The 72089-nt window shown below is 43.8% G+C and overlaps 3 long non-coding RNA genes across 10 annotated transcripts in view; 1 reads left to right on the top strand and 2 right to left on the bottom strand.

Moving 5' to 3' along the window:
- Positions 1–7721: 7721 nt before the first annotated feature.
- LOC112974176 lies at positions 7722–53423 on the bottom strand. 7 transcript variants are annotated; one of them, XR_003256185.1, is made up of 10 exons: positions 53340–53423; positions 52278–52387; positions 42469–42727; positions 36551–36713; positions 33189–33240; positions 30038–30140; positions 20164–20241; positions 17239–17273; positions 9721–9874; positions 7722–8338 (listed from the first exon to the last, which is right to left on the bottom strand). It is a non-coding gene; the product is annotated as an uncharacterized LOC112974176 (long non-coding RNA). The 7 variants fall into 7 exon arrangements; XR_003256184.1 differs by lacking the exon at positions 17239–17273; XR_003256186.1 differs by lacking the exons at positions 7722–8338; positions 9721–9874 and adding an exon at positions 15074–16299.
- Positions 46124–58265, top strand: LOC112974177. Of its 2 annotated transcripts, XR_003256188.1 has the most exons (4): positions 46124–50448; positions 53234–53478; positions 53816–53940; positions 57846–58265. It is a non-coding gene; the product is annotated as an uncharacterized LOC112974177 (long non-coding RNA). The 2 variants fall into 2 exon arrangements; XR_003256187.1 differs by lacking the exon at positions 57846–58265 and having other exon boundaries at positions 53816–55148.
- A 12082-nt stretch (positions 58266–70347) lies between these two features.
- The window catches only part of LOC112974179, a 17190-nt gene continuing 15448 nt past the window's right edge, over positions 70348–72089 (bottom strand). The window contains exon 5 of the long non-coding RNA XR_003256190.1: positions 70348–70404. This is a non-coding gene — a long non-coding RNA (uncharacterized LOC112974179). The remainder of the gene's footprint in view (positions 70405–72089) is intronic.

Below are 72089 nucleotides of genomic sequence, written 5' to 3' on the forward strand. Positions count from 1 at the left end.
ACTTTTAAGGAAACTGATTGGCCACAGCACCTTCTCAGCCCCAGCAGCCATTCTCTACTCTCTCTTTTAACTTTGAACTGATCTTGCATTCATCTATACCAGCCTTGTAAATCCAGTCCCTGCAGTACTTTGTTCCTAATCCTACTTACTCTACATCTTTTCCTCTGAAGAGTTACTTACGGGCAAGAAAAGTTGTTCAAAAAAGAAATATATATATACACATATATATAATCTACATCTATCTGTTGCCATGGTAGTAGTATGGGTTACAACCAACAATTTTAGTCGCACTGAGTTTAAAATTGTAACCAAGCTAACAACTCTTTTGTTTCCTCACGGGAAATAAAGAACTGATGCAGTCAGCTAACTTATGAGTGCTGGAATATTTTTGCTCTTACAGCTTTACAGATGGCAACCAAACAACTGTGGCTTGTCCCCTCCATGTGGTATATGGGCTGCAGGACTGACCCAGTTTCTCCTCGGAGGTGTCATGGCAACCTGCATAGACGCATTTCCACTTTGTGTGGTGAAGTCTTTGATTTCTTGCTACATCAAAGTAAGAACTAAGGAGGTTGGAACGGGAGGGAGGTTCAGTCTTTAGCTCCATTTTCTCTTGCTGCTCCTCCTCCTCTAGCAAGCAGCTTCCCTGCTTCTAAACAAAACTTGGATCAATGCAGTAGTAAAGAAGTTAGAAGAAAAAGAAAGCTATCACTTACTCTTTTCATTCCAGTTYTGCTTTATTCCTCAGAAGGATCCTTGCTTAGCCTGGCTTTCTAAACAAATGAGCTATATGCAGTCATCCCATGTGTATGCCACCTGAGAAAGGGTCTGTCTCTCTTTCCACCTAGTCTCCAATAAATTTGAAGCCATTGCCCAATCAGACCAAAATCAGCAGAGAGCTAGCAGCCTTGGGTCTGTGAAGTTCCATGAAAAGGAGCACAGGTAGAGGAGAGAGATCATTTCTGTGCAAAGGGGAAGGCTACAGTGGCAGCTCAACCCTTATCTGACATCAGAGAAACTACAAGACAGTGTGCCGCTAGGACTGCCGTAACCAGCAGAAATGTTTCCAACTGGAGTTTGCACTGCCATGAGAGCTGCCCCTTTCTCAGTTCAGCTGCTCCCAGAACCTCTGGTTTGAAGATTGATGCATATTTAACCATCCCCAGCCATTAATACCCAGAGCACCGCACAGGCAATACTCAGCTGTGGGGAGCTGACTGCCAGCAAAGACAAAAAAACTCAGACCTCTACAGTAAAATCTTGTCAACCTGAACAGGAAAGAAAAATGTTCTGCATCTTGGGGCAAACACCCAAAGATCACTCTTTTGTGATAGAGAGGAGTGAAAAGGAAGAAAAAACTGGCTGGGAGGTTTGATTTATAAAGGGAAATGAACTGTAAGGTAATGTGCCCGGACTAGCTAAGAAAAGGCAAGAGCGAGAAAAGAGGGTGACAGCCAGCAAGTACCGGAAGGGCTCCAACAGCAAGGAGAGAAAGGAATGAGTGTATTCGGAAGGAGCAAGAAATGTAGAAAGCACATTCAAAGTAGGAGTGTTGGGATGACATTTGAAAAGGGAAAATTTAGGCAGACCAGTAGGAAAAGCTTCCTGACAGTGAGATATATGCATTGGAATCRTCCCTCAGGAGAAGTCCTGGAAGCCTCATCACTTGGCATGCAAAAACTGAGCTGGAGGAAAATTGCAAGTCCTGGAAAGGCCTTATCCAAAGCTCACTGAAGTCAACAGAGAAGCTTGCATTAATTACAGGAGGTTTGGCTCAGGGACTAACTCCACAGCCAGGAATAAGTCTGCAGTGAAGAGAGGAGCTCTCAATAGGTGACTTGGTTGTGCCGGGACAAATGGCACCCTCCCAACATGAACTGGGAAACAAATGGGTTAATGCAAAGGGAAATAAGTATCCGACTCCTTTAAGGCAACGTATCTGTCTGTGAGGAGCTGCTCTGCTCCAGCCAACGCACAGGCAGAGTCAGGGCTCAGGCTTCTGTTAGCCTGGGCCCCAGGGAAGGCCAGCTGCCAAAAACAGGGCAATTCTGCTTGAGTCAGGGGGTAGGGCATGGGTGGGTGGGAAAGAAAATGAGCGAGCGAGCGCACACAAGAGCGCGAGGGAGAGAACATATGCACCATATCTCTGGATGTGCAGCAAGGAGCCAGGCAGGAAAGAGCATGGTTTCGGGGGGGAGGAGGCGATGGCTGCAGGCAGGACCCAAGGCAGAGGCAGAGCCGCTCCAGAGACAATGCTGTTTCCCTTGCATCAAGAAAAAGCCTCATTTGAAGAAATCTATGTTAAAAATGGCCAGGGTGCTGATTCCTTCTCCAGAGGCTCTCAGATCCACCAGCCTTCCCCACCCCCAGAGGCAGGAGGCGATTTTACCTCCAGGGGATGCAATTCCCTTGCAGGAATTAATACCTCCCTTGGAAGGGGGAATTTCCCTCGCAGGAAACTACTCCCCTGCCCCTAGGCAGGCAGGTTGGCCCTGCGGGGCCCACCTGGGTGATGCACACCCTCCCCATCAAAGCACACGGAGAGCCGCATGCTGTCCCCAGAGCAAAGCTCTCAGGTACTCCCACACAAACGGAGTGTCCTCCCACTGCTTCCAGCAGTGTCGCTCAGGGTGGATGCCAGGACACCTCCTCCATGGTGCAAAACTGAATTTCAGCCTCTGATCCTATCCGGGTTTCTTTCCCCTCCCTGACTAAAGCTTCTGTGCATGAAGGTTTTCCACACATCTATGGAGGAGATAAGCAGACACGGACAATAAAAGAAACAGCCGAGCTGGGCACACATCAGTCCTGAAAGTGCTCGTTGCATCTGCTATCCATCCCCCATCACTGCTTTTACTGCTGTATTCCCTTATCCCAACATGCTGCCTTGTCCATTTAAACAGCAAACGCCACGGGACAGGAAATAACAGCCTATGCTACTGCCAAGCCAACATAAATGGAGCTAAAGTGGAAAGCCTAATTTAAAAGTAAAGTACATTATAGAGAAGTTGCACTTACTTCCAGATCAGGCATTACAAACCCAGGGAATTCAGAGTTAAAGTTATGCTTGAAATAAATTCAAACTTGTTGAAGTGTGGCAATGCACAACCAAGGCATACAAACAGCCTTAATTCTGCCCTGCAGTGACACATAACCATATGACTGTGATTAAATGTTTTAGTATTTGTGGTCCTAGACTAGATTACACTGATAAATATGATATTTTTTCATGTTCCCTTGCTTTGCCCCTCCCCCAGCAACCCTGTGCCCCAGATATTGACACTAGCACAGACTTCACTGCCTACCAGGAAAAAAAAGATACATATCACAGGTCCTTCACATCTGTAATGAGAGCCCCAGGCTAAGTGTTGTCTTGGAAATACCCTGCCTCATAACATCAACTCCACAGTCCCCAGCTCCTAAGGCTCTGGAGAGTGCAACTGAGCTTTGCATCAAGTGAGCATTTACCTTTGTGGAGGAGTTGGGAAGGGTTTTCCTCACACATTTTATGCCACTATAATCTACGCTCATGTATTTATTTTACAAGCCTATTAAAACCTGGGTTTTAAAGTGCAGAGAAAATAAAAGAGAGACAAAGAAAAATCATCTGGATAAACAATTATGTCTTTTTGTCAAGGACTCAGGAGCTAATCAAGTCCAGATCTGTTCCACATCCACATTTACATGCACTTACTAAGCTAGAAAAAGTCAGATTAACATCAAGAGTCAGTTCTGCCCTCAGCTACATACATACAAACTCTGTAGAGTAAATGGGGGCTTTCAGGGTGTAAGAGTGTGCAAAGTTTGGCTCCAAATATTCAAACTGGCTGCTTAATGTCCGATTTTGTACAACCCTGTTTGACCTAGACACATGTTAAAGTGACTTGTCTGCACTTCAGTCCAGTCTGAAATGACTCTACAGAAGTTGTATTTACAGAAGAGTGTGGGTGGCCTGAATTGTCATGATGTTTTTTAAATATTTGGCACTAAATCATAGCTGTCCACTTATTTGCACTTTTGCTGCTGGGTAGCAGGAACACCCCTGGCATTAGTCAGAATCTGATGTATTAATGAGCTAACAGATATTTTATAGTTTACAGTTTATAGATCTTTTGTTCACACAAATGCACACACACACACCCCACCTCCACTTCTTCCCCAGAACAGCATATCTTTTAAAGGGTGTTGACTTTCTAAGCTTTATTTTATTTGGCCTTTATTGATCAGTTGACAAAGTTTTCTATTACATGGAAAAGCACCTTGCCATTAGCAGGCTTTTTGTACATTATACAGAATTCTGAAGAGACTCATTGTGCAAGAGAAACTCGTCCAACCTAAGAGAAGCTGTCCTTCACAAGCCAAAAAAACATTTTCTGCATATGCAGATCCCAAAAAAATATGGAACTAATAACAACTGTGAGCAACGATCTTTGCATAAGGGAAATACTTACAAAGTCCCTTTTACAAATCACATCTAATGGAGGAAAATGCTATCACCTTTGCTTTACAGAAAGAAGCAATTCTGAAGCCCATGATCAAAAAGGAAATCTGTAGCACAAAAGGAAACAAAATCCTGTTCTCTGGGGCTAACACTCCCACTTCTCATTCATCCCACTTGTCCACCACCAGTAGCTTTTTATAAATCATAGGCACAGAGTAGGTCATGATTTAATAACTCCCAGACAAACCATACCCAGTACAGGAGGACCACAATGTCAATATTAATGCTTTGCAACTTGTATGCCTAATGAATGTTAGTTGCAAATCATAATTATTTTTTATGAAACAGAATACTGCAATTTTTACCAGGATGATACTTTAGAGTGGATTAAATGGGAGCTAATCTGGATATCTTTTTTTTCTCTTTGAATAAAATAGTTTTTCATCAAAAAAATGCTTATTTGCTGACACTAAAGTTTCTTGTGGGAATACATCACTTTTTTTAATTAAATTTTCATCTGGAAGATTTTTCAGGTCAAAAATGGAATTTCTGGTCAAAAACATAGAGGGAAAGAACACACAGGAAGCCAGGACCTGAATCAAGTAGAACAGAGTCTTTCATATCCCAAGCACTTGACTTAATTATGGAACTAACAGCTAGCCTGGCATACGGACACTTCTTGCCTGGTCTTGCTCATTTTTGGCCACACTTTTTCAGAGTTGTTTCCCAACCAGCCCTTCATCCATTCCAAGGGGAAAAAGATGCAAAGTCTCACTCCAGCCCCCAAATCCCATTCAGCTTTGAAGAGGCTCAAACCAGGTCTTGCCTCCCTATGACAATTGTATCGCTTTAACCATACGGACATTGCTGACAGCAGTGCAAGTCCCTGGTAGTATGGTTACCTGCCCTGTCCCTTTGCTGGAAAAGCATCTTCTGGCACAAGAGTGGGCAGAGCACTGGGGCAATAAGGCTTAAATCCCCTTGCTGGCATTTGTCCATCCGTAGGCACTGCCTCAGGGCTTTAGGAGAGTCATTAACACCCAAACCCAAGCATCTGCCCCACCATCCTGCAAACCCTGGCTCAAGGGAAACCTGAACCAGTCCCCAAGTCCTGTCCACACATCATGTGAGGGACACCCAGCCAGGCTGAAACAGAAAATGTTTGCCCGTTCTGCCCAGCCTGACAGACATGGGCCACGCAGGCTCCCTGTGATGCTGGCAAGCCAGGCCCAGAGTGTGCTGGCCTACAGTGGAGGAGTTGGGGCCCACCGTAAGCCACCTCCTTCTCCCTCACAACAGGATCTGGAAGAGGATGTCTGCTGATATCTCTCTTCCCCTCCATGTGCAGGAGTACATCATATCAGCAGAAAGCACCTTGGGTGATGGCATAAATGTGCCCCCAGCAGGTGGCTGCAGGACTTTATCAGCACAATGAAAGGTTGAGTGCTGAGCTGCAGACAAACCCTCATATCCACAGAACCTGATTCACCAGCATATCCCAGCTGCTTTAACTGCTGTAATGATACACCCGAGCTGTAAACCTGGTTTAACTGGCCAGTTAAAARGGGTTTATGACACTTTTGTGTCAACACAGTGGCACGAAGTAGCTGAAACAGGCTGAGGAGCCCATCCATTAGCTCGTCTGCATTGCAAAGTTTGGCCAAGCTGCCAGAGTAGAGGTGGAAACATGATCTGTCACAAGCAAGTCGCAAGCAACGTTACACAGCCTGATCCTGGATTCACCTTAAAGAGGGTAAGTCAGAAGTGTTCCAGCCAAGTCACCATAGACTAATGAGTACCAAACATTGTCAGAAGGGATCAAAATGAGGCCTCTGTGTGTGCATGTGYGGTTTCACAACACCTCCCTCTCCCCCTTGCCACACCAGTTTCCTCAAAGAAAAGCAGAACAGTAGAGCACAGACCCAAAGTTACAGTGTGATGTACTAAAGCCTTGTTTTTCCCACTGCTTAAAGAACTAACCCAGCCCCCTCAAATGTTCCCAGCATATTTGAATTGTGAGTCAGAGACCACAATGGAGATACTTGCCTAGCTTGACAAAGTTTAAGTATCTCCTGCCAAATAGTAATCACTGTGATTTTTGCTCTGTCACTCATAAGTCCTGTTTCCGCCTCCCTACCCATGAACAACATACTGCCTCATCAAGAAAGCACCGGTTACTTCTTGGATGCTTACCTGTAGCATCTCCAACTTTTCATGGTCCTTTTGTGCAGAGCACTGCTAGCAAACAACATGGAAACTCACAGGTACTGAAAGATCAGGTGTCTGTATCCACAGAAGAAGCAATGAAGATAGAGGACAGAAAGAATAAGAGCAATACTGAAAAGCAAGGCCAGAAAAAACTTCATCTTTGAGGGTAGGGCCTAACATTCAAAGAAATCAGGACAGAGATTTCCACTGACTGGAGTAGCACCCCACTTAGCAAAACATCCTAAAGCTTAAGAGTTAATTTGTGATGGCTCAGGCACCATCCCACCCTTCATTTGGCCATCACTACTACCACAGTAAACTTTGGCAAAAAGACCGAGCCAGGAGGAGGAAGCATTAACTGTGTCATTCACCATAACTAAATCCACCTGCTATCATGAGTTAACATCCAAAGTGGCAAAATGTGTTTTCACTGCTCTTCATTCCTGCAGGGGCAACATGGCTGCAGCAGTGAGTGGGGCTGTTTTGCTTGCTTGTCATCAAAACAGTTTGCTGTGTCCCACTATGGGCAAAAAGGTAGAAATGACCCTCACAGTGCTGAAACTATGAGTAAGCCTTCCCTTTCAAAGTATGCTGGGCTGTGGTGTTGCCAGTCATTAAATAGGAATGTAATATTGCTCTGTTTTCCAACAAGTTAACCCGACACTACCCAAAAGCCTCATCTACCCCTACATCTTTCCCTTAGCAATTCCTGTTGCTGCACCAGTGGAAATGCTGCCATCCAGGGGCATAGCTGAGAGTAAATTCAGGCAAAGAGAGCCCATCCACTACTGATGTAGGCAATATAGAGGTGAAACACATGTCTCCATCCAGCCTCAAATGCCAAATGGGGGACTTAAATGCTACTGCTGCTGTTTCAGCTGCTGCATCAGGCTGATCTAGAGCAGTTTAATCAATACACAAGTTAGCCTTATCCAAGACTGCCAACATTAAGCAATTTTTTAAGAAGTTCCACAATTATTTATTATTTATCTTTCAATTTAAAGATCAAGGCATCATTTTTAATAAATTTTGAAATATTATTTGACTACAGATCACACACTTATTTCCCATTTTTAAAATTTCCTATACAATCATGAGTGCTAGAAACTTTTTTTTTTATTGGCTTTTTTTCTCTTTTTCTTACATCGAAAGCCAAAATTCTTAGGCGAGCTCAGCATTCTGGCAGAGAGGCACAAGGGCTTCAAGGAAATCCCCAAGTATCACAGTACAAGACTTGATCTGTAATGAGGCGAGCTGGCAATGCCGTGCTCCACCTCAGCACTCCAGCTGCTGCTCTGCCGGTGGAGCCGTACCAGCAGGAATACAAGGACCAGAGGCTGAGAATAAAATCAGGCAGAACCAAACCCTCCAGCGTTTCACAAGTCTGAGGTCTTGTGTGTGTGTATGTGCGTGCTGCTTTAGTTTTCTTTTCTTCTCATTGCAACTAGACTTAATATTTCTTCAGAGGATTCATGCTTATACTTGTATGAAGAAATCCTTTCCATTATCTTCTCCATCGCCCAGGCTACAGCGCTGAGCAGCCTGCTGCTATCCATCCCTGCTGTCTGTGGTTTTAGACATCTGGCGAGATGCGGGAGTTTCTGGGTTCTGAGGTGCACAAGGAAAGAGATCATTTGGTGCGCTTCAAATCTTGCTCTGCAGGAGTGCTCACTTTCACCTGTTTAACACCTGCCATTGGGAGTTTGGGGGTGGGACATGGGGGCAGCAAGAAACAGAAACTTTGAGCGAGATTTATTCACTTCTGCATTATGTTTGCAAAAAATTTTTTTTAAAAGGTAGGGGGTGAGTAAGTCTGAGAGGACTTCCCATAATAAATGCAAACATTACATTTCTACATCTCTCTGCTTTCAGGACAGCAGAGTGTTTGACTGAAGCTGTGGCTAAAGCCCTAAACAGAGAGCTAGGAGCTCTAGGATTTCCTTCCTGGCTTTGCTTTAGGCATGAAATTTCAGTCCTAGGACTGTGGTGTATTGCCGACAAATCTGAGTCACACTAAAATGAAGGTAAAATACTAATGATCTTTTTTAACTCCCCATCCCCCCATCTCCCATCTCATTCCTGGAGACACTATGAGACAGGGCCCAGACCTGCACTCCCTGAACACCCCACGGGCTTTTGCATAACACAGAGTCAGAGGCTGGAGGTGCATAAGGGAGAAAACAAGAAAGAAAAAGAAGCTGAATTCTGCAACGTGCAACAAATACAGGCTGGATCCTAAGCCCATTCAAATCAATAAGCGGGTTTCCAATGCCTTTACTAGGCTTTGGCTAAAAAGAGTATTAAATATCATGACAGCAGAAATAGATTTTACAGTTCCAGCTGATGGACCAAAAGCTAAGCTGAATTCATCCACAAAGGTGATTTCTCCAGGACAGCCACACTGGAAAAGCAATGCAGGGGAGTCTGTTCTCCCACTTGCTGCCAGTTGGTAGATGACCAGATTACTTCATATTTCCAAGCCTGTCAATCTGACATCATCCATGAGCAATGCAATATACTCATTAAAACAGTTTACATCAGATAGAATTATTGATCAGAGACAGAGCAAAACAGCAGGCAAATAGGGGTACCATGGCACCAAGATAACTAGACTTGGAAGGGGAACTGCCCTTCCAAAGAGGTCTTCCACACAGGCCCACTCTGCAACCATCTGCATAAGACCACTGTCATTTGAGCTGAAAGAAAACCCTGTTGCATAGCCGCAGTAGAAGGCTGGACCAACTAGGACAGGGGGATGCAATGCATTTTTAGAGCACGCTATTCTGGGCAACATGTTTTGGATCAGGGTTTCTGGAGGCTGAGCCTATGTCACAGCGCTGGCGCTGAGAATATTTAACGTGGGCCCATCTTGAAAAAGTCATTTTAAAGAAAACTGGATTGCAGTCTGAACGCAAACAGCTTCCTTCTGTTCTGCATCCTCAGAGGCAATGCAAGCAGACCAAGCAATTCAAGGGGCATAGACAGGCCCTGGAAGAGCCTCAATCTAACATTTGGGCTTCCTCCTTAAGCCAAAAAGAAAGAAGGCAGCAGCAAAAACATTTCATATTCACCTGGAAAGTTTCTAATGCTGTTTGCAGGAGCAGTGGCTGCAGGCAGGAAAACACCACCGTCCTCTCACTGGTAGCATGCCTCCACTGTGCCATCGGCTGGGCTGTGAGATTGTCAGCTGTTATTTAGCAGTCCAGACTACTCAAATTACAAAATCTGGAAGAGAGATGGAAGCTGAAACCAGAGAAGCTGCAAACAAGGGCTAGCAGCCTCCCACAGCAGAGCAGGAAAGGAAGCCCACCAAAAGAAGACAGATTTTCAGTGTCACGCACCCAGAAAACATACGTGAGCAAATGCATTCACGTGATGTACAACGAACCACTGGCTTTGGACACATGTGCTGGCCCAGTGACTTCAGAGGCCTGAAACAGGAGATGTCCCCCTCTCCTGCCCCTGCTAACTCACTGCAGTTACAAGGGGGACAACAGCAAATGCCCCCTTCCAAACCACTGCTAGCACATCCATCCCTCAGCAATCTGCAACAGCGATACACCCTTACGAACAGGTTTGGCAGAGCAGCCTCCCCAACCAAAGTAAGTTCTGTATTGGGGTTAAAGATCAAACCGTATCTATCTCTGAACACACCTTTGTTAGTTTTGGCTGTGCCCTTTCAGGTATCACCTGCCTCCCCAGGCAAACACGTTCCTATCTCTAACTCCTGGTGCAAGCCTGCTGCACTCTCCTGAGGACTGACTTTGCCTGGTAGGTATCTATGCACCTTCCGCATCCGTGCTCCTCTGTCAGAAACTGTGCAGAGCAGCTGATGAGAGAGGGAGAGCTCTCAGACTAACGTGACTACAGTGGGCATGTTACAGGAAGCAGAAGAAGAAGCTGGAAGCAAATTCATGGTCAGGCTGCTGCCTGGCTGTGCTGGAATACTGAAAGAATGGAAAACTGGCACTGATATCCTGCCACCCCAACAAACAATGCATTCATATGTAGAGCTACAGAGCAAATGATATGTCAGTTGTTCATCTGGAGAACAGGTTTCACCAGCCTGGATTAAATGATTACATTGCTGCAGCATGTGCTTCTTGCTGCTTTGAGAGATAAAGGAAGTAAAGTGAAAGCACTTACAAAGAGAGGCCTGACCCTGAAACCCCGTTTCAAATGCTCCAAGAAAGCCCAGACCAATCCTGCGCACAGTGGACTTTGCAAGAGTGCATTTACAAGGAAGCATTTCAGTGCCAATGTGCTGAAATTGTGAATGCAAGAAAACACCTCATTCAATTACAGGAGGTATATACTTTGACTCAAATTACTGCGTCCAGATGTGCAACAGACCGAATATATTTCTGCACCTTCTGCTCCTCATTCCCACAAGCACACACAAAGCTGAATGCAGGCTAAGTGCACTTGGAGGTCTTAAAGTACMTGTGCAGCAGTGACAGACTCCACCAAACGTTGTGTCCTGCATTCACAAACCCCCATTGAGTGACTCCCTTAGTATGTAATTGCACTCAACTTCATTCCAGGCCATGAGCATATGTCTGGTTATGGACTGATAGCACACGAGGAAAGAAAGACACATAAAGGAGAAAGTGCAAAAAAACCACTCTTGTAATCCAAACACATTTAGGATAAAGGGTATTTGCCTCCACAGTAAAAGGTTACTTTGTTATCTTTGACAGTCTGGCCAGCTTCCTTGCATCAGTCTTTTGCAAGGCAGAAAGGATAGGCTCACATCTGCTGAACAGCCTTCAAAACACTGCACTGCACTGAACCCACGGTCCTCGGCACCATCTTCCCAAAGTCTTGCCAAATCCACATGGGCAACAAGCAGGTGCCCAACAAGCCGACACAGCCCCTTTGGGAACCCTCTCGGCTGGCTGGGGACCAAACCCCCAAGGAGAGAGTGCTGCGGAGCCCACGGTGTGCTTGCCCATGCTGCACTCCCCAGGCACGTGGCTCTTGGTGGTGCACTGGCCCAGGCGACGTGCCCTCCCCCCCTTTCAGGGGACCATGCAGTGAACAGCGCAGGGGTGCAGCCATTGYGCAACGTGGGCCAGCGGTAGCAGGAGCCACCGTCCTCCCCTGCCTGTATTTCACAGGGTGAATGGTGTTACACAGAGAATGGTAGCAACACTGTTGTTTTTGTATTGGCATTTTTATTTTTCTGGATGAACAAATCCACATGTTGCTCCAGAACTCTTATTTAGGAATGACACAAAACACTTCTTTGGGAAAAGGTTTCTAGAAATAGCCTGCAGCAAGCACGCAGCATGGAAACTTTCAGCTCCAGCAGTTACAGGCTGGCGAATTTCTAGGCCATTGTAAGTGAGGTCTTATCAATGGGAAGTGTCAGGCAGTCTTAAGCAACAGAGAGCTGCCTTCCCCACATAAAGTGGCTGTGAAAACATGTATGATTTGTCCAGTTGGGGTGGCTCCCATTCAGCCATGCAAGTTTGTGACTCATGGAAGATTCTTTAAAAATATATCTGAATGCACATACAGATATATTCCAAGATACACTTATATCCACAAGCACATGACCTAAGAGGTGGGTTCAAGCTAAAGTGACTCAGCCTCCCAGTTACCAGAACAAAATTAGCAACCACTCAAAAACGTCTTATGTCTTAGATGGGGCTAGATGGCACTGTAAGTTAGTTAATGTACAAGCCCTTCACCTCAGAAGATTTCACTTTGGCATTATGATCAGTGGAAAATCAAGAAAGCTGGTGCTCCCTAGGATATATTTTCTAGAGCTGGGCTACTAATTCACCCTGACAGACCGATTCAACACCTTTCCTAGGTACCAAGTTAGAAACTGTGTCCAGTACTTTAGTCATTCTCTGTATTTTTTTTTCTCAGCAAATAATTCTTGGCTTGCAAGCATTTTAACATGTAATATTTATCATAAAACATATGTTTTTTTCCCAATACTTAGCCTACAGTTCCCCTGTTTTAATTTATCCCATTTCTCCTAATTAACCCCTGCCCCCCACCCCGTTGTTCTCATGCTAAATTCCTCTACCTCTCCCCAGAGAACAATGATGAAACGACATTCGCTTTACAGATCTCCTAGCACATCACCCCTTCTCTTCAGGATTGGTTCTGCAAGGCAGTGAGCCCTCTGGCCCCAAGCCACTGAATCACTTAAGGATGCACAGCTGAAACAGAGCTAGACAAAGTCAAAGAAGCTACAGACAGGCTTGAAGTACAGCACACACTTGTGCGCTTTGCTGTATCCAGGTCACAGCATTCAGGTCCTCACAGTCTGAAGCCTCTACGTGAGTTGATTAGGAGATGAATGAGTAAGGATCTGCCGTAATCTCAACCCCAAAACTTCCAAGATCCTAATCGGATGTGCAGAGCCTTTACACTCCTGCAGCAGGCGAGTGCACCACAGCTCCTGGCACCATGCCATCACAAGGGAAAGGCTTCCACATGTTTGGGGTAGAAAGGGGGATGTGCTGTCTTGCTGCAGCGCATCTGCCTCCAGGGATGGAAAGAAGATGGCCACCTCTTTAATGGAGACCATATCAGTAGCATCTAATACTCAGATAAGTATCTCTCTGCCATCATTTAACAAAGAGACCAGCCCTCTGAAAAAACTTTTCCCAGCAGTGAATCCCATCAGCTTCCTGACAGTCTGGGTCATTCGTGTCTGTGAATCTGTCTTCCCAGTTCCTCAAGTAACAGATTAGTCACATACATTAGCAATGGCAGCAATTCTGCCAAATAGCTGAGGAGCTGGGTAGGAGGAGAAGAGCAGCATGAAATGAACAGGCAGAGGAGGGGAGAGAAGTGCAATTTTTCTTCCTCTTCCCCAGTGCCCCTTCAGTTTTAAACAGTGCTCACATGTACAAGCTGCAAAACCTCTGGATCGCATGGTGGAGGTGAAATCCAGGCTATACCTAGCTGAAATACTTGGGCATACCTCCCTTTCCCCTTTTGCCTCCAGACTGGGAGGAGCAGCAAGAATGCCAACAACTTTTCTGAATCTTCTTTGGGACCAAAAGCCTCCCTAAATAAGGACGACATTTGGCAGCTGGGAAAACCTCTCACTTGAGTTCCCATCTTCCAAGGGACTGACAAATGCCAGACCTCCAGCATGGCTGACAGAGGTGCAGAGCTGCAAAGCATTTCATTTAGAAGAGAGTCRCTCAGAGAGGAAAGCAAACACGCAAAAGGCCCCCCCAAAAAAACTCCTAATTAATACATGGCTTTCTGGAAATGGTTCCTTCCTTCTTCCAATAACTTAGATGAAAAATCACTGCTGTTGTTAGAGCAGCAGTGCATAGAGTCTGTAACCAGGTCAGATTGCTCCTCCGTGCCGAGCGCTGTACATACTTATGTCACACTGTCCCCGTCCCAGCATGCTTACCAGCTAAAAATGCCCCAGTACGTAACAAAGGGGAGATTCAAAGCAAGAGCACCTGAGTGATCCAGTAACAGAAATAACAGGATGTTTCAGGTAATGTGAGGTGCACACGCATTCCCAGACGCTCAGTCTGTACCCTGCAGCTCAGGGAAATGCTTAATGGGCAGCACGGCCTGGAGAAATTGTAAAGAGGGGGAAAGCAGACAAGTGCCCATGGGGAAAGCAGGTGAGGGAGTTTTCAAGACAGGTGTTGCGACTGGAATAACAGGGAAACATCTAGGCAGTCCTTGTTCTGGTAATAAATAACAGCTACAAAATTCTTATTAACCTGTGAAGAACGTGTAGGTCCTGCCAGTATGTCTGTCCATCATATACCTATCTGCCACATGTCCACACAGTATTCACTTCAGCTGTCCCAGAACAAGGCAGAAAATGTTGCAGGTCACTCACAGTATCCAATATGCCAGCAGAGGGGGGCCACAACCTTACAGGATTTATCTCTGTTATCATAAAAATGATGGATCCTCCACCTCAAGGGGCAGTGCAGAAAAAGGAATAAAATACAAAGCATCACTACTGAGAGATGAACCTCACCATAATATGAAATACCAAAGAAAACCTCAGAAATGTGCTAACTTTCCTTCTTAAGAACAAGTGAGCATGTGATCATGCATGAGAACTGAGGCCATGCACAGCTGGGTTGATGGATTCGGCCAGAGTCAAATACAAGTCTGGTCCCATTCACTGGAGGAGATGGGAAGCGCTAGGCCCTGACTCAGCTTTTAAACATGCATAGCTGACGTCACCCTGTCCTCTTTTCACCATCCTACTTTATAGAGGGGAATTCACAGCACAAGTGGCCCAATACTGGAGAGGGAAGTCCCGGTGCTACGTGCTGCCAGGCTTTCCTATTACCAGATCCAAACACTTTGCTATTTCAGAAATAGCAAGGAAGTGTGGGGAGGAGGAGGGGGAGCACAGAAGTCAAATAAACCAATGTTCTTATATCTGGAATTATACCAGCACATAGATTAAACTAGTCAATCATTTTAATCACTATCTAACAGTAATAGCCCACATACACAATTTACATTAAAAAGCATATAGCACTGTGATAGAATAGTCTGTTTTTAATGCTAATTTGGGCAGTTCTGACCCAAACAACTGCCTTCTGTGGTGGAGCTGTGTATTTTGGAGGATTTTTTTGGCTGGTTGTTTCCAGGAGAACTGCACTAGAATACTGTTTTGCTTAGGTTTTTGCTTCAACATATATATTTGGTCTGTTTACTTTTCAATCTCATGTATTTGGCAGACAGAAAAAATGCAGAGCAGTAACCAACACTGAATGCATTTACCATGCAACATCTGTTTATTCTTCCAGCTCACCCATGTCTTGTTCCTCCTCTGGATATTTATTTTTGTGCTCTCGCAAGGACTTGGATGTTGGGGGAATGTTCCATTTTTAGAATTACTGGACCTAAGAAACTGGAGGTCCATAAATGAGTGGCATGCTGAGACAGTGGGGGGAAGCCAACAGCCTTAGGAGGCCCTTGGCTAACCCACACACTCAGGAGCGCAACAAGTGAGATAAGACGGCTCCAGGCTCCCTGCTTGCCTCTGCAGGAGTGAAGGGGAATGTGCTCTGCAGAAGCTCCTTCTTCACCCATAAGAAGATGCAGCTCTGGAGAGAATTCCTCGCACTGGTGCCTCCACTGTTGCATGCACTGTGAAGGATACGTTGTATGTGCAGAAACTATTATCCCACTAAATATTGAACAAAACCAGGGGAAAAAGATGGTGCAGTCTCTGATCTGACTGCATCACGTGTCAAATGAGCAATGAAAACAAAGCACTGAAAAATAAAATATCCTGCTTCAGAAAAGACTTAGGAGAGTATCTTCAATAGTATCTTTTTTTTCTGCTTTTTTCTAATCCTTTTTTACTGTTGAAGTTGACATCTTTTCCGCTTGCTGAACCAGCATTTCCTGACAGCCAACCATTGTCAGAAATTTTCCGTCCAGCTCTAGAATGGATTTCAACACTCAGAGCGTTGTGCGTAGGTATGAAAAGAGGTTTAATGTCAATCCCAAAAAATCATCTACAGGATGTGCAAAAGGGTACCACTGATTAGGAGCAGTATGTTCATTTGGAGAAGCTCAGACACTGGCAAGTTTGCCTTGAAACTGCAGTCACTTCTTCTCTGCTCGGTTACAGCTGTAATAGTGAGCCTCTTCCCTGTGTTTACCCTCCAACTGACCTGTCATTTGGAAAAAAATTCTTCCATGGGGAACACTGCCTTTCGTGACACAGCAAATCCCTTCTAAAAGCCATGGGACATTTTGATGGTTTTAAAACAAAATACTTTGGAGGAGATCATTGTTGTCCCAATAAACAGCAGTATAGACAGTCCTCAGAAGCTAAACAAGCAAGGCAGGAGTTTGCAGGAGGAAACAGCAATAAATACATCGGCAAGCTTCTTAATCACAAGCTTAAAAAATGCCTATGATGCCTTATATTGATTAGCTCGTCATGGCTGTTCAGTGCTCTATGGTAACAGAGTAGTAGTGACAGGCCAGGTCTTGATGTTTGGAGAACTTCAGCTAGCAAAATCTCTCCAAGGATGAAAATGCAGTGGAGGTTTAAGCACATCCAGGCAACTGTTTTAGAAACTTTTTTAAAAAATCCCATGGATCATCACAGAGTCTGACAGGCGTGATGCTGCCCAGGAATGGCAGTCCCTTCTCTGCAGCAGCTGCACTCCAAGGAAGGGGGGACCCAACCCCCAAACCTGAGGGGTTTTGGTACTGGGAAGGGAAGCAGTGCAAATCAGGCTGTTCCCATTTAGAAATTCTGCCTGAAGGGCACTCAGGCTGAAACTCCCTTAATATGCTTTTAAAGGCAGGCAAATGAAAAGCAAGGCATTTTTCCCTTTAAAATCCAGTATTCCTCCTGCACTGAGACATCTATAACTGCTATTGTTAGCTTAAGGGGCAATAATTTCATCAGCAGGTGAAGCTGGTTTGGGGAGGAGGGGGAAATTAACCCAAATTTAAACACTTTCATCAATCAGCAACTGTGAGCACACTCACACAACCTCCCAGGAGCAAGCCCAAGAAACGGTGCCTTTTCTAAAGGACACAACTGATTCATTGCCCTGCTTAAGTATCACAAGCAATTTCAGCTGCRGAGGCCTGACCTGTTTGGCAGCAGTCAGCCAGCATCAGCTGCCTCCTGGAAAAAAAAATAAGGAAAGAAAAAGAATAAGAGCTTTGAAATGACAGAGTGAGCAGAGGAACGGGGAAATAAATGGGGGGGGGATCAGTAATGAAGGGGTGGAAGAGGTGGGCCTGGAAACCTTTGGCTCAGGCACAGGCTAATTCTCTCCTGCTCTCTGCTCGYGACTCCATCTAATTACCCTGTTTCCTCTGAGCTGATTGGAAAGTGGCCTTGTGTCTGGAAAAGGCTGTAAGCATCTTACATACATCTGTTCCACCTAATCCCTAATAACTAGTGCCTGTGTGTTTGGGGGAGAGGAGGTGGGGGAGGAAAAGCGGTGAAGGGTTTCCCATGTGTGCTGCCATGTGGTAGCAGGCAGAGCTGGGCTGCCATGGATGTTGTGCRCGTACTTTCTGTACTTGGGGGCTTTCAGGGAACTAAAGTTGTTCTTCTTCTGCCCATTTCACAATCCAGAGGCCCTCTATCCTCCTTCCCCTTGCAAGAAAGCAAATGAAAAAAAAAAGAGAGAGAGAGGGAGAAGGCAGGGGGTGGGAAGAATGACATATTTTGCTGAGCCTTCTTGCAGTTCAGATCTGTTTAAGCCACTCATTTTCCCCTTGCCCTAATCCTGCATTATCCTTTAGGAATGACGTTCAATTCCTGAAGGAAAAAAAAAACGTTCTCTCAAGGGTCCTGCATGGTTTGCCCAAGAATCTGGAATGCACTTTTTATGTGCAGCTCTGGGAAGAGGCACAGGGACAATTATGCAGCCATTTAGAAGCACACAGGCAAATTTTCAGCAAGCTCTTAGTAGCAGGAGCTAATTCAATGTGAGGATAGAGTAGRGATAAACAGCTCCGTTTGCCAGTAAAAGGATTGTCACATCTGGAATTTACACAAGTTACTAGGAGCCAGGAGCCACTATTTTGTTTCACTCACACTGCACCATAAAACATGTTAGCACTTTAAAAGTGCTGTAATGCAGACACATCTGGGGAGACTCGCGTAGCCCTGCTGCTCTCGCTTCCACAGGCACACGTGCACGTGCAAAACRATGGCTCTTGTGACCCAGCCATTCCCAAACCCGCCTCAATTTTTGGGTGGGAGGAAGACAGGAGTTATCAAAGGGGAACTCGGGGCCCGGCATTGCTCAACGCTCTCAACTTTGCTCCAGCCCCCAAGACCGGAAGGCGTTCGGCCTCCGGCGCGACCGGGCCACAGCACATCGCCTTCCCGTGTGAGTGGGGATGGGGGCACCCCGAGGCCGTGCGCGAGGACAGGGCCCCTTTGTGCCCAGCTCTGCACACGCAAGGGAGGGCCACCTCCGCTTGGTCCCCAGCGAGGGCCGCAGCAGCTCCCCCAAATTGCAGCGGAGGAAGGATTTGGGCCATGGTGCAGCTCAGGGGTTCAACCAGCTGGCAGGGGAAGCTGACTCAATCACCAATCATTTTAAAAAATATATATCCAAAAGATTGCTGGCACCCCCGTGAGGCATTTATTTCCGTATTTATCCAGCCGGTTTTCTGTTGTTTTGCTGGGGGATTTTTTTTTAGTTGTAACCTCTACCTGCCCCTCCTACAGGATCCTCCAACTCATCCCTCAGCACGCTAACAATGCAAGAGGCAACACAGAAACCTGCGGACGGTGCTGCATCTGGTTTCCAGAGGAAGCCCTCATCCTCACAACATAAAAATGCTAGGAAGCATCCTATGAAAAAGTGGTGAGATATGGCCATTCACAGTCCAAACACATCCTGTCATTTTTCTTTGGTCCCTAACCCTGCATTCGCTCTTTATTGTAGTTGTGCCTCCTTATTGACAAAATTTTCACTATAAACATTTGTGACTTTCTAGGCCAAAATCTACTGCCAAGTAGGTGACTGAGCTTCTAAAGTAAAGAACGCGGAAGTCAATGGCATTTACCTAAGATTTCCACCTTTGGAGCTTCACACCTGCACACAGCCCCCAAGGAAAAGCAAGGGAAGACCCAGACTCTCGATTCTCTCTCTCTTTTCATACACTGAAGCCCATCTTTTCCAATTCATTTTTTTCTCATTTTGTACCACAGAAAACTGGTTACCAGTACATCTGTTACCCACTGACAGTAGGTTTGACATAGCACACTTCCTCCCAGTTGATTTTGGGCCTGCCCACATCAGGTTTAGGCGCAAGCCAGGGGTGATTCCTGTATTTCCCGTTCCCCCCATGTAGTTCTGTCCAGGACTCCTAAATTGAGATGTGGGTGGTGCAAAAGGGGAAAGCTTTCAGCTCTGCGCAGATTTCAGTATTCACAAACCACATGTCAATATTCATATTCCCAACACAGATGTATACTACAGACAGGGGCGATGGAGTAAGAAAAGGCTTGAGTAAGAAAACAGGTACGGCCACAAAAATTGTCTCTAGGCCCATTGTACAGTTTGCGAAACATTACGCAGAGGTAAAGGCCTGAAGCTTACAGTGTGGAAACTAGGCTGTGAATTAATTTGCGATCTAATCCTCTCACCAAAGGACAAAGGGCTGCCTTATGGAGACTCCCTTCACTCCTTTGGGGGACTAAGATGGCCCCCTAATGTGATGCAGGGCAAATTAAATCATGGGGTTCTTGCTTTCTTGAGGTTTAAAAGCAGCCCTGAACACCTTACCTTCAATGTGTTTGAGTGCAGCACTGATTGTATCAGACGTGACCCAACAACTTTAGGTCAGTAACTGACAGAGCAATGCCTATAACCTGTTTATAAACTCTAGATTACGGATGGGTGATCAACAGAACAGTCTTCTGAGCACCCCAAGCATCAGAGCTTTGCTGCACACTTCGCAGAAAAATGACTTTTCTGCAGCTTGTGACTCATCTGCCTAACTCATCAAATGGAGAATACATTGCTTGAAGTCCCACAAGTGCTCACATGTTCCTGTCAGAGAACAACACTGGCTCCAGCTTTCAAGGGATCACTCTTCTTTACCGGACTCTGCTGCAAGCAGCCCTGTGAGAACAACATAAAATAGAAAGAGTCAGCTGTCCTGTACTTCAGCTCTTGTGACTGCCTGAAAAAGTGAAGTGAAAGAGCACTACAGGAAGCTGCAAGACTGTACTTCGCTTGTCATACTGTCCTCTCGGTTCACAGCCTGCCACTGGGAGCCTTGTCAATTAAATCAGGGGACTTCAGATCAAGTCCTTAACCTGCCCCTGCCCCTGCCCCTGCCCCTTAGGCTTGCCCAGTCAGGGGCGCTCAGGAAAGCTACACCGAATTAATTTATAAAGCAGACTAGCTGAACTGCATGAAAATCTTGGTGTGGACACAAACATTTAGAATTAAAATAGCCCAATTGCAAATCAAAGCTAAATTCAAATGTAGTCTTGTTAGTTCTGATTCAGACTGTCCATGAAGGGGTTTTCATGCAGTTTAATGCGTTAATGTGTACTAGTTTTCCTCAAGAGCACAATTTTATCTTTGTGAGAAAGATGCAGCGGCTTAATTTCAGCTTTGCTAGCGTAATGCAAAAGGCATTTGACATCATTTAAACTGAAATTTAAACCCCCTCAAGGTAAGTTGGTGCAACTTTCTCAGGAGCTCAGACTGCTGTCACCTTAAGATTAGCAGCTGAAAAAAATGGTTCTCTAAAACCTTCATTTCTGGGTGCCAGATAAGTGGCATAAACATTCAAACTACCCAGAAGCACCAGCAGTTTTCAGTTAATTCTGCTTAAAATGCTGTGAAAATGGAGAACTGGGAACACACCCGGTTATATTCCTCTCAAGCTACAAAGATAACTTAGGTGAGAAATGCTCAATGCTTCTGAAAGTCAGGCCATGTATTTGCAGTCCTAAATAATCATTTCAGAGTCTGGTTTGAGCCTTCTTTTCCCCCATTCTTAAAAGGGAGAAAATAAAAGCTGAAGCTTGAGCCCCTAAGTTGCAGGAGCATATTTAAAACAGACACACTATTGAAAATGTACCATTTCTCCCTACCCCTGGCTATTTTGGATTAACAGATACATGGGAGTCACTTTGCACACACCTGGTTACCAAGACTGATTACTTTCTGGCTGTGACCATGGGTGGCCCAATAAAATGGACTTGACTGAACAGGCAAGTGTTGGCATGGGATATAAACAGTAGCAAGCAGATGGCATTTTAAGATGAGAAAACAGAAAGAAACACGGAAAGGCCATGTATTCCCTGTCCAACTTGTTCTCAAAACCACACTTTTCTCTGTTATGTATGCCTTTCTTCTAACCTTTCCTTTCCTGGAGCTTTTCAATCAAATTTAAGGCCAGAAGTTGTGCTTACAATTACAACTGCAACCTCAGTCCTTTCCCTTCAGTATCCTACCAGATCCAGGTAGGATAAGACCAGCCACGCAGCAAGCCAGAATGTCTCCAACTCTGTGAATAGCTTTACCAAAACCTGTTAAATTCATCTTCAGGAAAAAAAAACAACCTGTTCCTCAAAAGGGACACTGACACAAACTCTGCCCCCAATTCCACTGACGAATGACTGGAGCTACAGAGGGGTAGAAAGGAAGAGAGTTTGACTTTAGCAGATTCCATCTATTAAAGAGTCAATACAGAAATGCATTTCCTTGCATCAGGAGTCCTATTGCCCAACCATTACTCCACTATTATAACTGGGCAGTGCAGAAGATGAGTCAGCTCTGCAGTCAACGGCTCAGCTGTATTTCGGACTCAGAGCAATTCAGGATCTCAAAGCACTTTAAAACAGTTTTATGCAGCAAACCTCAACAAATCTGAATATAGGAGATAGGACAAGCTAACAAGAGTTCAGGCTTGGCTTGTCATCACAGGTAATGAGTAGTGAAGTGATGAGGGTTCTCAGCATCTCTAAAGGTATATCTGTAGTACAGACTGTAGTGTCATTTTGTGATAACTGAGCCAGCTTTAAATAAACTATCTCAGACAGAAAAGCAGTCTAGTTTAGCAGCACAAACCTCAGTGCACACTACTTTCCTGTGATGACACAAAAAGCAAAATCACTTGCTTCCTGATGCCACAGCAAGGGTGTTTTGAGGAACTTTTGCCTTCCCATTAGTGCTACATCAAGAATCACTATTTTGCTTCAGTCACAACACTCAAAACTACGAGAATCAGATTCTGTGGCCCATATCCTCTAAACTACCTAACTCAATGGGAAAAAAAAACAAAGACAAGCTAGGTACTCAAACATTTTTGAAGCTCTGGGTTTGCATGGTTGGTCAAAAAATCACCTAGCAATTACTTGCAGATCTGAGAATAGACCATGGACATATAGCCATCTCTATTTTCTACAGTTGGTGCCTATAGCAAGCACAAGTGACCACAGCTTAGGAGTCCTGCCTTCTGGTCCCATGCTCTATGGAGACATCTGCATTCAGTTCCTCAATATCTTGCTTTCTTTGAGATTCCTTTCAGATCCTTTATAAGGGCATTTTAAAAAAGAAAAGTCTTTGCATGACAAATTCCATACACTGCATAGACAGACATGTGATGGTTTTAAAATCTGTTAAAGGAATAAATTCACTGTATCCCAATTCATGCTCTGCATAGGGCACAATGCTCCCAGTCTCAATGTATGAAATAAAACAATAGCTATATTGTATGATAGAGCTAAGCATGAAGAGGCCCTCTATTTTCTACTCTGCCTTCACTGAGGTCCTATCTTTCCAGGATGAAATCTTCATGAATTTTCAGTTTTGGGATACAGAGCAGATTTATTCTGATACCCTTCTCAGGGGAAAGTATTCAATTTCTAAAAGACAGACGATGAAAGCAGTGCCAGCATTGTCTCAGCACAGTGAAGGGCATTAATTATCATCCACTCCAACTGAGCTGATTGATCCTTGATAGCAATGGTATATTTTAATTGTCTGTACTTTGTTAAGCCAGGACCAAATCCCCTTAACTGAATGGGAAACCCTTCTCTAATTCTGGGAGCGGGATTTTCAGTTTTCTTCCCATTTTTTCCTTACAGTCTTGCATTCTCCTTGCACTAAGTCACATATTTTGTCACACACTGCAGAGTATATCTTGGGGAAAATAGTACCTGCAGACCCCTGTCTTGTTAGGTGAAAGCCTGCTCTAACTCTGATGATGGCTCTACTTTGAAGTTGGCCCTCTCAGAGGTCTGTTCCAACCTAAATTTCTCTGTGATTAACACATGATACTACTTGAACAGGGAGAAACAGAGCCAAAGTTGCATGAAGATGGCCTGACTCAGATTTTGGCTGCAGCAGTGGACACCCCTTTTAGCCTAGAGATGCTTTACTGTGGGGGAACATCAACTGGCTGGAGATCTGCTGTCTCCTTTGGAGCTATCAATACTCAATAACTGATAAAAAAAAAAAAATCCATGCCAATGGGCTTCAGGACTGAGCTCCCCACCATTGAGATGCCTGGGATAAGAGACCACTCTTGAAAACTTCAGCTAAAAGAACTTGCCCAGGGCTACACAATAAGTGAAGTGGCAGAAGCACAAATTGTGCTTCCATTTTCCTTACTCCCAGATCTCTTCTTTAGCCACGGGTTCTGTAGTAAAAACTTAACTATTGCAACTTTATATAACAATTATGTCACCATTAGATTTCAGAAAGCACCTGCAAAATCCAGTTAACTCACCACACCAAAAAAAAGAAAAAAAATAAGGCACTTCAGATGAAAAGATAAAACAACGGTATTTGTTTCAAGGACTGAAACCTTTATAGTTTATATTTAAATGTAACTCCCTATCTAAGTTATTAACCTAACTTTAATGCAAACCCTCAAGAACATTACTTAATATTCTGTAACAGAAAAATGTAAATGATTAAAGAGCATATGCTCTAAAGAGCATAAGGAACTGTTTTTTAAAAACAGAAGGTATTTAGCCTACAGCAGAAATATAGGCTATCGAACTGAAGGACTAAGTAGACACAAACTGTATGCATTTCCATTTCCATCTGAACTGGTGTAAATCAGGAAGAATTCAAGTGGTTATTAGTGTATGTTTTCCCTCTAGCAAYAGCTTATTCAGCTAGGAGTTTGTATTTAAATGTTTGTACAGTATCTTTCACAATGAAGCTTGGGGATTTCCAGGCAGTAAGTGATACAATTGGATAATGGGCTATTTGACTTTTCATCCTTACTTCTTGCAGCCCTGCTTTTGTGTGTTTTAAAACATAATCTTTATACTAATTAAATACATATGAATATTCTGTTGCCTATGTAATGAATATATAATTAGACTCAATAGAAGGATTAAGTACTCTCTAGCTGATACTAACACTTTAGCATAAAGGTACCCAAGACACCAGTAAATGTTACCTATGAGCTTCTGCTAATAACATGCTGCCTGTGATCTCTAGAGGATTATTTTACTCTGGAGCTCTTGGAGGAGCAGTATACTGAAAGGGGCCTGAAACAGATACCCTATAATTTCTGTCCCTGCTTAGTGCCTTGGTGAGAAAAGAAGGCCTTTACTCCAAATCGTAACAGTTTTTTTCTCTCTTTTTTTTGGCTTGAAGTAATACCACATGATCTTTAGAGAGCAGGAGGCTATAAGGAACCTTTGGGTAGTTTCAAGGAAGAAAGTGTATTTTGTTGCCCAAGCTCCTTTTTTGTTTTTGTTTTTTTGTCAAGTACCACTTTTCCCCTTCAGAAACACAGAGAAACCTCTTAAATAAATATTAGGTACGGCCCTTTCTCTCAGCTCCAAAATTACAGAAAGACACTTTATTGTCATAAAGCACATGCTTTGTAACTAGTGCTATCTCCCAGTGCTACTATTTGCTATACCTCATAAMTGTCAGTGGCCTCTCCTTTCCTTTCCTTTCCTTGGCATTTTTCCCATTGTTTTTAGGTTGTTGGTTTTGTTTTCATTGTTGTTGTTTTGAAGAGAGGTTACCCTCCTGGCCCTCACATGATAATGCTTTTTTTCCCCTCTGTGGTTAGGCCAGCTCAGACAACTAGATAAATATTGTGGGCAACTGACCCTTAAATATCAGGTTTGGCCTGTACTTTTCATGGAGGTCTTTATTTCTTTAAATTGTAGGTGGTCTCCTTAAGACAGCAGGGAGACAAGCCTGTTGTAGCAAACGGGGGGGAAAAAAAAGAAGAAGAAAAATCCCCTCAGGATATTTCCTGTGGTAAAATGGGGTAAGGAATATTTCAGGGCAGTTCCAGACAAATTCAAAACCAAATCTGTGAGGTTCAGTGAACTCTGTAAATTGTGTGTTTCCTCCAAAACCCCAAACCAGGGAATTTGAACTTGATTTTGGAGTGAGTAGAGGGGACACTAGCATTTGTATACCTCTCGGCAATTTTGAAAAGGTTTTTTTTTAAGATGTCTGGTTTCTCAGAGCAAAGTTTGCTTAAAAAAACAGTGAGTTAGCTACTGAAAATCAGCCTGTATGAACTAGTGGCAACCAAAGATTTAGACAAGTAAGGGGAAAGAAAGCTCCTTTAATAGGTATAATCTCAGTGTAAGGATTCCTTAAATTTCTTCTCATCTTAAAAATAAAATGATAGCTGAACAGCCTACAAAAAGGCCAAGGAATATTAACAGAAATACACTCTCAATCTCAGCAGTAACTGCGACACTACTAGCATTTCCCTCAAGTTAACACAATGTAATCTTCATGTAAGGAAGTTGTTTTCAATACAGAGCAATTTCCCCATGAAAAACAAACCTCCACTCCCTTCAGAATCCCTTTTACTCATTTAGGAGGGAAAAGATTTTCCCTAGAACTCAGTTCACTGCCTTTATGCAAGTAAAATTATTGGCCGGATCAGGCACAGCAAATCTTGTGGTAATACTGCAATTCACACAACATATTGGCTATTCTTTTGTAAGGTCCATCTCCTTAACTTCCTTTCTTCAGYGAGAGACTGGCTCACATTTCTTTTTGTGTTTACATTGCCAATAAAACCTGTCCTACACTGGTGTAGAATGGGACTGTTTCAGAGAAGACATCAGACCTATACCAGTGTGCTTTATCTCTGAATTTGGCCATATATAAAATGTCAACCTTTAAAATGTAAACTTTAAAGTCAACCCTTAGTCAACACTGAGAGGTACCTGAACTTCAGCATTTCACATCTGTAACTAAACTTATGTCAAGGATGGAGCAGGAATCTCCTTTACAGCCCCAAACCAGGCAACTTGGAGAGTTTGGGGATGAAGCAGGTGCTTGGTTATAGAGTGCTTGTGCTTTGGTCCCAGTTTGGATCAAATAGCTCAAAGTAAAGCTACGCCAGTACTGGTGCCACAGACAGCCAGGTCAGCCCCAGACCCTCCCCATTGAAGCAATAGGGGAGCAACAAGATTGCGCCCAGCCAGCACGGCCCATGCCGCACCCTGCGTACAAGGCTTTGACAATCCCAGGTATCTGGCATAAGCAGGGGTCCATCTATCTATTCGGGAGCCTTTCTTTTGGGAAGGAACATCCAGAGTACCTGCCTACCTGCATGTAAACAAACCCACATATCTCATATTCACGTATGATAAAACAGCTATTAGTCACTGGGGAGCTTGAAGGATGAGTTGGTTCTGGGGGTTATTTTACACTAGGAAGATCAAGAACTAGTAATCTCATCAGCATTCTGCCATCATTTCCTACCAGCCTAGTCACTCAAAAGATTCACGAACGGTCATGACACTATAGGTGGCTGACCAGTCATTACTCCCTCACTCCTATTAAGGAGATGGATGGAAATAAGCACTAACAGTATGGCTGAGGTCTGTTGTACTCTGGAGAATATCTGGCATTTTTGTGAGTTGTGAAAACAAAAAAGAACAAAAATAACCTCTCACACACACAGCTCCCTTGGAAAACTGACTGCACTAACAACATGATGTATCCCTTGCACAGCATCTTTTAGCCTGAGGCATACTGTGCAGGATAGTGAGCATTGGGAGTCTGGTTACTGAAGGTCTATCTCCAGCAGCACCAGTGATCTGCTTTATACAGGCAGTTGAGGCGAAGAGGCTGGACTTTGTCCTGGAAAGACCACATGTTCCTATTTTCACTGACTAGGCTATTAGGACAGTAATTCTGGTAGTAAGGCACAGCAGTCATACAGGAAGAGAAATGCTCTCAAATTGTCACAGCAGGAAGAGTTGCCAGAGCTCATTTGTAAAAGCCCTGTGCACAGATCTGACCCAAAAGTTACCTTCTGCAGCAGAGGTGACACAACACCTACTGCTGAGAAGGCATGAAAACAGCCCCCAGCCATTAGCAGAAACCTCTGCTGCCTTGTTCCCATGCTGTGTGACACGGGATGAATTTTTGTCAGCTCTGTTTCTCTTTCCCTTTCTGTTCTTTTGCTGCTCTTGTCTATTTAGACTATGAGATCTTCAGAGAAAGCTTGTCTCTCACAGTGTTTTTGCTCTCACCTAACACAATGTTATATGTTACAGTCCTAACCTAAGCCTCTAGATACTGCTGTCATATAAATAATAATTCACAGCTCTTATACATGCAGCATGGCTGAAATGCAGCCACACTGGAGTTAAGGTTGGGACCTCGCCAAGTGATACAACCAACAGAGCATCTATAGACAAAGGGTAGTTTTGTCAAGGACAGAAGGTCAAGCCATTTTTAAGTCCTTCAGCAGCAAACATCATCTTACGTGTTAGGATGCCTTACTTTTCCCTTTCTCTCCCACCAACATATACACAGGATTTACTACATAGTATTCAATATTTGCATCACAAAGCAGGAGGTTTTCCAGGAGTTTTCAGCACTCCTGAAACTGTGTTTAACATGTTTAACCGGTGACAGATTTACTGTCTCTATATCTACAAAAAATTCCTTACACAAAGAGGAGCATTTCCCCTGGAACATAAACTAGCATTCCAGGCTGGAATATTTGACCAGAAATTGGCATGAGGGGAGAGAGAAAATAATTATACTAATTAATGTGTAAAATTAGTCCAATGATGGCATGATTAATGATGCTTGAATTTTTTGCTTTTATTTATGGATTCACACAGTGTAGAAGCCTTTAAAATTGTTAACCCTTTTTCTTTTAATTTCAGACCCCCAAATTCTTTTAAATGTCAAGATCAGTCTTAGTCAGCTCATTCTTGTTRTACTTGATATGGTTTACCTCAAGCCAAAAGCCTCAGGCTATGGACAGACATCCTCTTTCATAGCCAGATGTACAGATAGATATTTTGACTAAAGTGCATATGGAGGCAAATCACATCAGCAGCTCTGTCAGGAAATAGACAGTGATAAGCAACTGTGGGCACAAACTTCTTCCAGCAGCTGGATCCAGAAGATATATTAACTAGTACTGTAGTGCCTACAATATTACACTACACTTACAACAACTAGTCTGATCTAGTACCTGGCCACAAATGAAGGTCATCTCATGCCACTCATTTTACAGCATACATGTCTTAGGCCTGCTCTCCATACACTCACCGCACATTATAATTATGTACCAAATATATGTGGATGCTACTATACATATTTTTTTAATTTGTAGTTTCTAAGAGTACTGTCCCTGCTGTGCAGGTAGCTATGCTGGTATAAAACTGCTTTTTACTGATGAAGTAATATTACCTTTCTAACTTGGGAATAATCTGTGCCATTCTACATCCATATAAACATTTATGATCACACTCACACTGAAAGATTTTATACCATATATATGGAAAATTATACCTGCTACTGAAGCAGGCAAGCCCTTTAGTTGTGGTGGTTATACAGAACTTCAGTAAAGATGCCAACAAAGGCTTCACAGCCATTTTCACACTCACTATGGAATCAAGGCTACATATCTTGGTGAAACAGCAGCTTTCCTCCTTTCCTCCACATTCTCATAATCAGTTAATATCCTTGTGATAGAAGACTGTTGTTTGATCCTGAGGAAAGTGTAACAGTGACTAACACAGTATCCATTTCTCTGCCCTTCCCTATGCTACAGTGCGCTGCTTACTCAGTTGTTCCAACCACTATTTGTAGGACTGCACTGTAAACCAGATCAGGCAATTGATCCTTTTTTAAAAAATAAAAATATCTTTCATTTTTCAAGTTTTTTTTCTTAAAAACCTTTCTCAAGCCAGCTGCAGCTGCAGCCTCCATCTCGTCAAATCACAGCCTGAATTAGCATCCATTCAAATGAATGAGACAGATCTCCCAAGTTTTATGTTTTATGTTCACTGCAAAGCTGAGCAGATGTGAAGCATGTTTACAAATGCATAGACATTTTGGGAGTTGCCCTGTTTGATGTCTGGACTTGTTTTGTACACACTCCTTACATTGCTGTAAGTTCTTGGAGGAGGATCCTTCCACGGTGACTTTACTAAATGAAATAAAATGAAGCCTCCTTCTGTTTAAGCCAAAGGGAACTTGGCATAAGGTTTTGCAGTTGCAAGATAGCTCTTTAGCTTATATCTTACTGTGTCATCAATAATTAGGCATGTACAGGAAATCAATCTCAACAGGGATGTAAGATTCAAAACCTGCCAGTAAGCATTAGATAACAATTCTTTTTAAACACAAGCTCTTCAAAATGATGCTTGTTAGTGAAATATAGTATCTGAGTCGAACTACTAGATAACCTAGTCATCATTAAATTTGTTCAAATAAGTCTAAACTATTTTGGTGATCATAGGACTACAGACCACTAAGATAAAACCTGGCCGGAGTTGCTCTAGAGAAGCATGAATAGGCAGCATGACAATTGCTAGGAGGCATGCCAATATAAAAACAAACTGAACAGAAATTTAGGCCTGGAAAATGAATGTCAGCCTATAAGGAACTGTTCTTGTTAGCCTGGAGATTCGGATGTGCTTACCATGTACAAACCACAAGGACTACTTTCAAGGCATTTGTTTCTTCTGATGATTGTTTGGGTCAAAAAGTTTTCTGAGACAGCTACTGTAGCTAAGATTTCCCACCTAAGCACACAGGAAAACACAGTAAAGAACAGGCATTTTTTGTTCACAGAGGTACTTGCATATCTCTGGACACACAAACATATACAAAAACACACAAATACACAGAAGGTCAAATGTTTAGCTGAAGGGAGGCAATGTCACTCTGCTAACTGCATGTCTATACATGTAACTTCGGGTTCAAACACTGAGTCAGTATAAATTCGAAATGCTCTGTTTAAATCACTAGAGTCAGACCATTTTCAATATACAGGTAGCCATGACCTCTTAAGTCTGAGCAGTCCCACTGAGTTAGAGGTGGTTTACACAGAGCCAGGTCTACTCTTTTTTCCTTCCACCTCTGGCCTATTATTCCATAAAATTTAGAAAACAATGAAAACTCATTGCAGTTTATTATTAGATTTAAAAAAAGTTTGGGAGACAGAGCTATTTGTAGGAGTTACATTAGTGAAGTCACTCTAGTAACAGAATTCTTGAGATGCAGTCAACAAATCAAAACTAAAAAAACAAAGAACCCACAAATCAGACCCAAAGGAACATGCAGTTTGTTTCATTGCTTCTAACAGCAAGGTAGTTTAAGCCACACTTTCATTTGGGCATGTGTCCTTAGCGATTTTGTAACTGGAAAGGACCTACTAGATATGTTGAATTGGGGTACTGCCAGTAGCTATTGCTTTCAAGACCTTTACACACTGAGATGGGAAGAATGTGTCCATGAAATAGATACTGGACCATGTGTGTTTGTGCATGTGTGTGTCAGCTTCAGAACCAAAAAGGCCTGAATGAGTTAGGCCTGTAAACTTATCTCCCTTTGGGAAAACTCCTCCTTCAAAGACTTTTTTAGAAAATACACTCCCTTATTATTCCAGCTCTCCTCATCTTTTATACTATGTAATTCCAACATGCAGTGAGACCAATGTTTACACTGGCATAAAGGATTCCTCCAATTATGGCATGAATGAGGAATAAAATAGCAATGCTGTCCCACAGATACACAAATTGATCTATAGGAAGGCTTAACATTCTGCTTAATGCTCATCAATAACAGTGCACAAGTACCTGGATACACCTTCATCCCTGGCCATATTGGTTTTCACTTGATAGCTTCATTTAGTCAAAGCTCTTCAATAACCAGCAAAGTGGTATTGGGAGAAATTTTGAACTAAATGGATACCACAAGCCCATGATGCTCTTCCTCTCTGTTTTCATCTTGAATCCATATCCTTTGGTTTCACTTATACCTCAACGCCAGAAGGAGAAAAGAATCAGGTGGAAGATAAACCAGCAGCCCCACTATTACAGGCAAAGAAAGAAGTGGGTGGGATGGAGAACGGTTCGGAGGACATACAACTGACCACTATTCTGTGCTGCCTGCTGTACCCCTTGACTCTTGACTGCTGCCTGCTGACCCCTTGACTCCCAGGCTTTCACTTCAGCAGTGGTCCAAGAATGCTTTCATCAAACTTAGCTTCCAAAGACAATATGTTCTTTTGTCTCAGTGTAGACTTTACCATTATTGCCAGCATCTTCTTTACCATACAGCCTGACTGTAAGGCTATCTGCTAGCTCCACAGCTGCAAAAGGAAGCAACCAACTGGATGGAGCAATAGGCAAGCTGCTGTGTTGCCTTCCCTCTGAAAGCTGACTGGACCACAAGTATCAGAAGGGAAGAAGTCCCACTCCATGTCCAGTCATGGCAGCTGAGATCAGCTGGCAGGCGCCTGTAGTCAGGCCCTAGGTTTGACCCCTCCGTATCCAGTAACAGGGATTTCTCAGATGAGTGCTCCTGCTGGTGGAACTCACTCCCCTTGGCAGCCAGTCAGCCCTTGAGCCAAATGACCTTCAGGGTACCATACAAGTCTCATTCATTTTGTTTAACATTTGATTAACTGTTTCTGGGTTTCTCCTGTAATTTAATCTGAGCTTGAGGCCTCCACAGCAAACAGGAATACATAAATAAATTTACTTTTTAAATTTTTGTGCAAAACACAGCATGACAGCAAAATAAATATTGTTACTCAGTGTAATCTAAAACAAAAATAAATGCAGAAATATATACAACAAAACAACCCTAAAATTGATAAGCATAAAAACACTGATAGGGGTCTGCAAAGAGTTGGCTGGCTCTACTGATCTCCTGGCAAAGGAAACAGCTCAGATGCAGAGGGAAGATACAGCAAAGGGCCAAATAAAATGCACAATTAATCCTTTCTGTAAAAACACCTGTTAAGCTAAGGATCAAGAAGTGATTTTTCTACTTCTTCTCTCTGTAAGCAATTGCCAGAGCTGCTACAGAGATATTTAGCAATTGTGAATACAAAGAGAGGTGGTTTATCTGGCAGTCAAGATGTGGTTCGCATGATGAAAGAGTCTGAGGATTCTGGCGCTAGCGTGCACATACCAGCTGCTCCCTCATGTGATCCTCTGTGCTGTAGTTCATCCATTCTCCATCTTTTTCCACACGAGGACTTTGTCCTAAAGTCTCAGAACCCCTGCCTATGGCTTCAGAACCTCTCCAATCAGAAATGAAGGGAATAATATAGAATGATCAGGAAAAAAACAGGGGAAAGGAAGAGGAAGGGGAAGGGGAAGGGGAGGGGAAAAAAGACCTGAATGCTTCCCAGAATGCTCAAAATTCATTGGCTAGATTATGCTGTCGAGGTTTGTTGTGATTTCCAATAATCTTGACAATTTAAATGGACCAAAAYACAGCAGGGCTGACTTTCAGAGTTTGCAGGGTTAGAGCATATCGCATTTCCTCAAAGAAAGAGAACCATTTCACACTTTGCCTGGATTTTCAGTAACATTTTAGGTATACATGAATCATGATGGTAAATGTTGCAATGCACAAGGGACTCCTAGTTCAAAGTTTTCTCTTTAAGATGTTTGCCTATCTCTAACAGAGTATTACACAGCTCTTAGGTAGATTCCAGATGGCAGAAACCCACTTTGGTGCAAACCCCACAGACACCTTTGTGGTTGAGGGAAGTCCTCTTTTCCTGGGCAGATAACAGAAACACAGTGTATAACAAACATGCAAAACAGCCTTACCTTCTGTACAATATTCTAATTCTCATCCTCTATGGGTCAAATCTGGTGAGATCTAGAAAAAGGAAGACACAAGTATTTCACTTTTTATGCCTCAACCATACAAAAGGATATTCTGTTATACTGCTGGCTCCAGCCAACTCTGCAATTAATGTTGCATGCATTGGGCTTTCAGGTGTGAAGATTTCCAGGTTGATCCCTGGTAAGTTAAGATAGCATTCATCACACATACAGTCCTACTGTTTTGGGGGAACCATGCAAAACCCTGCAACCTCAAAATCTAGATCTGCATCCATGTTTTGTAGCTCTTGCTCAGCCCTGCTTTTCATTAATATGTTTGGAAAATACTGTTACAAAAAGCAGGACAAATCAAAAGTTTCCCGTTCTGCATGGTGAAGTTCCTGCTTAGGAAATGACTTACCTCACTTTCCCTTGAAACAAAACGCCAGGCATAAAAATTTCACTCAACCAAAAGCAAATATGTATCCCTACTATAAACCAGAAGTTCCAGATAAACATCAAAAGGCCCAAATGAAGAAAAGAGGCCAACAATGAACTTCAACATCATATGCAGGCACGCTGTTGAGGAGAAGAGGAGAGGAAGAAATCATTTTGCAAGAGTATATGGTGGGAATGTCAGTGACTCACAGGAGTAGGAGCTTTCACTAGTTCCGACCACTGAAGCACACCCTTGGTCCCCACACCATGGTGTGGCTGCACTTAGCGGAGGTCTCTCAGTTTTCAAGGGACAGAGGTGACCTTAGGACATCTGGGCACCTGAGGGACTTCTATCTGCCCTTCATATTCCCCAGCACAGAGGCAAGACCCACATAGCAGTCCTCGGCACTGCTCTGAAGCATTTCCTGGATTCCTGCTACTTCTGGGCCAGTCACTGCAGCCACAGAAGGCAAGTCCCTGTGCGGAGCAGCTCAGAGCTGTGCTCCAGTAGGGGCACAGTTGCAGCGGGAGTGAGTGGGGCCTGTGTGTTGCTATAAAGATGACTCTGGTCTTCTTCCATCTTCTGGCAGAAATTAGGTAGTGGGAAAGACAAATGGGGAAGAGGAGATCACAGGACATGTAAGCATCCACAGGTATCCCCCACCATGTGGGAATCCCCCTGAACATGGGAGAATGGGTCCTTTGCCAGAAATCTTAGAGCCAGCTGTTTTCCCCAAGGGCTCTCTGGGGCCACAAGTATCTATGCATAATAAGGAGCATCTTTTAGCCTGCTCTGTTTTTTATTAAGGCCTCATTAGGCACTTTCTTAATTCACTTAATGACATCTTTCCTTCACTTCCCACACTCAGTCTTGCACTGAACTCAGACTGACAATAGTAAACGATGATCGCTCTTTTCCTGTAAAAAATTGGCATTATTTCCTAGCAACTATTGCAGAATCGTTATGGGAGAATCCAATTAAGCAATAAAACAAAATAAAGTATGGACTTTTACAGTAACATAATAATTCACACCTACGGTATTGCTACTAGATTTGCACCTGCAGTGTTAAAGCCAAAACCCAGGAACTATTAAAACAAGCTAGCCAGTTTAGTATTACAATATAATTTGTGCCTGGGGATACACTGTAGAAATTATAAAATATTGATATGGATTTTTATTTGAATGTGAACAAAAATCTGATTTTTAAAAGGGAAATGATCAAGTGGTTTAAGAGTAAAATCAGACGTAGTTTGATTCATTTAAAATTACACAATTCAAAATGCTGAAAAGCAGCCTGTGGGCCAGGGTTCTGCACCAGTAGGGAAAAGGAATAGATGAGGGGACACCATGGTGTCTCACATCTGTTCTGTAGCCCACTCTCATGGAGCAGGTACTCAGCTGACCTTAGCTGCAGGATCTCCTTGAAGCCAACAAAGCTATTAGGAATGTAGAGCTAGATGCTGGGCAGGGAACAATTTGATGGAAGACACTAGGTGCTTAGTCACGATATCTAACATGCATTCCCTTTGAAACATCCCCCAGTGATATCTGTCATAATTAGACTTCCTTACTTAGACTAGTTACAGAGGAATTAGGCCGCCATTGTCCATTCTTGCTCTGTGAATAGCTTCTTTTGAGCTGAAGGCATTGGACATGGCACTACTCAGCTGTGTCAGCAGCTGGTCACCCCGTCCTAAAGTACTCCCAAACAAGGAAGAACTAAAAACAACATATSCAGAGACAGTAAAGAGTCCCTCTCTTATGACACTCCCCAACTTCTTCAGAAAACAAAAAAGAGCTGTTGTCTTACACTTAAGGCATGAATGGAGCTGGACTTTCACAGTGCACTTGGTTTTGAGCCTAATTGAACCAGTTACAGGATATGATAGAGAGAGATACAGTACCAATGGTAAACAATGGCCTTAAGGGTGAGTGATACTCTGGCACTTGGGATATACCTTTTCCATTTAACATTTTGGCACACCAGAAAGAAGTAGCCTGCTAATGCTGTAACACTTTTTAAATATTGGGGGAGGTGCATGCTGTCATGCTGGAGTTCATTCTTAGGGCACCCGTAACGCAGTGCCTGAAGCCAACCTTCATATTCCAAGCAAAATAAAATGCCCGTTGTCATGCAATATCTAAGAACACAGGTGCATTACTGACAGCTCCTTCAAGAGGTAGGGCCCCCAGTAAGCCCCACTGCTTCTGTGTCCCCTCAGGTACCTGATTGCCCGAGGCCGGTTACTGCAGTTTGCCTATCACATCCTCCTCCTGTCTAACCTCCCCTGCATCCTCTTTCCCGTCTATCTAAAGAGCTGCCACAAAAATAATCCTCTCCTCCTGCTGCTCTGACCTTGTCCCTGGGTGCCCTCCAAGGCCACGCACACACAACAGATTTGCTGCGTAAAGGCTGCAGCTACCTTTACTGGTAACACTTTAACTCAAAGCAGCCAAGCAGGCAGGCGAGAGGTCAGGGTGGTTCCTGCATCAGCTCTGCTGACTGAGACCATTTCTGAAGTTTGCCCTATGAAGGTCCCCAGTACAAGCAACCTACTAACACTGTTGTAAAACAGTGCTAATCCTGCCTTCTTTAATCCTGCTCTTGTCCTAGCCTGCGTCCTGGACCCCCCACCCCGGGTACCTCTGGGACAACAGCCAATAATGGGGCTGGCCTGCCATGAAGGAGAGGAGACTTTGGGGGCATAAGACCTCATTTCAAGTCCTTCTGCCTTGTGTGGTTTCCTCTGAGATCTCACCAGACAATCTTAAGGAATCCACATGCTAAAATGTCCAGGACCCCACCCACTCCACAGAGAACTGAACTTTTCTCCCCCATACAAACAGAAGAATCTGCAGAAACCCCATAAATTAAAGCCCACAGAGTTGCTAAGGATTACACTAATTAGTTAAACAAATCTTACCCGCGGAGATTTCTATGGAGACTCGGTGGCCCAGTCTCAACTAAACGTGACAGTATCCAATTGCTTTAGCAAAGGTGCTGAGAAGTCGTCAGGGACACTGGCCTCAAAACTGAGCCGCCTTGCAACACTTTTCTGAAATGCTGTTTGTTTTGGCCTGTGGATTCTGTGAACAAAAAACAAAACAAAACACAACAAGCAAATAGATAATTTCTAGGAACAAACTAAAGGCTTTAGGGATCAAGTCTGTGAGGAAAAAAAAAGAAAAAAGCAATGGGAGCTGAGGGACTTAAGAAATATCTGGAGCATGCCCAGAGTTTATATTAATAGGAAAGAGGGGGAAAATGGATCAGATCTTTTTCTTTTAAATTTGTATTCTACCTGCTCAAGGGGCTCCTTGAATACTTATAACAACCGAAAGTGTGAATGTTTCACAGTTCTGAAAACTGAAGGGCAGTAACATTAATCTCTTTTTACATTGCTTTTTTTTTGTGAAATGACATCCCTTTAGAAACACACAGTGCTGTGCTCTATTCTGTATCCAAACTATGTTATTAAACTACCACACATACAATTCTAAAACCTAGAAATATAGATGGGGGGACTATTTTTTTAAAGGAACCATTTTTAAAGATGTGGCAAGGAAAAAAAAGCCAGAAAGACACATTTTAGATTAGGACCAGATGTGAAAAGGGGGAAAAATTAGGCTTGTGCCAGCTAGCATCAAGGAGAATTTTATGTTTCAGTTTCAGAGTTGAATCTGTAGCACACTGTACCACATGCTGATATCAGTCAGTCTAATGACTACGGCATATTAGCAGCATAACACTCTTGCCAACACAACGAGCAGGAGTTGGTAAACTAAAAGCAACCTCTTCTCTCTGTCCATTACTTATAACCTTTTGGACAGTTAGTGAAAGCCAGTTCAAACTCTGCTGTAGTCCAAACTTCAAACCCATTGAAAAGCTTGCTTTGGCCCCAGTCCAAAGTCCAATGTTTTATTACCAGTCTCATGTCTTTCTGTCTCTTGTCTTCTATTACCCATTTATTTTCTTAGCTTTTTAAAAAGAAAAAAAAAAGCACCCTTATAGTACAACAACTATCTTAACAAATTCTGGTACATGTCAWGGACTTCGTTAATTGATTCCACATCCAAAACACAAGACTTTGGGCTATTTTTGTTGTTCAAAGCTGTACACTGGCCAACATCCTCTGCATATAATTAACCCCCTATTTCCATGGAATCTCTACATTAACTTATTACAGGCTCAGTTGGTAATGAACTCCTGAGAGAAGTCCACATACAAACACTGGCCATTGACTTTGCTGCCCACATGGATTAAACAAAAATTAATCTCATCTATTTGGTTATTCATTTGGTGTCTTTAAATTGGAGGCGTTTTTCTGCTTCGTTTGATGCACACAAAGAAAGAGGGATCTGGCTACTGAGCTTTATCCAGAAACATCCATGTGTGGAGCAGATTAATGGGAACTTTTCATACCCATAATAGCTTTACAGCAGCGAAGTAGAACACGCAGTTCTCCCTGCGTGACTATAATGCTCTGGGAGACAGGGAAAACAAATGCAGCTAGAAGATAGTAATGTTTTGCTCATCAAGCACCGCATAGTTTAGACATCATTAAAGTGACATRTTTAGAACCAAGTCTGGGGGGAAACTCAGCTACTAGGGGCTTTTAAATGCCTTTTTTTTTTTTTCCTGTGGAGCTCTGAAGTTTTTGGACAACAAAATAAAAAGAAGGATGTGACAGATAGAGATGTCTCAAAGCAGCTGCTTGTATCAAGTGACCATATGTAAAATAGTAAAAGGGAACTGACACACAAGCTAGTAAGGAGAAGTGGCAGCAGCAGGGCTTACTGAATCCTCCTCTACCTACTTTCATTTGGAAATGAAGTTTTCTAATTAAAGAGATGAGAACAGCTATTTTTATACTGCACRTAACTTAACATGTAGTGAGCACCTGGCTGGAACCCAAAAGACCAAGATCCTACTTCTGACTTTGCACTGACTACTGATAAGTCCTCTTGCTTCTGTGTGCCTCAGTTTCCCCATTAGTAAAGCTAGGGTAACAATAACAGTGTCCCCTGGAAAATGCTCTGAGAACTACTAATGGAAAAAGCTTCAAAAGACTATAGAATAAGAGGATAATTCCAAATGAACTCATTTCCCCCCTGCCTCCCTCCTGCTAAAAACTTCTCCTCAGAAAGGGAGCCGTTCACTGGTTTGGGGGATATGGAATTTACAGTAAGTGACATTTGGCTGCATAGCAAATAATCTAAATCTATCAACTTGAATTACACCGTTAATGTTCAATTCTCACAACACCAGAGAAGGCAGTGCAGAGAGTCTCATCCTGCAGTTTTTGACAGCGCTATTCTTTATACTTTGCAAGAATTTCTCTGGTAAATTAGATTTGCGTGGAGGTGCCCTGAGCAGATGTCACAGGGCCTTCTGGTCTTCTCCCTGCCACAGCTACAGGAGCTGTTTCTTGGCATGAATTTACTTTGTCATGTTAAAAAAATTAAGGTCAATTCAGCTATGCCAATAAGCTTCCGCAACTAGAGCCTTCCAAATTCACGGTCTAACTTTACTAGACTGTACTAGTCCAGTTTCTTTCAGGAGCTCACGGCACAGCAGACCTGCCTTTCTTGTAAACACCCCTTCCCTGCCTCTCGTGTGGTTTTGGTCCTATACAGAAGAACCTCGTTACTAGGAAAGCTATTTATGCAAATTTTCAGTTGGCAGCAGAATCCTGTGTCCTGTTAAAGCCCACAGTGCTGTTTAAGTCACCTGCTTGTATAATATTCCTGTCCTTTTAGGACCTCCTGGAACAGGAGCAGACCTGACCATATGCTTCAGGGCCTTTGGGATTTTCACTGGCCCAGACAGCTGCTACTCTTCCTGCAAGTAAGGGATGGAGCATGTTGAAGACAGGACCTTTCGTCGACCTCAGAGGTGGCCTGAGCAGCCTGGAGGAACAACTGCAGGGCAGCCTGGCCCTCACAAGGAAGCAGACAGCCAGGTTCGGTGCCAGCTAGCTTTCACCCATATTCAGCCTCATGTATAAGAGCTACACCACTAATTCAAGTCTCCAGGATACAAACTATAAACCATTGTGGCCAAATCACCACCCAGAAAGCAAATGAAGACCTTCCCTCCCTTTCTTTACCACCAAAACCCAAAGAAAGCTCTAGCTGGCTTCCAGCCTGAGTGAAGAAAGCAGAGGCTGTACAGATAGCTGCCTGCGATCCTATCAAGACTRTGACAGAGCACAGGACTCACAGGCCCTATCAAACTGCCTTTACACTTACAAACAGGAGCAATAAGAACRGTGAGGCTGCAATGCCATGATTGTCAGTGTGAGCTTTTCAGATCCACATGGCAGCCTGGGTACTCGCTCAGGTGACTAAGGTTGGTGCAGCAATTCCCTGCCTATTAGTGCTTGAGCCAGCTGGATTAAAGCTAGCTGGCGTCTGCCTACATGCGTCAAAGTCCCTGACTGCAGTGTAGACATCGCCTTTGACAAGCAGCAGCAGATGGACTCAGAGGAAGGAGAGTGCAGTGGCCCAGCTCATTCTTTGAAGCATTTGTCCTCTCCTTCCCCCCACCTTTCTAATCAGCATCTCTTGCATTTCGCCTAGTTAGAGTAGCAGCCAGCTGTTCCTCCCCCAGCAGCTGTTCTCTCCTTGGCACTTCAACATCTCTGGTGTTGCTGGTTACATCAGTGAAAAAGCAGCTGGGATTCACTGGGATATTGTCATAGCAAAAATGGTCATCACATCACCTCTGCAAATGGCTCATGCCTCCCAAGATGCAGGGAGCCATGACAAATCTTTGCAAACATGCATAGATGAAGCCCTCAGGGAGGAGGACGTTAATTGCCAATACCCCAGTATTGCTGGAGATGAATGACAGCAGCCATGTAACCCTATATTATCTATTCCAAATGTATCTCAACAGAAAACATTAAAAATTGCTGAAGGGCCCAGGAAAACAGGTTTAGAGAGTGTTCAGACCCATTGCCTTAAGCACTCTGTGTCTGAATAGTAACAACCTATGTCTGGGCAATGCCTGCCCTGAGTCTAATTGCAAAGCATCGAGAATGGCATATCCTGTGATGTAGTGAAATGGCTGTGGCTCGTTTCCCAGTGACTTTCCATCAGATTGAGAGACTGGGGACAGGACCATGACCGGAAGTCCTATGCCTTCTGTTAGGCTTTGGGGTTGGGTAGAAGACCGACAGGTTTTGTTTGCCTGACAGAGGTCTCCATTCATTTCTGACAGCCAACGGCAACCAACTGGCCAGCATCACCCTGCCAAAAGAACAGAAGAGCAGGAAGAAAAGGATGTCCAGAAAACAGGAATCAGACTGGACAGCACAACACTGAAGGAAGCGGGGATGTGGCTGAGACCCACCCACTTTTTCAAAGCAGCCTTTCAAGTTCCTTTGCCACTGATATTTAACTAGTCAACAAGTTCATCTAGTTAGCTATGTCAGCAAGTATCTCTGCTTACACTGCACTGTTGGTACACTCTGGTCCCCTGTGCAGTTGTTGCTGTTTAGCCTTACCCAGGCCAGCTGTAAACTCACTAGCTCAGGTACTGAGGCTGTGCAAATGCGCAGCAAGGCTGGAGGATGAGCTAATTGCTAGAGGACTGACTCCGTTTCTCTGACAGACCTGCCTCACTCCCCTTTTTCCAGATTCAAAGTAGCTCTGCCTGGCAACAGAAAGTGCAGTACAGCTACTATCAGCCTAGGGCACAGCAAGAAGACAAAGCGAAGCAGAACTGACACTTGTGTTTACTGCATCAAAATCAACATTGGAAGGACACTGCTGTAGTTGACTGTAAATAGCGCAAGATGGTTTCTGCAGACAAACAAATTGCTTGAACATGTCCAGGCCCGTGTTCATTACCAGCTTGGAGATGAAACTGGTGGGATTCTTGTGGTGCTGAATTATTTGGCTTGTTACAAGTACGCATTCTCACATATGAGCTTTACACCAAAGTACAAACATCAATGTAAAAAATTGTGTCTGTGAGAACAAAATAGTGTCCAATCTAGCAGTCTTACATTCTTTCAAAATTCCCTTGACAGCAACAGCGTGATTGCCCTTTCTTCAATATTTACTAATGCTTCTAAAATACAGGAAGAATTTAGCTAATCATCCATTTCATTACACTTCGTAAAGAAGCTGAAATAAACTCTTAAAAATTACAAGATGTGCAGCAACTAGTGGAGGTTTGTAAGCAGCACTAGTTAAATAACCAGCCAACAGCTTAGAGCACAAAAGACTTTTCAGCCTTGCTGAGGATGTGATGAAGGAAGATTGTTGAGTTATCTTTGAGGAAGGACTTCTCTTCCACTGAAGTCAATTAGACCCTAGGAGAGAGATTTAAAGAATTCATTTCTCATTCAACCTGAAGTCTCCTCAAAGCAACTTGGATATTCATATTCACATGCTGATATCTAAAAAGTCCAGATCAAGCACTCAAAATTCAGACCACTCGCAGCTCTCTCATGCATGTTTAGCCCTCCCCAACAGAGTCACCAGGAACCCAGTGGATCATGAGTTTCCTCATTGTTTATTTCTCATATATCCCGACCCCATGGAAACTACCCTCAGAATTGGAGGGAGTTGCCCATACTAGTTGGGAGCTTTTGCTGGAGAGGAAGAGAAGAGGAGAAGGCAACTGCTCTTCAGATGATCTGACCACTCTGCAAACCCAAGAAGATTTGCAAGACCCTGCAAGGAATAGGATCAACCTAGAGGAACTTGCCATGAAGGTGAACTCCTGGCAACATCAGTGACAAGCTGCCACAGATAGATCAGAGGTACTGGGGCCTCCTGTGGATGACTTGTGCCTTTGACAGGTTCCCTCAGAACAGAAATCACATACCTGAGGGAGGCCAAAACTCAGGTCATTCCATGGTGGGGCGCCATTCCTTCCCTCCATCTTCCTGGCAATCCATGAAAGACTGATCCAAAGGAAACTGTGACTGGGCAGCAGACAGGAAACCCTGAGATTCCAACTATTTCCCCAAAGTTTAAAACTTGATGGCATCCATCACACACCTCCAAATCAGACATCACATGATCTTCATCAATTTTTATCTTTTCTGTCCTTACGGTGCTTTGGATGAAAGATATCAGTCCATCTGTAATTACACAAAAAATGCCTTCAAAAATCCTGATCAGCTGCTAAGACCCAGTAATTGCTATAAATCTCGTTTACTTTTTAAATTCAGAGAATAAAAGAAAAAAAAACATCTACTGTAAAAAGCAGATGATGCTATATCAGGAAAGACTGGAAATTCCTGATTCTTAAAACATTTATCTGAACAGTGTCAATTGGGTTCTTAAAACTCAGTTTCAAAGGATTACCTACACAGTTGCAAGGCCTTATGCTGAAATAATGAGGAAGGTCTATCAGTTTACAAATAACATTATTTTTAAAGTGAGTTATTCAAACTGGTTCAGGCTCTGTGAACATTTATTTCACCTTCAGTTTATTTTAGTTTAGCTTAATACTGACTTCAAGATAGATTAATCTGGTTTAAAACACCACGCAGCTCCACACAATTGTTTGTAACAATTTTAAACTTCACCTTTAGCCACATAAAGCAACTTTCTCATATAGCAGAGGACAGGATGAGTTTTAATTCACACCTTTATTTATCTTAGAATTCCTGTGTGAAGCAATTCTTATTTTAGAATAAAAGCACTCATGCACAGATGCAAATAACAGGGGAGTTAGAACCAATATAATTACTTCTGAATATTCTGTGTGTAGGCCAGCTTTGTATCAAAGCACCCACTCTGTATGCCAATTCTGATGTAATGACATAACTCACTGTAATAGATTATTTGGGAATTAAAAAAAAACAAAACAAGCAGGTATTATATGGAAAAAAATATTGCCACATGAGGGCATGCTTCATCTCTTTCAAAAGCTTGCCTTTTAGTCTCAGATATTTAAGGCAAGTTACATTTTTAGACTTAGTTTTAGGAAAAAGAAAATGAAGTTTTCAAATATGATTTGCTAGGTTTCTTATGTACCAATTAAGTGAAAAATTATCACAAGCTTTCAAAAGAAACATAGCTTGCTCCTGTCAGTGTAACCACTATTTTCCCATGCTGCCAGCAATATACTCTTTTGCTTTAGGGAACAGGAGATTAGCTATCTGGAGTCTCAGTGCATAATATTCGGGATTTGTACCATTTGGTTTCTCACAATAACCACAAGGAACACAATTCAAACACAAATCTGTGAAGGATATAAATTTCACCTTTTGCCCCACTGGGAATGGTTTTCTGGTTGACCAGCCACAGTAAGGGAAATAGGGGCAAAGGGTGACTATTCCTTCTGTCCTCTTGCAAAAAAAGGGAAGGACTAGGGGGTTCCAGCCCTCATCTGAAGCTGGGTCTCTCTTCCCCAGGAAGACCGCTCGTGAGTCACTGTACGCCAGATACTTAAATCACAAGATCACTACAAAACCTGCAGAATAACACCTTTGTGGGAATTCCTCAAATCACATTGTAATCACAATAAAGTCCAAGTGTCCTGCGCTGCTACAAAGACCATCTTCTAGGGAAAACTTCTGCCATCAGACTTTTGGTAGCCTTGGATTACCATGTTATTTGTTAAAACAGCCCAGAAATGAATCGGGTACTATACCGCAGACTACATTGATGGGGCAGCAAGAGGTTAATCTCTCTACCTAGAGAGCTGCACCAAAGCAGGAAGAACTCTCAAGGCCCCACACTTTCTGCAGTCCTCAAAGCAGGATTTTGGACCATGGTGGAGCACAGTGATTAACTAGGAAATAATAAGCATACAAGCTTTTGAGTCACTAGAAATAATTTTTCTTCTAGTGAGTCACAATGTCTTTGCACATCTGTGCTTCCTGGAAACTTAAGGTCCTTAAACATGCAATCTCTCACTTGAGTATCATGTCTATATCATGGAGATGATTCTTCAAGATCTCAAGTTTCTTCTGTGACCTCCCAGCTCTAGCCAATGTCCACGGATGCTCAACATGCTACAGGACCTGGCCTCACGATTATTTTTTAAAATCAAATGGGATTTTTTTTTTTAGTAACTTCAGAGGAGTGGGGTCATATATTAAGTTTTAGACGCCTGTCACTTGTCTGATCTGGGCTCAGCACACACTGCCAGAAGAAAATGAACTCCTGGATAATTCATGCTTAGTTGATCCAAGCAATCAGGAAGCTGCAGAGGTTGTAGCCATGACAGCACACTGCTTTACAGTTTTGGCAGTCTGGGCTTGTGCTGACTAAGATGTTAGCACTGATGATAAGAGCCAGCTCATGGGGGAATCTTTTTTCAGCTTCTCCCTTTATCCCAGAAATGTAAATCCACTACATTCATCTTTCACCACCACACCCATATTCCAAGATGATTTCATTTGGCCAAAAAAAAGATGTATGAAGCACAAATGTTCCAAACACTTGTGAATACAGGTGCAGTAAAAGCCATAGATGGATGGATAGATAAACTGATAGACAGATAGATTCTTAATCCCACTGATCTAGAGAATATTAAATTCCCAGACATTTTTGTTATTATGTGTTATTCTTTATAGAATTGAAAAATGCCAGGCTTTATTTTTCCATCTTAAAATACCAAAGGAAAACGCAATGATCTTTCTGTGATATTGGGTGTGAGTATCAATCAATATTCTGAGTTAGMAATGGTAAAACTTTGCTCTTTCTTCTGTGATTTTACCAAGAGCAATTTCAAATTTATATATAAATACTGGATATTTGTAAGTATCTTTGGGGCCAAATATATTATTCCCCTAGATAAACAGGCCCAAAGAAATGGGAACCCTGAATACCCATTTACAGTTTAGGGATAAATCAAGTTTCTTCCTAACTTCCTTGGAACACTATAAACTGCTCTTTTGTGACTGGCCTCACTTCTCTGTCAGCTTTTGCACCACAGTTTGAACTCATCTTTCTCCCACTGGGCTTTCTACAAAGAGGCTCCGCGGTCCTGCCAAGACTGGCGAAACGTGCGTACTCCCGTGAGGGCCTCCCGTTGCTGCTGTGTTCCCAGCAAGGCAGTGCCCGGACATCGCCGAGGCGCTACGTGTTTGCTCCTGCCTGCTGATCCTTCCTTAACTGCCTTGCCTAATCGTCCGCCCGCCGTGGACTTTGAAGGGTTGTAGGACAATTTGCTAACACGGCGGAAACGACGACGGGATCCTTCTGTACCCGCGAGCGCTAAGGGGAGGCGGCGGGGGGAGGAATAGCAGGGGCTGTCATCTGCTGAGCCCTGGGGGAGAGGAGAGGTCCCCGCTCCGCACTCCGCATCACGTGAGCGAGGAAGGGGCAAGCGGACCGGCCGGGGAAAGGGATCCTGCCCGGCCCCCACTGCCCCCCACCAGCTCCCGGCGTGGACAGGGGCAATATTATCTGTGCCTCCGCACACCCCAGGCAGGCCTGGCACCAGGAGATAAAGAAATCATATCGTATCTTTAAAGAGGGCTGGGGGTGGGGGCGGGGGGAAGAGGTGGGATGTGCCGCTGGATGACACCGCGTTTTGGACGTGGCAGGAAAAGGGAAGCGAGAGAGCGGCAGCGCGAGCGCCGGGCTGCTGCACGAGCGCAGAGCATCGGAGTCGCCCCCGGCACGAGAAAAGGGACGCCGTGCCAGCCCCGATTTAATCTGACGCATGCACTGCCGATGAGCTGGAGTACCAAGACAACCCTCCTGCTGCTCGTCAGCTGGATTACGTGCAGGGGTGAGCTCCGAGCGGAGAGACTTGGCGAGCACCGACACTGGAAGAACAACCTTCCCACGAAACAGAAAGACGCAGAGGCACAAAGAATGAAATAAGAGGGACCGTAAGTCTGAAGAGCTCTAGAGGAATAAAATAGAAGAAAATAAGAAATAAAATAAATTTTGTATTTTGTATTTCGTATAAATAGAATAAAATGGGATAAAATAAAATAAATAAAATAAAGTAAAATAACATGTGGCAAATGAGGGATAAAGAGCAGTAGCCAATTTCTCACACACTGCCTGCTTATGCATCACAGTGCTATCCCAGCTCACAGAAGGACAAGGTGGGTCTTGAGGTGCTTTATCCTTGGAGGAATAATACCAGACCACCTCAGCCATCGTGACAGGAGTCTTATCCACACACACATGCCGGCTAACGCCTACTCACACAGCGCAGCAGGCTATCTGCCCGGGTACTGTGACAGCTCGCCGTCAGGCGGGCAGGTTGAGGAGGCTGCAACGAGGCTGCCCCACACCCAGTCACTCATGAATTGCGAGAGGCCGCCTCTTTGCCCAGACAACAGGGCTCAGATGGCGCTACGCTCCAACATGCCCAAACAGACAGGAGCACAGGTGCCAGCTCATCCTGATTCACGCTGTTATTTCGTAGTCGGTTTTGGCTGGAAGTCAACGAGAACCTGACACCTCAGTCAAAGGCTGAAGCAGATCACAGGCCACGACAGGTTTCCTAACAGAGCCAGTGCCTCAATTGCTCCTGAGCTACTCACTCAAAAACGCAGGAGCACAGAGCCATAGAAATGCATTTCAACGGGGGAGAAACACTTCCTTTTTCAGTTCACACCCTGCTTGATTAGCCGGGACCAGTATATACAGCATCACCGGCCCGGCAATACCGTCTATACAGGTTTCTGCATGTGACTGTCATCCAGCATGAAATCTCTGGGGAGAACAATAGGTTGCAGATGTCCTGTCTCTTGGCCCATGACGTCAAAAGCATCACCTGGTTTACTGGCTTCTCTGAAATGTGCTGCTACCGCCCATGCAAAAGGGCAGGCTGCCCTGGCCTACAGAGGAGTCTCAGTGCGCCGCTTGCACTTGCAGCCATGCCGCCCTGTACAGAGCACAGTGAAGATGGGACTCTACTGTGTCTGTATCCAGCACAAGTGCCACCAGTCCCCAGTGCTTTCAGGGGCTCAGCAAGGCTCAGAGTTTTACAGCTTTTACAGAAGGGCTCAGAGTTTTACAGAAGACTGTCTTCAGAAAAGTTGCAGGCACAGTCTCTGAGAGCGGAGCTGCTAAAGTGGTTCAAGTTGGATCTCTCATACTGAAATGTAATTGTCACTTTTTAAAAACTTTGCCAGAGCATCTTGTCACTGTACTGATACACTGTAAAATCTATAAGCCATTGATTTCATCTGGGCTAAGGCAGTGTTTTCAACCAACACTCATTTCAGTAGGTGGCACTCTAACTTGTAGGCCAATCCCTCTGCTAAAATTTGCATTTATTTCATAGAACTGCAARTGTGGCCTATCTTGGAAGACTCCCTGATGACAGAAAAAGAAGGGAAATTACAACACCCCAAAAACTTAAAAAGCAAAACTTCGGTAGGAATTGGATACTGAACTTCCTTATGTACCGCTGAAAAATCCCAGCCAAAATCCTTAGGCATGCCACAGGTAGGTTATATAAGTTCACTAGATGAGCCTGTCCTTATGTAGATACTGCTTTCAATAGCATTTTTGCCCCATTCATAACAATAAGTCTATTTATAAAGCATCAGCTTCCTGTTCCACCTTCGCCACTGGTGCTCAAAGTGTTGACAAATGAGCTCTAAGTAATCTAGCTGCTGTGGCTAAGAAGCTACCCCCTTTCTGTTCACCACCCCTTCCGCAGGGGAATCAGCAGAACAAAAAGTCTGCCCAAGCCGAGGCAGTTCCTCTATCAAGTCCACCAACCTTCCACAACCTCAATTGCAACAACAGCTTTCATGAAACCGCTCAACTTTGCATTGCTGCAGCTGAGGTGTGAGCATATGTTTCATTTGCCTGATGGCTGGTAACCTGTGGCAGGGAGGTGGTAAACATCTGRGTTGAGAAAGCCTCTACTGCTGCTGCTGTTTGCCAAGCATACGTGAGTCAAAGCCCTTACACTGGAACATAAATGCAAAGCACAGATAGAAAGCCAAGTAATCAACCATCTAAACACAAATAAAAACTTCACACTGTACTGACAAGCACAAGGCAAAAATCATGGGTCACCATAAAGAAATGGTAGGCTTTCCTTGGAATAAGAGCTAAGCATAAGTTCCCACTTCAATCTAGAGACAACTGCATCTACTTCATTCTCTGTGGAGGAGAATTCCTCTTTGACTGGGGGAAAAAAACAGTGAACAGGCATAAGGAAAACAGCACATGGCAGCAATCATGAGAGAGTGGCAAACAGCCATTCTAACTGGTGGTCACAAAGCTGTCCAGCAGCTGCAAATAAAAAAAAAGAGCGAGAGAGAGATGGAGTAGAGGAGGAGGGGAGGAAGTTTTAAAGACAAGCAGATTGAGGGCAGCCTCTCAAACAAGTCAAAACCCACTGAGAAATACGTGTTCCTCTTCTGAGAAAAAAACTCCCAATAAAGCGTGAGGCATCGGCAAACAAATAAAAAGGAATAAAACCTGGACAACTAGTAAGTTGAAGGCAATCAGATTCATACATATTTAACAGGGACATCCATCCAAATAGAGGCCTGCCTGTAATGTACTTAAAACAGTCACGCTGTCTAGGAGGAACACACAGAAAGCTTTATTCTGAGCCAGCGCAGGACAGAAAGAAGGCAAATTGCTGAGTGTGGTTGGGGAAGTCAGGGAAAAAGAAGTCCTGATGTGAAAGGAGGAGAAGATGAGGGAACAGGAAGACCCCACTCCTCTGCTGGTGAGATGCCAGGGAAAGGGCATGCTCTCTGGACCCCAACCCAGGTAGGACAGAAGAGACCATGCTCCATTTTGTGGACCAAACCACAGGTCAATCCACTCCTGGCACAGATGGATGGGGACAAGCAGTGCTGCTGTTTGTGGAGCCAGAGCAGAAGAGCTGTGGCCTAAGAAACAGCACAGTTGCCCAGGCTGTGACAGCCCCAGGAAGAAGCTTTAGCTATCATCTTCCAGTGTCCAGARCTTCTGCTCTTTATGCAGCAGCACAGCTTCGACAAGAAGCCACAGAGAGCTGGAGGAATGCGTGCTAGGATCATAACTGATGTCAGGAGGACGAGGGGTGAAGGGATTACACCTCCTTTAGTCTTTCTAGTGATGGTCTGGATCCAAGTAGAGATCTGAGTTATAAAACTATTTACCCACAAGTCAGTGGGCCACTTCAGACCCAACATAACAAGAATTCAATGCTGCACCAAACCAGAGGTGGCTCTTGCTCCACCTCTGCCTTGGCGCTGGCTGAACGGACTCCTTTGCACGGGGCTCTGCACAGACAACATGTCCTGCATCACAGCTACCCCACAGGCAGATCTTAGCAGCCCCTTAGCATTTAATGTGTCCCACAGAACACCACTCAACACATTTATTAATAGGTGGGGCTTGCCCCTTGAACCCCACCTTAGTGTACTGGCTTGGGAAATGTCATTATGGGATTCCCCCGGCTTATCATCCACTGGTGGCATCCCTATGAAATAAAAAAACAGCTCCAACCAGGACAATTTCCTCTCTGCATAGCCTGTAATAAGAGTTCTGCAACCCCAGGTATGTCCTCACTGACACCTGCACAACCTCCAGGCCCTCCAGGGATTTGCACAAGCACAACTGGCTGAACTTTCTGATGAGGCACAGGGAAACAGGCAATCTCATCCTGCAGGAATTGCTATGGCTCTGCTGACACGGCTTGCAGTGGCTGCTAAATGGGATTTCCAGAACATAGCCCCCTCCCCCAGATGCAGAGGCTGTCCCTGGGGGAGAAACAATGGATTCAGTCCACCCTGTCACCTCTGGCAAATAACCATCAGCTAGACAAGGAGAAGCTATTATCTGGCAGATGGGAAGCAGAACATAGTTGAAGAAAAAAAGGAGTACACCTACAGCAAATGACAGTACTACGTGATCTGTTCTAGAGGTATGTGAAAATGACTGTTATGAAAGAGACAGGAGGGAGGAAAAAAAGTCTCTTGGCCCTTGTCCAGGGGGAAAGGTTCATTTCTGTCATCAGACTTAATGGTTCAGCCTAAGGAGAAATGCAAATGATATCAGGTCCATCCTTCCCAGAGAGAGAGCAGGGTCAGAGACAGCACCACCTTTCTCTCAGCATGCATGCCATCTGTCTCAGCCTGACCTGAGGCTGGAAGTTGTCCTGAAATGCCATTGTAGCAGAGTTTAAGGAGAACAGTAGTAGTCTGGTGATTACTGCATCATGTGGGGAATCAGAAGTACTTTTGCCTCAGGCATCACAGCAAGTTCAATAGGAACCAGTTTTCATGCATCAAATATATTACATGGATGCCACACATCCCATTTGGCAACTCCCTCAAGTATTGCAAGCTTCTGGACAAAGGGACTCCAAACTCTCTGGATCTGCCACAGCACACACTGACTTGAGTTTAGACTTACATTCTTGGCCAGAAGCCCTGAGTGCTGCAAAGGAAGTACCCTTATTCCCCTTTTCCCTCCTTTCCCTCCCACCCATGGACAGAAGGCACATTGAATCAATCCTCTTTACGGGTTAGGGAGCGCTCTTCTGGAATAAAACTGTCCACATGGGGAGCTCTGTTGGTGCTGTTCTTTTCAATCAATCAGAAAAAGCTCTGCTGGAATCCTGTTCTGCTGGAATCAAAACACATCAAAAAATCCAGTTGATTTTGCCAGGATTTGGTTTCAGAGGAAAACCAGGAAACAAAGAGTTCCAGCAGTGTTGATACATTTCATTTCAGCATGTTTGAAATGCAAGGTAGCTTTTTTTTAAATTTCAAAATTACTTTCATTTTGATTTTGTGTTAGTTTGCATTGCGCTACGTAAGTTGCAAGACCTAAACTCAAAATCAAAACTTCCAGTTGATCCAAAACAAAGAGTTGGGAGTAAAAAAGCAGAAAATTTAACAAATTGTCAAACCACATTCTGAAAATTAAAAATCCTCTACAAATCTGAACTTTCATCCTTTGTACAAACGTTAAATATTATTTTGATACAAATCTCAATCAGCAAATCTCCTTGTGTAGATAACTCTTTACTGCTAGGTAGGATGGGAAAAGTGCTGTATTGTGTAAAAAGCTGATATAAGTGTGTTATAATTCCAGCAAGGGGTTCTATCAGTAAAGCATTTAAAGCTAAAAAAAGAAGTAAAATTGCCATCACCAATAAAATATACACTCAGGGAAAAAAAAACTGTCTGTACATCAGGATTTACAGATTCAGAAATTATRTAATACATTTCCCAGCATCAGTCCTCTAGACCATGTGACTTTTCCAAACTGTGAAATAACTTGAACATCCTATTAATTCCAGTCTCGTGGATGTATGCAACCCCACTGGCCTTACAGATGTAAGTCAGGGCAAGATTTGGTCCATGATATCCATAGCCCAAAAGAACAATTGCAAATAATTAAAGGAAGGGGGGGGGGGAAGAGAACCATCAGTGAGGTTAAGGTCAAAAGAGAATCTAATAATGTTGATAAGCAATGCTATATTTCAGCTTAACTCTGAATAAAACATTTGGACTTTAGATGCTGGCTAGGTAAGTACTCTGTAGGAATCTCAGAACTGAGCACTAAAATAAAACCACTTTGGAGTGGGCAGGAGCTTTAAATCTACAGAAAGCAGCTTCACACACCGACTGCAGCAGAGAGTAAAGAATACTATGTTTAAACGGAAATCACAGGAAGCATGTGGGTGGCAATATGCCATCCTCCACACTAGAGTTTAGTGGGGGACACAGCAACTGTTGCTGTTACCGGTTCAGGGAAGTCTCCGCTCGGCTGCGAGGTGTGCCGCCAAGGTGGGCCCCTTCTTCCCAAGGCCTCAGCAGCCTGGCTTGGGGTGAGCCTCCTGGAACCACCGGGGACTGAAAGGAAATTAGAACAGCCAGAAATAAAACACTAGATCTTGGACACAATACAATAGATCTTGGATGCTGTACAAAAGTCGCAGGGATCAGATGTCACCCAGTGATTAGGGGAGGATGGGATAGTATCAAAGAGAAGGCAGGCAGTTATGTTAAGAGGAAGAAAACTCCTTCGATTGAAGCCCAGACCTATGAGTCAGAAGATCTAGTTTATATCCTTGGCACAGCTGAAAACTTCCTGTGACATCTTAGGCAAACCAGTTTGCTCCTCAATACAACAGGATAATAATTGACAGGGTTCAGAGCTCTACATTAACTGAAGTTTGTAGGCTGCTTGGAGCTCCTGAGCTAAAAAGTGCTCTTACCTAGCACACAGCAATGAAACCCTCCTGTTGTCCATCTGCTGAGCACAGTACAAACACTCCCAGTAGGATACCATACACAGCAATACTCACACTGATGTAAAACATGCTTTAGCACTTGCTACTTAGCACTCTGGACAATAATGTCCCAGCACACCACTTCCTCCTTTGCTTCCTACCCCTTATCATAACCAGCTCTATCCCATCACATTCTTCATGAACACCAATTATTCATATCATTATGCTAGATATAGTGAAGTAAACAGGAAAAAAACAGTAGATGTATTAACGGGTGCTGGGGGAAGGGAGGAGGTGATGGTGATTAGCAGCTTTGGCAGCTATGTAAGTGGCACCAGGCATGGCGATTTTGTTAACCACCTCCCTGTCAAGAAAGCCAGAACCATGGGGGTTCGAATTTAGAGAAGTCTTTTCAATATCTCTTTGGCTCTTATCTTGAACTAACATTGCATGCTATTCATCACAGGCCATGACAGAAATTATATCAGCATCAGCAGCAACCAGAGTAGCAGAATATTTTGTGTGGAAAAACAACAACAACAACAACAACAACAACAACAAGCAGTGTTTACCTTGAAGAGTGTCAGTTGTTCTACAGTTTCCACTTTCTAATTGGGGTTATTTGGCTGATGAAACTGATGAAAGCACTTTCAGAATATCAGCTGGAAGGAGTACAGCATCCAGATGTATTTGACAGGAGTAAAAATCTGTGTAAGCCTTACGTTTCTCATCTAAAAGTCACCACCCCAAAATAGCTTGTGATCTAGTTATTTTTATTTAGAGAAGAGCCTGTGCCTTGAGTTTGGATCTGAGTCCAAATTCCACAAGAGTTTTGGACTGCTGTTAAGGTAGGATGCTCCATTCTGGCCCAATTCAGAAACAGGATGACCAGTAAGTTAGGGATCTTATCTAGAGCCAGACTCGGACATTAGGATGGTCCATTTTATTAGCTTTCTGTAATATAATGAATCAGCAGCTTTAGAAAAAAAGGGTGGGTTTGTTTCTTGATGAAGGGAGAATTTTAAAGCTGCTCATTTCTGTGTTTCAGAAAGGCCACAGATTGTCTCAGGAATGCCACAAAGACTTCTGTCTGTTCATTTACTACTCTCACCAGTCTTCACAGAGGACAAGTCCAGAGTGGAGAGATGGTTTCACTGCCTGAAAATCATACTAGTGGGTACTGTTAGCTCTCCATGTTAAAGCACTACCATGTTTACCACCCATGTTTACCACTGAGCCACATACAGTATTATTGCTAGCTCAGTTTTGTCTGCATATGTGTCAAGGATTCTTCAAAAGCCCTGTATTTTTGGCTCTGGAAATCTTGCAAGAATTCCAGGATTTCTCATAAACATCCACACGCCTTCTTCCTGCTTCCTCCCATTTTTGACCAATTCACTGAACACAAGAGCTTTCTTCTTTGCCCTTGACTGGATATTCTTAAATATTTTATTATAACTTGCTAGTTCAGCTTTAACCATTGTGGCATACTAACATAATAATTAATATAAATTTCTTGTAAAGACTCTGTTAGTATTTGGACAATAATGAACTCACAGTTACCCGGACTTTTACCACAGTGTGTACCCATCCTAGAGCTCTTGTTTGCACAGCAGACCGACATACCTCCAAATACAGCATTTTAGTTGCTCATGTAACAAACAAGCACCTTACACATATTTTATACACACACTTTGCACAAAATATCTGAGTACATGCTCACCCAAAAGAGCAAACCTGAAATAGCAGTAACATAGACTGTTCCAGTAGATGTACCCAGTCCCACATGCATGCCTTGCCCATGTTTAGACCTGTAGGAGGCAATGCCGGAACTGACGAGGGCTGTGGACGTGGTCTGTGGGAAAGGTTACAGCCTTCTTTTCTCCATTCCTCCCTCCTAAAAGCCACTGTAAAGCTGTGCTAGTGAATGCTCTCTCCAACTTGAAGCGAATTCAGCTGGGTTAGCTCACTCCACCTTTGTCAGCACTTAAAACTGATTGGACAGCCTCCACCTGGCAGATTAGGAAGGCCTTGGACCACCTTTTCTAATAGCAGAGCGATGGGTGCAGGAACCATCAGCAGAGGATAGGCAGCAAGCATCTGGAATGGCTGCAGCATCTCCAGCCAGCTCAGCTGTTTGCAATGTAAATGTCTGTCCACAGCCTTAGACTGGTAGTTAATGGAACTGAGCTGGTGCATCTTCAGACATCCCTTACATAAATCTCTAGTACACTGAGAGATTTATGATAAACACTTGCTCTTTCCTTAACCTCCAAAACCTTTTCCATCTGCTGAATACCATAAGATTCTTTCCCCTCACCCAGCCTGTTCAATATCTATATAAAGCCTCTAGAGAAGATTCTGTAGCACCATGAACTGACTTGTCAGCAGTACACATATGACACCCATCTTTACATCATCTTCACCTCCCATGCAAATAACACCATTACCCAGCTCTTCAAGGGCTTGGCTGAGATCAGCAAATGAATGAAGAGAAGTTGGCACAAGCTGAATCTCTGCAAGAGCCTGGGCCAATGGTAGGGGAGAGTATTTCATATTTCCATAATGTCATCCATTCTCCATCACTGGCATTAAGACTAATTGAAGATTTAATGTTCATCTGAACTCACTCCTTTTGGAAACCCCCAAAACTGTTGCTGCAAAAGCCTCAGTCCTTCACTATTATTCCTGTCCAGATAACCTGCTAGATTGAACTTGGCTTTTATGCTGATTTCTACAACCCAGGGGGTTTAGAAATGATACCCCACACAAAAAAGCTTCACTCCTTCTACTTAACAACATGGAATCACCAAACTACCTTCAGCTCTGTCTTTACTCTGCTTACAACTCAGTCCCAGCTTAAATTCAAGGCTTTGCTCACATTTTCAAAGCCTTCAAGACCTTAGCATGAATTGGTTTAAGGACATCCACTCTTGTAGTATTATGTTGCAGTCTGACAGCTATATTCCTCTGCAACAACAGAAATATCCAGTTTGAATGGTGAAGGGTATGTGTGCCRGGCACAGAGATTCCCCAGTGCCTAGGACAGGATTATGGAATCCTCCTGATCACCTGCAGCAGAAAACTATAAATCTCAAAATCCAGAACAAAAGAGAAACTTGGGTTTTTCATCCCAGACTTTCCTACTCTAAGCTAAATGTATCAAACCCACATTTACTGAGAGTAGTCCATGACTGAGAGAAAGGATGAAGTCTGAAGGGCACACTCCAGCATGGGTTCTCTGGTGCCCAGTAAAATGCAAGCTGAGCTGGCAGCACCTTGATGTTTAGCACTAGCAAGTTCTCTTCTGTACCCATCTGCCTCTTTTCTTAAAACTTCATAGGAACTTCAGTTCCAGATCTCTATTCTTTTGCCAAATTTAGTTGAAGCTCACTAAAAAGTCCACATTTGCAGGTAAGTGGGAAGTTAGGGCACAACAGAATCGCATACACAGACATGCATATAAACGAAGCATGAATTTGGAGACACTGTTTGACTAGGAAACAAAGCTAATGGCAAAACCCCCAAACTACCCTATATAGGATGTAGAAAAGAGAAATGTGGAAGATGCTTTGTGTTCCTTTTCATGAGCTTATAAAGTAATTGGAGCCAGATTTATACAGGTATCTAGGAGTATATTAGGAGTCAATGCCTCTAGCCTTCCAATACACCTGTAACAGTCAGGGAATCAAAGCTTGGAGAGAACCACATAAATTTTTTTCAAATGAAGAATGAGCCATTGTAATGCTATAGATAATCAGATCTGAAAGAAAATTCTTTTCTTCTAAAATAAACACAAAAACTGCTTTTAATTGTATGAGCTGTGACACAACTCACCAAGTCAAGAAGATACCACTGAAATACCCCGAATTTGTGTCCATACCTCATTGTTACATAGGGATGAGGAAGGCTTGTCATTTGGTTATAAATTAAGACCATATTTTCATGTTAATTTTGAATTTCCTGACTACTGCTCAGTTGCAATATATCTGTTTAAATTACCTGCCAAGGAAAATAAAACAGAGGTACCTCAATAGTGGAACAAATCAGCAGTGTATCTACACAATGTTCAGAATAAATGCTCTGAAGATGCAGAATCCTCATAATGCATCTAGCATCGCAGGAACCCCACAGCTAGTTTTGCTGGGAAGGAGATGTGTATGAGCAGGGATTCTGTTCCTGTACACTACAATAGGCTTTAATGTTCCATTCTGTTCTGTTCAGCACAAAAACAAGCCCTGAAGAATACATGTCAGGTATTTACTTCTGACAACTTGGCAATAACTTTGTGCTTTCAAATCATTAAAAGGTGCATGCAGGTTGAAAAGTTCCTAAGTTTTGCCAAGGATGATAAAACTTTGCTGAATTTATTAAACTTCTATTCCTGCTAAATTTTCTTCGGAACAACCATGCAACATTTGCCTTTGAATGTGGCCAGGCAAACCAGCAGAAGAGAAATTTGGAATCACTGAAGTGGCCCACTGGAAGCTTATTCCCTTGCAGAGTTATATCTCATCAGGTTCTTGTGTTGATTGATTCCAGCAGCAACATTTGGGTTGGCACATGGTGCCAGTGAGTCAGCACTTTTTAAGTTCCACTTGAGAAAACAAGCAAAAAGAGGAATTATGCTTGTTTCAATAATTGGTAAGGTAGCTAGCATCATAATGTAAGTGCCCAAATTTTAGTGCGAACCAACCACCTCCCCACTCCCTCTCAGAATTCTCCCTTATTTTCTTAATTTGTCAATTCATAAACCAGAAATGGTGCTGTTTCTTTCTGCCTCCTATCTTCTGTCCTGCTTGCATATGTGCTTATCCAGTAACAGGCATCAATAGTGAAATGGGATTACGCTCCACTGGTTTAGAGCATGAGCACAGCCTTGGGTGGGGTTGCTGGAGGATCAGTTCTTAATAAGGTGTCCAATTTATAATCTAGCAGGGTGAGGAGCAACTGGCTCGCAGAATGAATAGCTCTTCTGTGTTACCATCTCCTGAGGCTGGCTGCCTGGCCAGCGTGCCTCATCCTTTTCTCTCGCTCACAGATGTTACTCTCTTCACTAACTTTTTGCTGTTTCCCAGACTGGAAATATAAAGAGGAAGGAAGACAAGAAGTATCCACACATATCTGGTTAGAGACTGCAAACTATGGCAAAATGAACAAACTATCTGCTAGCTTAAAAGGAAATAAAACCCTGGTATTCACTTCTTCCAAGAAGGCTTAATTTCAACCTAGAATGCTACTCCCAGGGACTGTCTTTGTGCCAAGAGACATCTTTATAAGGAATGCTCTGTACAAGAACCCCAGATATGTGGGACGCCAGGCTGTAAAGCATGTAGCTGATGGGGAGAGGAAGAATGGTCAAACACTGCAAAGCACAGAAGATAAGCAAAGGGTTGTGATTCCCAGATGAACGCTCCCCTTGTTTTTGTCTTAAATCTCTTCTGCTAAACAATGTCTGGTTACTCTGTTGAGGAGCACAAGTTTAATAAACTCAACCTTTTAACAGCCAGATTGGCTGCCTTGGATGTTATTTTCAACATGGATAGCCCCAAGATGTAACAACTGCGTTATCTATCGAGACATTTTTYTCCTTGCAGATCCATATGGCCACAAGCATTTTCTTCGCGGGTAGCTGGCATTTATCAGGCAGAGATAGCCAGCCTGCAGGACAAACAAAGCAAAAATTCACACAAGGGCTCCAGTAACAGTGAGTGGCTTGCTGCTGCCAGGCCTCTTTTAGAGCTTGGAGAGGGACCCGACATACAGGAAAGAGCTCTGTTTTGGTTTGTGTCTTTCACTTCTCTCTCACATTCTTTTTTCCCCCCCTCCCTGGGTTCCCTGCACAGAGCAGCACCCTCTGGTGGCACAGAGAAATCACGCCACATCCCCGAACTCCACTCGCAAAACATTTTTCAAAACTTGGGCCTGATCCTCGTTCGCAGGGACACCTGCTAACGCAGGCTGGGCAGTGAAAATGCCCCTTGACATGGAAGTAAATCACACTTGCAATTCTGCAATCTCTCTCGGCATTTATAAACGTTTAAAAAAACCCAACTTCAATGTAAAAGGGCATCAGGCTTGTTTATTGAACAGGAAGTTACAGTTTCACCCCCAAAATAATTAATGGCATGTATCTGCAAGTAAAACATTTGACTTTGGCATAAGCAGGATCCAGATTATGGGGGAGGGTTAGAAAAGAGAGGGATTTTGTTTTTTATAAAACTCCAAAAAATAGTCTAAATTTGAATAATTTCTGCAAAGTGCCAGTGCCCTAAACAGTATTTTAAAGAAACATCATGACTTACCATAGGGGTAAGAAACAAAGATTCACTGATAACAAGTACCAGTCCTCAGCTGCAGAAAGAATTTTAGGAAGAATTAGTACATTGGTTCTGCAAACACTTGCAGTTCAATCAAGCATGAATTTCTCCCTTTTCCAACCTCCAAAGTTACTCTCTGCCCAAAGATTCACCCTGCCCCAAGAAATCTGTAGCAGGGCCTCCGCAAAATGCTGTACCTTTACAAAATAAGTTTAATAGACTTCCGTTCCATGGTGACCATATTATCTGACCTCTCACAAAGCACGAAGCCATAACACACTGCATTCAAGAATTCCTGCAATTGCATGCATGCTCCTAGACACCTATATCCCTCCTTTCTTCCTGTCTCTACACCAGTACTGCTTTGTGTAGAATGACTCTTCCCTGCTTTCAATACTTAAACAAAACAAACAACGATTAAATACAGCTCCACGTGAAAACTCATCATCATTCTGTGCTTCCTCCCTTGCCAAAAATAAGTGAAAGGTGGTATCAGCAGCCACTGGATCAATCTTTGTCAGGGGAGGAGGGCATCTGGCTCCTTGTAGGATTTTTATAAAAGGGGTCTGTCTCCAGGACCTTTGGTTCCTCTGCAGCAGGATGCTGTTTTCAGGAACTGATGTGAGCTGAACTCCTAAAGATCACAGAGAAAGAAGAAGCTGGGAGCATGCACTCGACTTCCTGGAAAAGTCACCCGCAGTGCTCTTACAGTCTTCTGCAACCACAGTCTGTCCTCACTGGGCGGTACAGCTCATCCCAGCATTTGCCAATGCCATGGGCTCAGAGGTCCACAGCTGGCCGAGGGAGCCTGCCTCACTTCAACACTGAAATGCGCAGTGGTTTCAATTAATAGTTTGATCAACAGCCACATCGTGGTCTGTGAGAAATGCTAAGTGTTATTAGCAGTCTGTAGGTCCAAAATGTTTGGGGAGCCACTGTTCTGTCCCCATCCTCATGGGGTCTTTGCATTGGGAGGAATGCATGGGATGGAGAACACAAAAGGACATGCTAAACTGGAGTACCCATTAGGCCATTGAAAAAAAATGAAAATAAGATGTCAACAACTTCTATGGGCCTAATTGTTTCTTCTCAAACAGATTGTTAGCTTATGTGAATCAGGGTAGCTCTACTGAGTAAACCAAAGAATGGAAAGGGGGAGGGGGACAGCCTTGGGTTCAGAAAGGCACAATATGGGTCTTTATTCATAGCAAAACCACTGCTTGCTGGCTTCTGAGGAACATTAACTTGTTGCCATCACCCACCATCACCATAAGATAGTGGCACTAAGAGAGATGAAAGGACACAGGGTGGCAAATAGTAAGACTGTGTTTCTGCAAACACTGTTGTGCAAGGCCACCAAAAGAATCGGGCCTTGACTCCCTCTCTCTGCAACTCCTATTCTTGCCCTGCTGCTAAACCCTATCATGAAACTGAACCACACAAAACTAAGCTGATTAAAAGACAATTTTTTTTTTTTCCTGAGGTAGATTGCTTCCCTGATCTGATCCATCTTACAGCCACGTGTACTCTGGTTTAGATAGAAGAGAACAGGTATAAAGAAAATATGACTGCTTCTTTCAGCATCGGTGCCAGCTTGAAGTGTTCATCAAACTTCAGCCTCGTGAAATACTGGGAAATCCCACAGAGAACAAAAAAGAAGAAAGCTGTACTTTAATCTCAGCAAAACACCGAACACAAAGAACAGGCAGCGAGCGAGTGGTGCAAACGCACCTAGTCAGATTTCTCCACTGGACCTTCAAGAGAAAAAGAGGTAGAACATCAAGCACAAAGGGCAGCCTGAGTTCTCCAAACACAAAATCAGGACAAGCCAAATCCTGTCCAATTGCACAACATTAAAGAGTGATTCTGTGTTCTCTTACCTTGTGTTAAGGGAACAGCAATGTTCTAACCTGCAGTGATTTATGTGTAGTAAAGTCATGCTCATAAACAAGTGAGAGGAACCAAAATCTCATGCCCTAATCCTTTTCAGCAAAACCAAACTCTTTATGGGCAGGCAACATTCAGCTGAGCTTGCTGTGAAGGAGGTCATGTTTATCTTTATTTGAATCCAATAAAAAGACCAAAACAGGAGAAACAATGTTCAAAGAGCTCTTCTCCTTTGCATATGCAAATAGTGTTACAAAAAATAATTAATTGCTTCACATGCTTTACAAACATTAATTAATTTAGCCTGATGTCTCTCCAGCTAGACAGGTGTTATCATCTCCACTAAACATGAGAAAGCTTAGTCAGACAGAGCTGGCCCTGTTTTTCTCAGTAGCATCTGATTTTCAGTGCACTTCTGCATTTGGGCAGCTTCTGTTAATTTTGGCTACAGTAGTAGGTGATTAATACATGTGAAAGAGAGATCCTGGGAATCTCAAGCTACAGGTCTAAAATTAAAGCCCATCTTTGAAAATGTGGAGCTAAAGGACTTACCCATGGCTGGGCAAGATAGGAAATCTGTTGCAGAATCAGGAAAATAAGCCAAGTCTTCAGATTCCTCGGGGCTTGTCTCCACAGGAAAGGTAGGGAAATAATGTAAATTTGCAGCATGCCAGCAACTCCAAACTGACTCCCCAGGTGGACCCTTCAGTGTTCGCTGCTTTCAAAGAGCAAACTTTCACCCTTCCATAAATTCATCCCTTCCCTCCAACCCACATGCAGACCCACTTCTCATTTACTGCCGAATACCATAGCTTGTTGCCACATTGTAAACTGAAAGGTGACAGCGACAAGAGAAGGATGTGGTGACTCAGAAGGTAGCAATAAGAAAGCCAAGGGTAAAGTTTCACTTTGATTTAAGCAGAAAACTTCCCCATGAAGATGCTCTTGGTTTGTAATCAACTATGAAGTAGTTTGCCTGAATTTCGCAGAGGCGTAAGCTACCTCACACTTAGCATACATAAAGATTATGTCTACCCAGTTTTATGACAGACACAGACATCCTGAGTAGCTGCCCCTATGGAGCACGATGCCAGACCAAAGGAGGAGCAGCATGGCTTCATGCTGGAAATAAGCAGCACTTCTCTCTGCAATAAACTGTAGTCTAACAAAGTCCACACAGGGGCTGGGCTACAGGCACACATACTCCCATGCTAATGTGTTGGTGGAAAAAGTTATCCTCCCAGCCCATGGTTTCCTTTCCTTCAGATCTGCTTTACTGAACTGTGCTTGAATGCTTCTTAGATTTTTTTCAGTTAGAATGAGGTGGGTTAGCACAGGCCTAGTATTTCAACTTTATAAGTTCCCCCACTGACACAGGATAGGAAGTGCTCACCCAGCCACATACACCCTGGATCTGAAGCAGCAGAAATGTTCAGCAGYGAGGTAGTGCTGGAGACAGTAACTTCTGCCATGGCCTACATGTATGTCTACTGCCTTAGTGCATGGTAGTAGTGTCCAAGAAATTCATACTATGGCTTGTCACATGCCAGCTTTCACACAGAGATGAGCCTGCTACTATTGTATTAGGCTTGACTAACATTTTAAATATTGCAGGCATAGCTTTGACATTATTTACTTCTCAAATCAGTCTGATACAGCTTAATTGGCAAAAATCACAGCATGGACTAGGCCTGCCAAAACTAGCGGGTCCAAAGGAGGACATTCAACACATCCCAAGCTGGACTAAGTATTTACAGGCTAGGATTTCTGGACATCAGCCCATCTGTACTGAGAAACAATTGCAGTTGTGTGCTGTGAGTGGGTACAGTGCAGTGAGGATAACAGTCGAACTCAAAGCGACCACACAGTAGGTGCATACAATACAGGAGCAGGCGTAAGGTGGCTTTATGATTGCAGACTTAAGAACAACAGGAACACCAGAATAGATTTAACATTGTTTTTGCCACTTCAGGCTATGGACGTAGATCTGTTCAGGCTGAAGCAGAGCCCCATGGTGTAGCTCCTCCTCATCCCTTGCACACCCACAGAGACACTTACACCTGCTGTCCCATACCACTGAGTCAAGTGTTTGTGTAGCTGAGCTCAAAACCAGATTTTTGAAGGGATCTTTAAGTTTAAAAAAAAAAAAAAGCATGCATCCTCCCTAAAAAGCACCACTTCTTTTTTTTTTAGGTGTATTATTTCACATAACTGGCTTAAAGGGCAGCCCCACAAACAGTTGAATCAGCACAGCTGATGAAGTGGTAACCTGGGGCAGCTGAGAATGAGCCGACAGAGGTGCCCTTTTCACTCAGCTGCAAACTGGAACAGGACATGTGATTGTAGCCCAGCTCTCTACCAATACTTTCCAAAGTGTGTGTTTTGGTTTGGTTTTTTTTCTTCCCCGTAGGTTTCCTAAGGAAATGAGGTTTATGTAATTCCTCTGTCTGTCAGTCTTYCTGTAATCCCTTTCAAATCTGCTGCCCAGTCTCGGTCAAATTTGAAACAGGGTTGAAGTCTCAAACATAGCACATCCCTCTAAATTGGTGTCTGGGTAGAAGTCCAAATGAGCATCCTCTGCAAGAACAGCAGGCAAAACTCAGCTTCCAGGCAGTCCTCACACACCATGCTCTCAATGAGCCACCACGCGTCCCTCAGAAGGACACAGGAGCTGAAGTTGTGAACTAAACACTAATCATAGGAAGCCAGGCTTTATCAGTTTGATTGCTCACAGACAGCCTGCTTTAATACCGATTTTTGAAACTTAGGGCATGCAGACTTCTATGTATGTTTGTGTTTTAAAAAACAGCATCCTGTCAGAAGTTCCCTCTGTAAATGATTAAGAACTAGTTATACTTCCAGCTCAATTCAACAACTTTTGCATCAGACTACTGTAAGGTTAACTGTCTTAACAACATAGGTATTATAGACATCATTTGTGCAAAAAGGGTAATATTTACATCTGTGCCAGGGTTAGGAGGTACCATTTCAGCAGTATGATGCCTGATACTGTATTTATGTTACTTAAACACCTTTTTGGGGGAGGCTCAATACAAAGAAGAATTCTATCTAACATGAGAAGAAAGAAAAAACTTGTCATCCAGATTAAGTCATTCACTGATCTATAAATCAGAGAGGATAACTACGGGTACTGTATTCCTGCCTGTTCCCATGTACTGCTTCTTGTCATCACAGAGGTCTTTAGTATCCTGAAATACAGCTTGACAACAGAAATTAATTGAAAGTGCACTAGAATCATTAACTTTGGGGAGTTTCACAGTTTGCCCATCCTTGAATAACACTGGTTATAAAATCCTGTTTGTGCCATAATTCCTTGGCTCTCTGCCACGTAGTATGTACAGAAATTAGCAATATGTACAGCAGGGACTTAGCTGACTATAATATGAGTGCACACAGTGGACTTTCTTCTTTAGCTCAGCAGCAAAATACCGACTCAGATCTAGACAGTGGTTATAGTCCCTGTGGTGTTTATTCTGTGTAATAAGCAGTATCGAGTGTGTTGTCTTTTGGGTAGTCTGATTGTTTCCATATGCACAAATACCTTCTGTGAATGTATACGGGGCAGAAAAAAGACAACATCCCAACTGCATACAGTGCTATGAGAAGCACATATATTTTAAAAAAACATTCTCTCCCCAGTTAATAAGAGAATAGAAATTGATTGTATAAATCTTCAACAGTAGGGTCAGAGGAGAAAGCAAAAGATCTTCCTGGGAATGAAATAAGCCTAGGTAACAATTCCTATTAAAGTTCCCGAGACACAGTAGTTTTTTTCCTGTTTGATAATCTGCTAACAGCACGAATCTGTAGCTCACGTAGAACTGGGAACCTTGCTGCTAAGCCGGAGTACAAAGCTTGCTCCGGGCAGGAAAAGGCTCTTGATGCTATGTTGAGGCCCGGAGGAAGATCAGGCTGCGCTCGAGGTGGGGCGTGCCTGGGAATGCCACACAACATTAATCTTAGGGGCAGGTACTTGCTGAAATTCCAATTACTGAGAGAGATGTCTGAGGTCGAGCTAGGCCTTGCCTTCACGGCTGGGAAAGGTGTATTTACCTTCGGGTAATGTTTCTGACCTATCCCAGGGTGAAAAGCAGTGACTCCAAGGGACTCCAGCTTTACCCCAAGGTACACAAGACAAGATCAACCCCGAGCAGGGCTATGTTGCGGGCCTTGCCTATTTTACCTCATCATCAGTAGTTACAACAAGGTTAAAAAAAAAAAAAAAAAAAGTCCTTGAGAGCAGGAAAGACAGGCCCTAGTGTCTGTTTTGAAATAAAGGGCATAAGGAAGTGTTCTGTTTGTTTGGGGGGGTTTTTTGTCTCTTGCTCTACCGCTCCTCTCTTGCGCTGCCCCACGTTGCCGCATCCTCCCCGCCGGCCGCGTGGCAGCACTCCCTGCCCCAGCTCCCAGCCCTTCAGCAGCGCAGCCAAGGTGCGCGGGGAAGCCGGCCGGGGCGGAGGCAGTGGTCACCGCCACAGCCCTCCGGCTCCTCCAGCACCGCGGTCCTCGGGATCCTCAGTGCGTCTCTCAGTATGGAGGGGCTTCCCTGCACCTCCCCGTAACGGCGGTGCGCCTCGAGGCATGCCGGGCCATTTGGGAAATGCTGTGCGAGGATATTCCCTCGCACACCTATTTTTATGGTTGCAGGAGGTGTCTGAATAAAGGAGAACTCCAGCAACTGTCTCAGGCCGCTCGCTGGCTTGTGGCCTTTGCGCACCCAGATGTCGTGCCTTCCCCCGTGCTAGTCACCCCAGCAGCCTCCCAGCACCACACTACTCCCTCTGATCCCTTTCGAAACCTTCTAAACACACATCTGTTTTATTGTTGGGCTCATGATATTTCAACATCTGTTCTGTAGCGAAACAGAATGTTAAACCACTGTTTATTTATAATCTGAACTCACCGAAGGAGAGTGCTTGACCAGGATGTTATAACCATAGACTTTGCTACAGCAGACACAGTAAAGATCGCACCTTAATATTTGCCTTGCAATATAGAAATTATACTGATGTAAAGCACCTTTAAACCTGAGCAGTTGTAGCTACACTTAGTTTTTATACTGACTCGCATCATACAATTTCACCTTCCTCTCCCCTCTACCTCTAGGCATAGCAAAGAAACCCYTTAAAACAAGCTGTTTAATTAATAAATCTTCACTGTAAAGTACTACAAAGCAATACCTCATATAATAAATCCAGGTAATACATTCTTCCCTATAGCCCCTCTTGGAAATATTTTGCACTTGCTAATTTGGAGAGGATTTTTGCAGGCCTATTCACAGTTAAAAATCCTTTACAGAAAAAGGCGCACATTGCTTACTGGTTACTATTCATTAAACAGCTTAACAATTTGTTTCAATCATGTCTTCTGACATGAGGAATGTGGATGGTACTATTTTAATAATAAGCTATCAAACAATATTGCAAATAATCATAAACATCAGTTTTCACCTGTTCTTAATTTCTTGAAGAAGTGAAAAATGTATTTGTAGCACAATTATTACTGCCTATTAAGAAGCACATTTTATGTCAAACACAAGATTTGGCCACCTCAGTGAAAAATACTATACCYGAAACTAAAGTTAGGCAGTTTTTACATCTGTCACTATTGTCTTTCTGCATTTCATATCTTCTTGGCTTCTTGGTTTCTCCCCTTTTCTATTATTTTTTCCTCATTTCCACTTAAATTAAACATCTGACAATGAGAAGCGCACCTCATGGCATGAAGCTGGTGCCATGGTCACAACAGGTACAGGGAAGTCCAATGTATTCACTTGCTCTAAAAAATATTATCAGGAAGAAAAAGAAGCTTGATGCAATCTCATACCCCTACAAACATACCTGCAGGTGCATAACTTTACCTAGTGTATGGTTAGCTATAAAAGTGAACTCAGTGTTGTGCAGAAATACCTGAGGAAGATACTTGAGGTACTGCTACCTCAGCAGAGTAGCACACAGGACAGTGCAGGCTAACTTAAAGCTTAAGTCAATAACGCTTAAATATGTTTTAGTGACCTTTCGTGTGCAAAACATTGGGGTAAATAAGAAGTATGAACATTTAGTTCAAATTTAAAAATACGAATGCACTATATATTCAATATGCAGAAGGCTACTATATGCACACATATATATTCACACAGTATCTGGAAAACCTCATTTACTTTTATGTGGCCATCAAAATAATATACTGCTTATGTGTCACATTATTTTGAGTCACTATTAATCTATTACTCAACTATTTTTGTAAATTTGGTAAAGCACTAAGGATTTAGGGTGACATTAAAAATTAAGGCCCCAATGCTACAGATGTAAGCATGTGTATAACGTGCTGAAGTGCTTAAAGGAATGGAGCACAAATATGTATCAAGTTCAAACTTGAAAACAGGTGGTTTTAAGTTATACAAGTACACAGAATTGCAAACAATTTTTTAAGCAGTTGCTTTTTTGGTTCAGAAATTAAATAGCTATTTTTATTCCAATTTTTATTTAAAAAAAAAAAAGTGGACTGAGAAAATAATAGGTAAAATTTCAGCTGAAGCTGCAACTTTAAAACTGAAGCTCCTTTCCGCTCATAACCATAGCATGAAATAAAGCTGCCGGGCCTGCATCTGGCCTCCTGCCGCCAGGCCTGCATCGTGGTTTCTGCGCGATGGGCGAAGAAAGCAGCAGTGCTTACCCCGCCAGCTCCCCATGGCTCATGCCGGGGCCGCTTTTACTGCTGGCTAAAGCGAGTTTTGTGCTGGAGAGGCACCAGGGTGTCCAAGGGGGGCTGGGGGCAGCCAGTGGTGGCCGGGGGCGCGCGGCCTGTGCAGCCCCTCACCCGGGCGCTGCCCCCAGGCTGGCAGAGGCGCAGAAACACGCGTGCGGCTTCCCAGAGCCCTCCAGGGGAAGCGGCCAGTGCCTGGGGAGAGCCGGAGCGGAGCCCTGGAGGAGGTGGGAGGCAGGGAGCCATGTCCTTCGCGTGGAGCCCATCCTCTGCCCGGGCCCCTCTAGGGGGTAGGAGCCAAAGAACGACGGGAAGAGAGGGTGCTTTTAGTTACAACAGGTGTTTTGCGAGAATGAAACGAACAACAAACAAAAACACCCCTCGGCTTCCATTAACATCTCTGGTGGAGGAAAAGCCTTGCTTTTTAAAAAAAAAGAAAAAAAAAAGCAGTGATCGTAGCCGCCGAAGAGTGTTTTCTCAGGTTTCCTGACAACACCAAACTCTGAGGAAAGAGCCGCTTCCTACAGCTGCGCGGGGAGGGGGGGAGCGACTCCGTTGAGGAGAAAGCACGCTGCTTCGGGCAAACGCCACCACTGAAGGGACAAAACACGGCTGCCGCCGCAAGTGCTGGGCACCTGGGCTCGGCATCCCCTTGGGGAGGGGGCTTCAGACCCGCAGCGGCAGAGCTGGGTGGGGAGCCAGCGGCTGCCTCCAGCCCCTCTCCCTGCCCTGGGGGGGCTGAGGGGAGACGGGCAGGGCCGATGACCGCAGCCAGGCCTGGTCCACGCCCTGCGGTGGCCGGGCCCCCCTGGCCTGGTCCCCCCTCCCCAGGGAAGCAGGGACCCCTCCTCGGCCTGGCAAAACCTGCCCCGCAGCCCCCACCTCAGGGCCTGGCCAGGCCTTCTCCGCACCCCCTGAGTGAGGGTCCGCCCCAGCCTTGTTGGCACCCCCCAAGCAGCAGGGCCACCCTAGGCCTAATAAAATCCTGCCCGTGCCCCACTGGAGCGGTGGGGCCCCGCGAGGCCCGTGGCTGCCGGTGGAGCAGGGCCGGGGATGGGGTGGCAGGCTGCCCCGGGGGTGAGGTGGGGCGCGGGGGGTTAACTTCTGCCCCCAAATGGGGCAAAATCCCCATAGACTGCCTGCAGGGCAAGGGAGTGTCCTTCGCAAAGCAGAAGGGTGCTGTGTGCGTGAGCAGTGGGAGGGATGCAAAACCTGTCGGGAGCTCCCTCCTCTTACTCGCCTCCCTCCCCACCACGGGCGGGAGATTTTGCAATATCTGGGGAAAGGGACAAGCCCCAGGAACACAGGAGTGGGAGAGGAACAGCTGTGTTACATAAAGGAGGTGGGCAAGGAGGAGAACAGGACAGACAGATGTGCGGTGCGCACAACGGCTTATCGGGAGAAGAGGGGATGGACGGCTGAGCGGCTCTCGGGGAGGAAACGAAATGCACGTCCAGCTGCGGAGTGGCTGGCTGGGGAGGGAAGGGACGGGGACAGCCTTACGGTGGCCATGCAGATGCCTGTTAAGGAGTGGGGAAAGGGCCTGAACAAGGAGAAAGAGCCAACGTCACTGCACGTACAGAGCAGTGAGAGCGAAGACGTCCTTTCTAGGCTCCGCTTGCAGCGGAGGTTTGTCTCTCCCTCCGTTGCCTGCATGCTGCTGAGGAAACCTGCACTTCTGCTGCTTGCTAGGAGACAGCACACAGCTTGGTGGTTACGGGTGTATGCTAAATGGAGGCTCCTGCTGCCCTGCTGGTTGCTGCTGTGCTCTCTGAGGGAGGAGGAGAGGGAGGAGGAGGGAGGGATGTGAAAGTGGGTCAGGAATGTAACTAGACTCTGCCCCCCTTGTTGCAGGCACAGGCRGCGCTGCCTTAGCGATGGAAAGCAGGCATTTCACTGTTGATGTTCCCCAGCCATACAGGCTGACGGTTACTAGGGGATCCTGAAGGATGTGTTTCCCTGTGACCCTTTGAGAAGAAAAACTTAGTTGCCTCAGTAACCAAGTTTGGCTTGGATGCAATGATGCAGTGAATATCATAGGTGAATCTTGCTAATGGAGAAGGAGGAGGAAGCTGGAACTGTATAGGCTGGGTAACTCTTGCAGTCAGGTCGAGAAACATTTAAAAAATGTTCCACCTAACTATATCAGTTAAGTACCTGGCTTATATTTCCTGCTGCAGTAAAACCCTCAGAATTTATCCCCTACATATTGTAAACTACTTAGAAAACAGAGATAGAAATAAACTGCCTTACTGATGTAGTGTGAGGTGCAGAGCTCGCCTACAGCTCTGCCTTCACACAGCCCTTTTGCAGATTGGGATGCAAGTGAATTTTGTTTGATGGCTTTAATTTTTAAAAGTTATGGGGAGCAAAGGAAGATGAGTGCAGATTGAGAAACTTAACACTGCATCTGTCTTGTTTTCAATAATACTACTTTTTATTTTTTATTGATGATGAATAGTTCTTAGATAATAGAGTGAACTCATCAACACTGCTCCTGTAGGAGATCATCAAACTAAATACTTTAAAAGTGGAAAACAAAACTAAAAGAACAAGCAAAAAATATTGAACTTGAGGTCCAGTCGTGCAGCATTCCTCTGTATTCCCTCCAGCTTTTATTGTCTGATTTCCGTCTTCCCCTTATAGTGAAATAGACCTTTATTTGCAGGGGTGGAGAATCACTTTTCAGAGTGAGAATTAAGAACTGGAAAGAAACATAAAAGACAGATGCTTCGATATATCAGTTTCTCCTTTACTTTTCTTCCAGAGTCGTGGGTTTTTTTAAAGCACTGCTATTCCAAAGAAAATCCAGGTTGCTCTGTGTGGGACTGATTCTGCTCCCAGCCTCAGTATCAACAGAAGAGAACTGGGCCGTCAGACTCAGATGCCTCAAGAGCAAGTGGACACACTGAGAATGCCAGTGGAGGTGACGCAGGAGATACTTATGCATCCAGCTGCTGGATGTGGGTATGCATGTACATTTCTAAGGGAACAAAAATCACTGGAGTAAACTGCACAGCTGTTCTTTTGTTACCTCTTTGAATTATGTGTCAGTGAGGCATTGCTATAAATAAAATAAATACCCCTGTAGTGTTTTTCATTTCTGAAAGCTATTCTGTGTTTAAAAGCATCCATGTCCTTTAATTAAAGGACATTCAAGGATACACAATGAATTTTACTGTTTCACTTTTTGTGCGAGATAATTTGTGAAGTTAATTTCCCAAATCATTTGCTACTAAAAGCTAAATTTAATAATTAAAGTAATATAAAAGTAAGTAAAGTATGGTAAAATATAACTAATCCATTGTAACATTAGTTCCTATTTTAAGAATAATGTAGAAACCAATAATGGTTTAAGTGCTGTGGGCCACAAAGCTTTCCTTGAAAACACTCAGTTGAAAGCCTGGGTACTATCTCATAGATGAATGTAACCCATTGCCTCCAGTCATGGAAAATATTTAGACAATCTTTATCCACAGTTTTAAGATCAATAATTGCTTTGATCTTGTATGCTTATTTTTGTGGACAAGCATTACTTGGTTTTGTCAAATCTGCTCATGTAGAACAGTCAGCGGACACAGCCTTTTCAGGCCATCTGCTTGCATACTGGCCCCTGCCTCCATGCAGTCTTATAGATCTGATCAGAGGGATCCCACAAAGATCTCACATTTGGGACTGCAATGGAAAGTCTTGTTGGTCCCACCTGTTACCAGCATATTTCCATGTGTTTTGAAGCAACCTGGTGACCTGGGAAAACTAAACCTTATGGAGGAGAAGCACTTGTCTTAGTGATCATTCTTTCACGTAGTGATATAGAGGGCCTGATTTCATTGTTATGATGGGCCTTTTTTATGCTCCTCTGATCAAGTAAAGGCCTTACATCAGTCACAAAAAAATTTTCCTGTGCTTTCGATGTAGGAGGATGGTCTTTCCTATCTACTCTGCCTCCCCTCATTTCTGTAGAGATGCGTGGTGTGATGTGAGGAAGGAGGTGTGGCCAGAAAGTTGCTGCTTTCTAGTTATTCTTGGCTCTGGCAAAGGCCTTTCTATTCAAGGGTAAATGGCAGGGACCTTGACACTGCTCTAAATCTATACTGATGTCTTGAGAGGCTCCCAGAAAGACCTGACAATATAACAAGGCACAAAGCACAGCTTAGGTATAATGGAGAATTAAGCCTACAATCTGGGGTTGCTTTGGACAGGAGTTCGAGTGTGGCATCCAAGGCTATTTCTTCAGTATCAAGCTTACTGTATGGACTTAGTCTGTGGTGAGAGGGTAGTTAATGCACAAGTATGGAAAAAGGAAAATGGAACAGTTTCAGGTCTGATACCTGGATTCACCTGCAAAAAGTGTTTTTGCTATGTTTAGCTTTAACTTGAATACTGAAA

The sequence above is a fragment of the Apteryx rowi genome, unplaced genomic scaffold, assembly GCF_003343035.1.
Source record: "Apteryx rowi isolate R43461 unplaced genomic scaffold, aptRow1 scaffold_596, whole genome shotgun sequence".
Lineage (NCBI taxonomy): Eukaryota > Metazoa > Chordata > Aves > Apterygiformes > Apterygidae > Apteryx > Apteryx rowi.